At 41.1% G+C, this 72,089-nt stretch overlaps 1 protein-coding gene across 1 annotated transcript; it reads right to left on the bottom strand.

The window, feature by feature from the left end:
- Window positions 1-9,368: 9,368 nt before the first annotated feature.
- Window positions 9,369-35,681, bottom strand: OPRD1 (opioid receptor delta 1). The gene is made up of 3 exons (XM_063311768.1): window positions 35,329-35,681; window positions 10,966-11,315; window positions 9,369-10,213 (listed from the first exon to the last, which is right to left on the bottom strand). The coding sequence occupies exons 1-3, from the start codon at window positions 35,658-35,660 to the stop codon at window positions 9,681-9,683; spliced, it is 1,215 nt and encodes a 404-aa protein (XP_063167838.1). The 5' UTR covers window positions 35,661-35,681; the 3' UTR covers window positions 9,369-9,680.
- Between the last annotated feature and the right edge of the window lie 36,408 nt (window positions 35,682-72,089).

Genomic DNA, 72,089 nt, shown 5'->3' on the forward strand with positions numbered 1-72,089 from the left:
GTTGCCCATGGCAACAGTTACATCGGTTTCAACACTCAAGCATCCTTTGGGGGAAGGGAAATGCTTATTCATGTATGAAAGAGAAAGCAATGAGTCATCTTCTCAAAGTTGTCTATTGAAGGTACAGTAGTTGCATTTTTTCAAAGACTTGAGTGTGGTATTACCAATCTTGGAATTTTAATATATATTGACCATACATGGTGAACTCTTTTCTTCTCCTTTTGGAGAATTAAAAAACTTGCAGCTCCAGGCAGTGGTGGCAGCAGAAGGACAGTGGGAAGACACAGGAATATATATCCAGAAAACAGGGTAATTTTTTGCTTCCCTACCCAGCTATGAATGGAGAAGTCATTCACCTGACTTTCACATTACATCATTTATGCATCTGTCCTATCTTGTCTTCCAATGAATCTCATTATTAATTTATCACATCCTTAATTCAATGGCAGAGATTCAATGCAGGTGCTCTCTAAGTGAAAGAAGTACATACAAATGCTGCTGTGAAATAAATGCATCAATAAAACCAGCATAGCCCTTGAAAAGAATGTATTTCCTTTTCACCCTCCTTGGATCAAACTGATCTAGACCCTTTCATCCAGGGTGAAGGTTCAGAGGCAAGTTAGCACTGCAGTGGGAAGCAACACCCTCCTTGTACCTCTCCTTTTTGGCTTAGTAAGGTACACATTACGTGTGCGTGTTTGCTATACATAGCCTCATCACACTGCCTTCTGCATTTGTGACTCCCAGTTCCTCCACGTAGGCTGAAGGCTGAACAATGAAGGTAGGAAGTTCAACAATCATAGAATCATGGAGTGGTCATCAAATCCAACCCCTGCACACTGCAGGATTTACTACACCATCCTGAATAGATGACTATCCAGCCTCTGTTGGAAAACCCCCAGTGAAGGGTAAGAAAACATGTCATGAGGAACCTATTCCATGATTGACAGCTCTTCCTGTCAAGAAGTTCTTTCTAATTCAGACCAGTCCTCAGGTTGCATTTACTTCAGAGAGGACCTCTCTCAAATAGGTTTGTTCTTGCTATCAGAAGGGGCTGGCCTGATTAAAGACATTTGTCTTGATGCTTTCATTTTCACAGAACCTTTGATCAATACATCTGGGTGGTTCAATGAACTGTACAGTTGTAATGGTGCAGAGAAAAAGGTTGGTCTCTAGTTAAGGGCTGTGCAGCACTTGGGATTCAAAAGGAAAAAGGTGCTTGGGAGCATGCCCAATATTGGGAACTTGTACAGAACCTGTCCTCGGCCAAATTTTGCAGCAGCTTCAAATTCCCAGGAAAAGCCACATCTCCTTTAAAAAGTTTCAGATGATGCAGTGTTTGCATCCTTGCCCCTTTCTCCCCTCAAATCTGTGCTGCATAGTCCTGAAAATTCCTTTAAATCAGGGATTGGTAATCGATGCATTTCTTAAAATCCATTTTTGATATGTTGCAGATAGGGGCATCCATAAGAGGGTCAAGAAGTTCAAGGTGGCAGCTGCAGCCACATGACTGAATCCCCATTCTTTCTTTTTACACGTCAACAGATATGATGTTGGAATGTTTGACTTTTTTTAAAACTGATTTCATTTTAAAGGCAAATTAGAAGTGTCAAGGTTACCAGAGACTTAACACATCTGTTTCATTGCTTACTTTCTGTTTTCTTCTGTTTTGTTTTTAATAGAAAATTAGGCCACCAAAGTCTGATGGTGTGATCTCAAGAGATTCTGGGAGCTGCTAAAAAGGGGCTGATTGCCTAGCATTACTTTAAATAAATTACTCTTGTGCCTTTGGTGACACCGAAGGAGCTGCAAGGGGAGATGTTTTCTCTGAGCACTCTTACACACACACACACACACACACACAAAATGGTCCGCATGGAAGAAAAAGTTTCAGCTACCCTATTTTTCCAGTTGGATTGTGTTTAAGCACATTGACTTAACTGTATTATCCTGTTAAGTACAGGCCATTTACTAGGTTTTATTGCTACTTTTAAAAACTGCTGCAGGCATATTGGTCTTAGACAGGAAAGAGTCAATCACTCTGATAAGGTCCAGTGCACAGCTTACCTCTGTTTTGTACCTACGGATTTGTTTCTCCTTTTATTTAACAGTGGGGGCCCATTCAAAAATGTGGTCACCTCATATACAGTAAATGGTACTGTCCATTCAAGACTGCCTCAGCAAATTCTATATCCAGGCCTTTGCCTACCAACCCCCCAAAATAGTAACATAAAACTCCTTCAAGTAGAGCTCAATTCCTACAGAAAAACTACTGAAGTTTTCTTGGCAACAGAACTGAAATTGTTTGCCATTGTCGTCTTCCATTTTTTAAAAAATTTCTCAATTTGCACACACTGCTGGAATTTCCTGGTCATCCCCTATCCAAGTACTAATTAAGCCCAATCCTGCTTAGTTTCTGATCTCAGATAAGCCTGGCAGGTGGACGTAGACCTTTGCCTGGAAAAGTGTGATGACATACGATGAGAAAGTCCTTTTTCTGAAGCTCATGTGTTTTGCATTGCACCAACCCCAGCCATTATGAACATACAGCCATTGAGCTGATGACTTTACAAATACCAGGGTTATAAGGAAGATAACATTTGGGACTTCTGGGGAAGAAATGTTGAACTGAAGATGGCTCCGCAATGACCGAGACAGAATGAAGAGCCAGCAAGTAAACCGGGTCTTCATAATTCCTCTCCAGACAAGGAGAGGGCTTGAGATCAGCCACAAGTGTCCCAGGCAGTTGCTCCTTGCAAGGAGATCACAAGACAGTGGTCTCTGGTGGGTTTACAGCTCTGGAAGACAGGGAATAACCATCTTGCTGAAACCACCATCAGTGCCTTCAAAAAGGACACTGGATTCGCATACTTCCTTTTCTAATCACTACTGGATATTGTTTGTTAACTGCTTTTCAGCTATTATGAACCTTTGGACTGACATGTTTTACAGCATCAGGTGAGTTTTCTTCAATGCTTAGCAAAAGAAGTTTTAAATCCAAGCTTAAGGACTTAATTTTTTTTCTTTTTGAATAAACAGCAAAAGGGTAATTAGAACTTTGATTTTGGAAAGTTACAAACAGACTAAGGCTCCAGGTGGATTTGAAATACGATTTTGGAATTAATTATAAGAATTCGTCCCGTGGGAAAATGCTGTTGTTTTGAATTCTGTTTGAAAAAACATGAGAGGATGGGACTTCGAAGGTTGGACACTAGAGGGTACCAGAAGGAAATAAAGATTACAATTAAAGGAGAGAAACACTTAAATCTGACTTATTAACACAGAACAGAGCAAAATATTTTAACACTGGACATACTGAAGGATATTTTTGAACAGTGGACCCAGGAGTTAATTTTAAGAGTGTCTGCCTCTCTAGATAGACTGTGTTTAAAATATGTTATGGAAGTGGAACAAATTTTACCAGACAAGACAGACTGATCTGAAAGTGGATTGAAAAATGACAGGCTACAAGAATGACATGGAAAAAGATGCTACACTGGACATACAAATGAAACCAGCTGTCAATCTGCAGGCTAATTGGATTGGAGAAAATGAAGAAGGGCTAAAGAAAAGTATGGAGAAAAGATTTGTTTGATTAGATTTCAACAATGCTTTTTCTTTCCTGCTTTTGTGAAAGGTCAGACCTGATTTTATTTCTAGAGTGAAATGAATAATATATGCAGTTGCTCAATAGAACAATCTCTCTTTAAAAGGCAAAAGCCTTTCCAAGTCTGAAACAACTCCTGCTAAATCCATGATTTTCTTGGCAGTTCTGCAGAAGGGGCTTCATACTGCCTTCTTCAGGAAAGGTTTCTTTACTTCCTGATCCATTCTGTGGCATTTAAATGTCCATGGGGTCTCCTATTCAGGCACTGACCCAGCTTAACTTTTTGGAGATCAGCAAGATGGGCCACGAGATGCCACCTATCAGTACCAACACAATTGTGCCTTTGGATGCCCTTGAGTCAACTTCATGAATACATCCACACAGTTTTCTTGGCAACACCATGGAAGTGGCTTGCCTTCTTCCAGGAGTTGTTTTTCAACTTCCTAACCTAGCCTTCAAATCTGGAATTCCCTAGTGCAATGTTTCTCAACTTCAGCAACTTTAAGCTGTGTGGACTTCAACTTCTAGAATTCCCCAGCCAACGTGCTTTGAGATATGTGGTCTTCCAGAATTCTCCAGCCACACAGCTTAAAGTTGAGAAATGCTACATTGGTGTCTCTCATCCAAGTATTTCTGGGTATTTGTTCTTGGTTTAAAAGCCTAACAGGCAGATCTATACACAGATCTTGTTTATATGACAACCTGAATTGGATCACAAGTGGGGTGAGTGGTTAGTACATGCAGGGGACAGTGTTCTGTGGTTGGTTGCTCCACTTCCACTCATTTGTCTGCTGAATTGGTTGAGCAGGCTTGTGGATCTCACCTTGGAGAAGAAGTCAGACTGTCTACCAAGCAAAACAATGTCTTACTCAGGGTTGAGACAAAATAAGTCTCCTGTCCAATTTGGCCATCTCAGTTAGGAACAGTGAGATCTGGGGGTCAATTCTTGCATTTTGAAGCTGAGGAGTTTTGTTGACTACAACACACTGCCCAAGTTTGCAGCTGGTAGCAACCTTTCCCCCTCATTCGTTCATTAATTCATTCCTTCATTCCTTCATCGGGAACATTTTAGTTCTTCTACTTCAACCTCTGATTCAGTACAGGAATCCAAATGAAAACATTCAAAACAGGTGGCTGCCTAGCCCAAGGGCTTCTACGTTGGTTGGGGGGGGAGAGGTGGTCAGAAAAGTTGAAAAGGCAGCTGTAGACACCACCTTGACATTTTTTGATCCCCCTCCAGTGGATACCATTGGTCAAGCCTCTGAACACATTCCGAGAGTAGCCTCTCTGGGTAATTGGTTGTACTGCTGAACTGCTACTGCCCATCCATTTTTCCTAATATTCAGCTGAATCTGTCGTCTTGTGATTTAAATCCATTATTCTGTCCCATCTTTCAAGATGATAAGGAAAGGTCATGGCCTTCTGTGTGTGATAACCTTTCAAGAATTTGTAGAACGCTACAAACACTCCCTCACTCCTCTCAAGACTAAACAAAAGTTTTTGAGAGTCGAGAGTCAGACAGCATACAAGTTCAAATTGTTGTTGTTGTTGTTGTCAGCCCCTGCTAAGAGCTTTTTTTCCTAGTTCTTCATCCTCCTCATTGCCTTCCTCATCTCTTAGTTCTTGTGCAAAGAAATATTCGATCACCAATCCAGTTATTTCCTCTATAGTACCATGCATTTGATTTCTGCTTTTTAAATGCATAATTTTTGCATTTGTCTCTATTATGTTCATCCCATTTTTCTAACCCTTCAAGATCACTTGAATGTTGTTTCTCTTCTCTTGGGATTTGCTATCCCACCCAGTTTTCTGTCAATGCAAATTTTCCCTCCACCTCCTCATCCAAATTATTAATAGAAAAGTTGAATATAACAGGGACCAGACTGAACCTTATAATACCCCTATTTGTTATCTCTTTCACTTTTGTTCATGAATATTCTTTGAATACAATTTTTGCTTAATTGCCATGCTACCCACCTTTCAGATAATTCTGGCAGGACAAAGCCATGCTGATTTCTGGTAATCATTAGTGCATTGTTTTTTAGGTGCTTATGTATCAACTGCTTTATGATCTGCTTTAGAATCTCCCCAGGGATCAATGTCAGACTGATTTCCCTCTCCCCTCAGCCATTTTCCAGGATTACTCAAAGATTATTCATAAAAGCTTAGCCAGCTCATCAGCAATTTTCTTCAATACTCTCACACGCAGTTCCTCTGGCCCTGAAAATTTAAAGTAATTCATAAATATTCCTTTACCATGATCCAATCTATCTCAAGCATCAGTCCTGTTCCTTCTTCCTGATCTTCATAATTTTGGTGGAATGCACTTTCTCTTTCTTCTGGAGAAGACCAAACCATTCAGAACAGCAGGAGGCTGGAGATTCGGGGTAAGTTGTATAGCAGTAGCAACAAAAAAGAGAAAATATGGGTGTTGGCTGGTTCTTTGTCCTCCAACACCTCCCCCCTCCCCAATCTAGGTCGACCAAATTTCAGCCAAAACCTTTGTTGTAGGCCTGCAGTAATGGATGCACACTGCCCTTAAAAGGTAATTACACCTTTGAGTTGAAATTGATTCCATGTAACTATGTGGACACAACCATAAAGATTTCTTAGCAACTGTACAGAAAGTATTTTGCCATTACTTTTTTCAAGATGTTGGCAAAGCCCATGTTAGGGTGTGGACTCTAGTGTGCTCAGTGGGTTAAAGCATGCACTGTATTGTGTTGACAAAGTGTGTTCCTGAAGTTTGCTTATTTTACAAATTTTATTCTCCCCCCGTATCATTTCTTTTTTATTCTGGCAACGAAATCTCAGGGTAATGAACCTCACCTCTATATTGGCTTAATGTCATTGACATGAATGAAGACATCTAAATGACCTTGGTTGATCTTAAAAAAAAATCTATATAGGATCAGATCTGGTTGGTACTTGGCTGGGAAATGATTCGGAAATACCAGGATAAGCTAGACTGAGAATTAAAGAAAAGTCTCAAAACAATATAATGGCAAAACAGTTTTGCACTGTTTCCAAGAATATTCATGGATATGAGTCCGAGGTCACCAGAAATTAAGCTTGCTTGCAAGGGGAGTTTGCCTTCTCGAATAATTCCATACCCTTACTTTTTAGTCCGCTTGCTAATTTAGTCTTTCAGCTTATCTTGGCTGGAAAAGGTCTACAGAATGTCTGCAGGCAGGATAGGCAAACCTGCCAGTTTTACTTCCATGTTCAATTTTTTTTAAAAAAAAGCCTTTGATTTCTGGAGACATTCGTGATTTCTGGTAAGCTTGGTTATTAAACTCTCGTTTCCATCTGAATTAAATCTGAATTAAATATTCTCCAGTTTTGGTTTTCAAGTGGAAACTTACTGATTTGGTAAAATACTTTCCTCCAGATACATAATGTTGTTCCATGCCTTTTTATTGAGGTACATGTTCCTGGACGACGAACCCATCTTGCCTTGCCTTGTGTTTTCACATCAAACTCTATTCCGAGCAATGTGCTCTAAATGGATGAGACATTGCATGGGGAAGCAAGGATCCACCTTCTATGCATACAAGGCAATAATCCATTCTATAATGTCATTTAGGGTCATAACCTGTCCTCTTTAATCGCTGTTACTATTACTAGTTATCTTGGAGATCATCATTGTCTGAAAACATTCTGTGAACAGAATGACACCCCAGTGCAATCAGATTGATACATTAATGCCACTGAAGCAAATGGGGACAGTTAAGAGTGAGGCCATTGCTAACAAATAGGTTTGAGTGGGGTGAAAACTACAAAGAAGGGAGGTATTCCTTAGCATTTTGCAAAATCCTTACCCTAAACTCTGCAAATAGTTTTGCTCTGCTTTGTGATCCTGAGATGCTATTCCAAGTCTTGGGATATGAAGTTAAGACTGAGTGCATAGGGTCCTTGGAAATTTTGCACCAAAGCTATGGCCTGAGAAATAGGGTGGGTCAACTTTCCAGATTTCTGCACGAGGAAGAGAAATCCTCCATTTCTCAAAGGCAGGACTCCCCCTTAGCAGTGATAATCTGTAGCATTCCTGAAAAAAGCCTGATGGCAGGAGTTCCCTTCTGTAGTCTTCCCTTGGGATTTAATTAAAATGCAGGAAACTGAGAAGGTTGCACACCATTAGAGAGAAGGTTCCCTTGGTTGCCTTGGAACTAAATATACGCAAAAACACCACATTCCACCAGGAGTTTTTGCAAACACCTTTGAAATAATTTTTAAAGCAAATTCTCTTTCATCATATTGAACGAGAACTGAAAGGAAAACGCTGAAGCCAGTTCCTGGCCAGCCTAATAAAATGGAAGTACCTCATAATTCATTGACCCCATTTTATTGAGCCCATTATGCCACTGAAATATGAATCCTCCTTAACTTGACATGTGATTTCACATCAACCCCTATTCCAGACAATATGCCCAAAATGGATTAGAGATTGCATGGGGGAAAGCAAAGGGCCACCTGACTTGCAGCTTCTATGAGGATAAGGCAATAATCAATAGCAATACACAAGTGGCTGAACACCCAACACTTAAGCAATCTAAGAATGTGAGTCAAGCCTGCTGGACCAGACTAATGCCTATGCAATCCAGCATTCTGTTTTCACAGTGGCCAACTAGATGCCTCCAGGAAATTGTCAAGCAGAACATGAGCCCATCTGCAATCTTTCAGTTGTGGCCTTATGCAGTCTCAATTGCCCAAGGCCCAAGCTTGCTCATAGGAACTGCCTTCTGAGTAACACTGGAGTATTGGTAGAGGTTCATATCTACAGTGAAGAACAATTGGTTGCACCTTTGCTCCATGCTAGGGTTCCTGAGCAGATGTACCAAAATGTAGCAGTCTTCTGGAGGTACATACATCAGAATAGTAAGGAAAACACCCAAGAGATGTTTACAAGGAAGGATTTTGTGCTGTTCAAGACCCTGGTTTGAACTTGTATTCTCCATCATTTATGTTGCTTGTGACAGTGAAGTAGCGAGGAAAATGAGACTCTGCAATGAGGTCACTTGCCATGGATCATGGGGAACCACCCAAGATGAGATGTTTTAGTTGGTTTCCAATGTTCAGTTTATCTATTTCCATCTAGAGTTCATAATTCCCTGGAACTAGGAAACAACTCTTGTTATAGAACTATGGCTTCCTTCTTTTTCTGACCTATTAAGAAGCAATATAGAAGGAACACCATGAAAATCCACAAGAATCTAACCTGCATTGCCAGGTAACACTGATTACATGGAGATTAAGTCACTAATGGTAGAATTGTGTATCTTCTGTTCATTGTTTTCCTGGTTTCTACAGTTGCAATGATTTGAGTACTCCATCTTTACTAATCAAAGGCTACTCTTCCTTTCTCTGAATAAATAATTAAATTTTGAAATCATTAGAAGGTTTGGTTGAAAAATACTTCCATTGAGCCATAACCTCTGTTAAAGATGATTCTGATTTTGGTTTGTAAAATGCACATAACTAGTGAGAAAGGGAAGGAGGAAGCCATCAACCAGACACTAATTGGTAAAGTTGAAGTAAAAGTATCTTCAGTGAAGCAAAAATATATACTGTGGATTCTTCAAATCATTTGAAGGCATTGATTTCTGAAATCCAAAAATGTATGTGTACATGTGTGCATTAATGGGCACGCATACACAGCATTCACTTAATGTCTCTTAATTCATTCAAAAGTTAAAGGTTTCCTTAGAAATTGGCAGCCATATACCGTAACAGATGACCAACTGATAGCTTTTGAGGGGACAAAAATTTGGCTTGTCATATGTAGAATGGGGAAAAAATCCTAGTGTGGCTTTCCCCAAATATGTGGTCCTTCATGTATATAGGAAGTGTTCATTGGGAATCTGGGGAGCTGTAGCCCCAATGCATCAGACTGGAGAGTGATGCCCTAAATTACTCTGAAAAGTTCACAAGATTTGTGGTTGTGCCTTTCCTTGAACATCTCCTGCATCAGTTCAGGCTAGAATTCTGTGGTGGTGACCTGGGTCACTTCAGAGTGCAGTTCTTCTCCTCTGCATCCCCTGTTGAAGCCTCTTTTGTGGCTGTCCATGTCTAGTCATGCTGACTTATGAAGAACTTCAGATGGAGTGCAGGTAGAAACACGTTCTCGGGTGGTGTTCTGGGCCCGGGTAAAGCTGTTCTGCTCCATCCGTGATCGGAATGGGAGACAGAACTCCCTAAAACACCTCTTAAAATTTTCATCCAAGAAAGCATAAAGGACAGGGTTGAGGCTGCTGTTAGTATAGCCCAGGGCAATACAAAAATGCAGGCTGGCCATGACATAGGGGTTCTTCTTGTCAATGCCAACCAGAGTCCAAACAATGACAAAGATCTGGATGGGAGTCCAACAGATGATGAAGGCGGCTACCACAACTAGCACCATGCGTGTAATACGGCGCAGATTGCGGTCCTTCTCCTTGGAACCTGAGAGGAGTCGGACACTCTTCAAGCGGAGAATCATGAGCCCATAGCAGATGGTGATTACCAAGATGGGAACCAAGAAAGCAAAGATAAAAACACAAATCTTGGTAACAGTATCCCAGTAAATCTGGGGTTCAGGAAACTGAAGGAGACAGATCATAATGCCACCTGCATAAAAGGAAGAAGAGTACAGAGATGATAGATGAACAAAGAGGAGGACCATAGCTCAGTGGCCAACAGTACAGCTTTTCTTTTGCATATAGACCATCACTGCATGATAGAGCCCCTTTTTAGCATGCCAAAAAGTCCAAATTCAATCTTTGGTAACTTCAAGACTGGAAGGATCCCATCCTTTCCAAATCTGGATACCTCCAGACATTTTGGACAACAACCCCATCATCCATGACTACTGGCTATGCTGATGGGAGTTTGGGAATATATTCCTAGTCAATTGATTCACCTTTATGTGCTGGCAGAACACAATCCAGGATGTTTGGGTCAGTTGGACAACAACCATGAGGTTAGTCTTCCCAGCCACTACAAAGGAGGTTGGAAGGCCATTCCTTCCTTCCAAATTCTTGCCTTTTTAAAATAGGCTCACTACAGATAGTTGGGAAGGGGGATGTGCACACTCCCATCATTTCTGCTCTTTTTCATTCCTCCTTATGGGTGTGGGGGGTGGGAGAATGTACAAAGCAGACCAGTCACAGAGATGGAGTGCCTAGAGCAGTGTTTCTCAACCTTGGCAACTTTAAGAGGTATGGACTTCAACTCCCAAGATTCCTCAGCCAGCTTTGCTACAGGACAGGGAAAGTACCCCAGAAGTCTCTGTCAATTTAACAGTGGGAACCACAGCCTGGCCTTCGCTCAGACTGGGTGCCTTATGGGAAGCCATTGGAATTAAATGGCAGACTACTTGCCTTCAGATTTAGTGACAGCCATGACCATGATAGGTACTCCAATCACAGAGGAGAGAACCCAGATGCAAACGTTGATTAACTTTGCTTTAGCTGGCGTCCGGAAATCCAAGGCCTTGACTGGGTGGCAGACAGCAATGTACCGGTCCACGCTCATCATCGTGAGGGTGAAGATGCTTGTGAACATGTTGTAGTAGTCAATGGAGAGGACAACTTTGCAAAGCAGTTCCCCAAAGGGCCAGGTCTCCATCAGATACTTAGCACTCTGGAAAGGCAGAGTACTAGTGGCCAAGGCATCTGCTAGGGCTAAGTTGAAGATATAGATGTTGGTGGCAGTTTTCAGCTTGGTGTATCTAGAGGGAGGAGATAAGGAGAGTGACATGAATTGCAACTTATACTGAACAACTTCTTTGTGAAAAAATACATATATTCTTATTAAACAAACAAAACACTCCAAGGTAAAATGGAATAGAACTGTAATGTGTTTTTACTGAAGTAGAGTGAGAAAAGAAATGCTTCTCCTTAACCTGTTTCTGGTATCAGGGTTCAGTTAATGGCTAGAAGATTACAGTCTAGTTTGGTGGACTTAATCTGAATGGGAGAACAGGAATGCTGAGAATGTAAACACGCATCCATCACTAACAGACAGTGTGAGGACAAGAGTTAAGAAGGAATTCAAGACGACTTGTCAGGGCAGTGCTGAAGGAGAAAATGAAGAGTTTAAATTCTGACTAGATATACATTCTGAACTACTTTTCCTTCTTGCCCAGAAATGATCAACTATCATATATGGCTACCATTTCCTAGGATACAATACAGATATAGTTACGTTTTTCCCTTTTTTCTCTGGGAGTCTGACCACCACCCTGCATAAATGCCCGTGCTTGCTTGCTTCTTCACATTATCCATTTCTCCCTTCTTCTTTTGCTATCTCCCATCCAGTAGTATCAGACCCACATTTTGTTACTGTATTTGCCACCCGTGCTCATTTCCTTCTGTTTTTTTAATTTACTAAAAAAATAAAAATAAACAGTTCATTTAATATAGATCCGAATCTTTGAATGATTTAAGCAACAAAAGATGCTTCACCCTTCTTGTGTCATTGTTTAAATGGTGCTGAAATCCATCCTTCAGGTTCCTGAAAACTTTCCCCCTGAGCAACAGATTCTGTTTTTACAGCTGATTTCCAGTGTGTTCTAGGATTCCTTTTAATGTTGACTATATTTCTGTAAGGAGACAGAGACTTTTCATTGTTGATACTCATCTTCTCTGGATCAGCCTGTAACCTCCTTTGCTGATCCTTGATCTGAGAAAGCTCCATTAAAGGATCCAACACAGGTCTCAATTCTTTGTGAAAAAATCATTATTTTCTATTGTTTTATTTATCTTTATTTCATTATTTTTGCCAGGTTTGCTTTCAGAAATCTCTCCAGTTACCCTGCAAAGCTGACCGTCTGAATAAATCCCTGGCTGAGAATATGTGTTGGAAGTTTCGAAAGATGTGACAAGCCATGCATAACAGGCTGACAATAACCAATGCATAACATTGCTTTGCCTGTTAGAGAGAGTGGAAGATTCAGGATGGGGGACAGGGAGAGGTTTGTTGTTGAGTCAGATAAGAAAAAGGAAAGAGAACATATATTTTGCAAATGTTTGTCTTCTGATCTGTTGGCCCTTCTCTTTTTAAAAATCTGTCTTTTTTTTTTTAAATCCCACCTTTATTATTTTTATAAATAACTCAAGGTGGGGAACATACCTAATACTCCGTCGTCCTTCTGTTTTCCACACAACAACAACCCTCTGAGGTGGGTTGGGCTGAGAGAGAGGGACTGGCCCAAGGGCACCCAGCTGGCTTTCGTGCCTAAGGCAGGACTAGAACTCTCATACCGCGCCTGATTGGCTCTTGGGCTGAGAGAGAGGGACTGGCCCAAGGTCACCCAGCTGGCTTTCATGCCTAAGGCAGGACTGGAACTCTCCTACCACGCCTGATTGGCTCTTGGGCTGAGAGAGAGGGACTGGCCCAAGGTCACCCAGCTGGCTTTCATGCCTAAGGCAGGACTGGAACTCTCCTACCACGCCTGATTGGCTCTTGGGCTGAGAGAGAGGGACTGGCCCAAGGGCACCCAGCTGGCTTTCATGCCTAAGGCGGGACTAGAACTCTCCTACCACGCCTGATTGGCTCTTGGGCTGAGAGAGAGGGACTGGCCCAAGGGCACCCAGCTGGCTTTCGTGCCTAAGGCGGGACTAGAACTCTCCTACCACGCCTGATTGGCTCTTGGGCTGAGAGAGAGGGACTGGCCCAAGGTCACCCAGCTGGCTTTCATGCCTAAGGCAGGACTGGAACTCTCCTACCACGCCTGATTGGCTCTTGGGCTGAGAGAGAGGGACTGGCCCAAGGTCACCCAGCTGGCTTTCATGCCTAAGGCAGGACTGGAACTCTCCTACCACGCCTGATTGGCTCTTGGGCTGAGAGAGAGGGACTGGCCCAAGGGCACCCAGCTGGCTTTCATGCCTAAGGCGGGACTAGAACTCTCCTACCACGCCTGATTGGCTCTTGGGCTGAGAGAGAGGGACTGGCCCAAGGGCACCCAGCAGGCTTTCATGCCTAAGGCGGGACTAGAACTCTCCTACCATGCCTGATTGGCTCTTGGGCTGAGAGAGAGGGACTGGCCCAAGGGCACCCAGCTGGCTTTCATGCCTAAGGCAGGACTGGAACTCTCATACCACGCCTGATTGGCTCTTGGGCTGAGAGAGAGGGACTGGCCCAAGGGCACCCAGCTGGCTTTCATGCCTAAGGCAGGACTGGAACTCACTGTCTCCTGGTTTCTAGCCTGGAGCCTTAACCACAATGTTTTTGGGATCAAGTGAATACATAAATAAAGATTATGATGATTAGGTGAAAATGTAGCAGCAATACTACTATTACTAAAGAGACTGAAAAAATTAAAAGGAAAAATTAAAATAATGCTGCTGAAAAGATCTGGGGGAAGAATTCCAGACTGAGGCCACCAGTGAAAAGACCATGACCTCACTCAACTGCACGGTCTCCACCACCTATAGGGGTGCGCCAGAGTTCCACTGTGAAAGATTCTGATGTTAAAATATGCTCCTCAAGGTTTCTAGAAACCTGATTTCAAAATGGGCCCATTCTGGAGGTTCCAGCAATGTTCTTGGCTTGGTTCAGAGGAGGACCACTTCAAGGACATTTGGAATGAACAGTTCTGAGAGTTCAATGGCTCATCCTGGTGCCAGGATGTCCTATGATTTGCACTCCTCTGTCCCTACTAAATAGGCTAATAGAGAGACAGGTGTGTCATTTACTCTCCTGGACCAAACTGTTTAAGGCTTTCAGCACCCCTACTAAGTCTTGTGCTCTAAAGGGAGCTCCACCTAGTAAAGCAAATTTATCATTGGATGGATTTATTGGCTTTTTGCTTTGAATGACTGGCTATTTTGGAAAGCGGTGTGTGTGGGTTTGAAGGGGAGCTCCATTCCTCCCAATCAAAAATAATAATTAATGACTTATCCGTAGTCCTTCCACAATACTAAAAGCTTCTTGGCCCTTAACGGATGCTGCCACGATCGGTGTGGAAACAGAATCTATATAACCATAGCTAAATATATATATATATATATAGATCAAATCACATCATACTTCCAGCTGCATCTAAAATGTCACTGAACAGCTATTTTGAAAGCTCATTTTGCCACCTTCAGAAAATCTTACCACCAAGAAATACCAGGAAAGGGGGATGGGAGAGGAAGAGAAAGAGAAAGAGAAAAAAATCTTCAAGCCATCATAACCAAAGGACGTTCTTTAGCGATTATGTGTCACCTGGATTTTGATCTATGCCTGGCAGGCTTCTATAAAACAGCAGTGATTTACTGGCTGCATTTTAGCCTGAAATCGCTGGTGCTGTGGATTGAGGATATGGTATCGTATTGTTTATTTGGAATGGAGTCAGTGGGAATACTCTCCACACACAACACACACACACACACACACACACCTGACATGAGCTGCAAAGAGGACATGGGCTGTGACTAAGATTCCTGGATTGTTGGGCCTTTCAAAAGCCACAGTTACAAGTTAGTTTGATCTGAGCTTACAGTGCCAAGCTGCGGGTGTGACTTTCCACACAATCGTAGCTCCAATATCATGTCTGACCAGGCATTCCTGGCATGTTTGTAATGAGGTTGGATGAATGGCAGATACTTCTGCATCTGCCCTCCCAGCCAAAAAAAGGGAAATGTTCGTCATCCAAAGGGGGAACCCACAAAGATGCAGATGTGCATAAAATTTGGAAATGTTGGTGTATATAGCCCTGTTTCTGGAAGATTCACTCTCAGTAGAAATAAAATACATCCCACTATAGTGAATGGGAAAAACAGTAAACAGGAGGCCCGTGAATCCGTTCTGTCTGCTGTTGCCCAGGCTTAGCCTGTTTCTAAGTTTCAGGCTAAGTTTCAGATCAGAATGTTCTCTGAAAATCAGAGAAAAGGAGATGGTCTATTGATTGTGATTTTACATGTAGATTTTAGCCATACGATGATTTTATAACTTGTGTAATTCCGATTTTTGGCTCTTTTTCCATAACATTTATACATTGACATTTATATTGGACAATCGTTATGCCGTAGTTTCCCTAACCTTTACTGACAGCTAAATACGAGCTTAGTTATATTTTCCATAGCTTACAGAATGGATTGGCTGAAATCTTTCACCCTTCTAAAGTTAATTTATGCTAGTCAGTGGCTGAACTAAAGATTTTGCCTTGCTTTTGCTACAGAGCAACTTCGTTTTTATGGCAGCTGTTTCTCTCCCATATCCTTTGCCTCCTTAAACTTTCTTTCCCTGGTTCAGATGCGTCCTCAGCACTTCATGTGTGTGTGTTCACTATGGACCTCTAGGTTGGCAGCTGGACATGTGAACAACCACTACTGAGAAGTATGCTATTAGGAAGGGAATAGAGGTAGTCCTCACTTAACAACCATTCATTTAGTGATGGTTCAGACTTACAACAGTGCTGAAAAAAATGACTTACGACTGGTCCTCACACAACCCTTGCAGCATTCCTGCGGTCATGTGATCACGATTTGGGTGCTTGGCAACCAGTTTGCATTTATGACTGTCACAGCATCCCGTGGTCACGTGATCGCCATTTTTTATTTTGGTTCTCTTAACACCTGCGGTGATTTGCTTAATGACCGCTGCAAAAAAGGTCATAAAATCAGGTTGGATTAGCTTAATGTGTGCTTTGCTTAGCAACTGAAATTCTGGTCCCAACTGTGGTTATTAAGTGAGGACTACCTGTAATCCTTTCAGGCATTCAGAGAGGATTTGGGGTCCCAATGGACCCAATGAAGATGTCTACAATGATTAAGGAACCTGGAGATGCCAGATGAGAAGGAATATGGAATGGGACATCCCAGATGAGGGCATAATTCACCGCCTGCCTGCCCCCTTAAACATTTTGTTATAGCTGTCCCTTGGTTTATCCTTCAACTCCTTTAATACACTTGTTTTGATATTTAAGTGGGTTCTTTTTAACAACTTAAATTTATTCTGTGTGAGATGAGCTGACAGACTTGAGCTGTGCCATATTTGGAAGTTTACTTCCCCGTATTTCATAAACACCTGCCTTTGCTTCTTTGTTTGCATTCCCTGCCCCCCTCCTTTTCAAGTGACTTGCAGAACACATCTTCCTACAGTGAGACTTTTGCCAAATGCGAAAGTCCAGAAATTCATCCCTTGCACTAACTGTATATATTTCATAACTTGTCAGGAAAAAAGAGGGACGCGGTGGCGCTGCGGGTTAAACCGCTGAGCTGCTGAGCTTGCCGATCAGAAGATCGTCGGTTTGAATCTGTGTGACGGGGTGACGGGGTGAGCTCCCGTTGCTAGTCCCAGCTCCTGCCAACCTAGCAGTTAGAAAACATGCAAATGTGAGTAGATTAATAGGCACCGCTTCGGTGGGCAGGTAACGGCGTTCCGTTTAGTCGTGCCGGCCACATGACCACGGAAGTGTCTACGGACAAACGCCGGCTCTTCGGCTTTGAAACGGAGATGAGCACCGCCCCCTAGAGTCAGACACAACTGGACTTCATGTCAAGGGAAACCTTTACCTTTCCTTTACAGGAAAAAAAAAAGACCAGTCAATACTCAGAGCTTAAATGGTGAAGTGATTGAAATGACGCTGATCTTCTGTAGGACAGATCAGGAGGAGAAGGCAAAGATGAAGTCAGGAAGATAGATCAAAGATGAGTAAATCTCTCTTTTTAAAAAAGTTTTGTGACTATAACCTAATTTTCCTTGTTCTCATGAATATGGTCATTAAACTGCTGTGCCAAAGGAATGCTAGCCTTTTATGAGGCAGAGAAGATTCTGTGTGGTATGTATTATCTCAGTCATATAAATTTTGCCTCACCTTGCCTCTTTTGGTAATATATTCTATTTCTATTTGGGAAAATATAAAACCGCTTCCGTTGAAAACTTCCCTACCACTGTTTGTACCGGCTGAGATATTGACAATTCAGGAAGCATCTTCCCTTTTCCCCCAAACAGTCTAATCACGATAGGCCGTATGCAGTGGCTGTGAGATGGTGCCTGGAGGGACAGTGGAATAAAATGTCATAAAAAAGGGTGCAGTAAGCCAGAGACAACCTGAATAAAATACTGGACAAAATGAAAACTTTCCTTTCCATTGGTATGCATTTGGGATGGGGGGGGGTAGCTTTACTCTTGGTGTATATTTCTCTCATGTCCTGTCCCCATCAGAGCAACAGAGATTTTGTGGGTATTTTGCATACAACTCTACATGCTTACCATGCCATTTCTCTTTTAGAACAGTAGGGATTAGCAATACAGCACCTATGGGTCCCTCAACCCCCAAAACCGGAAGTCGGGGTTCTCCAAAGTTGAAGTAAACTTGAAATGTTAATTCCATTAAAAAAAAAGTCACTGAAATCTTGCAAGATCACCAAATTTCACAGGATTTTAGTATTTTCCCATGAGGTGAGATCACTTAAATCTTTTGGGTTTTAAGTGATGTCGCTCCAAGGGAGAATGCTAGCATGGCATGAGCTTTGGTGATCTTGCAAGATTTGGGGGTTATCTGGAAGGTGGCACAGCCACTAAAGATTTCTAATCTCTGATGAAAGGTCCCCATCCAAGTCATGTGAAATCTCGGTTTTCTGTCTCACCCGGTGTGGCTAACTGGGATTGACAGGTGAGTAGTAGATGTACTTGATTTCTTTTTGTGATCAATTTTGCTGAGCCTTTTCCAAATTTCAGTGGGCTTTGCTGTCATTTGTATCTGAGCTCCATTTATTTTCTAGTAGTTAAGGGTTCCTTATCAAGCAGAAAGGAAAGGGAAAGACATTTCATTTCAACGGAAGACTTAGGGCACTGCCAACATTTCCACTCCCCAGACCATCAAAATAAGTAGGAGGTCAATCCACATTTGTCTTCATTTTTGCTGGCTCAGAAATTCAATTAAAATCACTGTCCTGCTCTGAGCTACTGCAGGTCCCATAGTTAATCAATCAATAAATTATCTCATTCCTACTCAACAGCAAAGAAATAGACAAAATTTAACCAGCATAGTCCTTTGCACTTAACTTATCTTTGTCAAAGAGAAGAAAAAAAGTGACAGACAGCAACTGCAACCTTGCTCCCTTTGCCTGGGTTGCTACAGGGAGAGCTGCAAAGCTTCAAGGCAGCATTCCTCTTACAGGACTTGCTGGAGCAGCTGAAGGTCAGGAAATGGGAGGAGCAGTGAGGGAAGATTTCTTCCCATGAAGAAATGGTTCCTCCCCAATCCCTGCAGCCTCCAATATTTCTAACTGAAAACTGACTTCAGCATAATTCATTTTGCACTGCAAGTCATCTAGAAGGAACAACCAGTGATAGGGAGTTCAGGGAACTGTCATCTCAGCACATTGAGAGGGTACCCAGTTGAGGAAGGCTTGTCAAACGGAGTGCTACTGTTACCTCTTTGCTCCCCTGTCTTATTATATATCAACATGGGAACATTCAATCAACATTCATGCCTTGTTAATTACTATTTACCTTTTCCTCCCTATCTGCATTCATAATGGATTAAACCGATGCTATTTGGACCACTAAGTATCTGGAGTTGTCCTTCCCTGTGACAGAAGACACATCTTAGCCCTCAATAAAATTGGGACTGAGAGCATGTATTCATTGCAGTGTTGACAGGTTAGACATCTTTCCAAGGTTAGAATACTTTCATCATGTCCCTGTATCAGTCTGTCAATTAAAGAAAAAAAAAAGCCTAACAAAATGTATGCATCCTTTTGCACACTTCTCTTAACAGACCCATTTCTGTTAGCATTCTTCCTAATGTAAAGAATATTTAACTTCGCCTTTTCCCTACGTACGCATGTTTCACAAGCTGGTTTTCTTCAAGGAAATGCATTTTTGTCTTTCTCAATTTCTCTCACGTGTGTATTAGTTAGCTCAGCCATTTTTGACTGGAAAACAGCATTATAATCTTTCGGAAAGCGCTCATTCCACAATCTAGCATGGTTCAGTACATATGAAAGCCTGGGAGAAAGGCTTGTGATGGGCTTTAGATTTGTCAGAACCTGGGCAGATGTTTTCTATCTCCAACCATGTGAGGTAGGACAGAGACTTCCAGAGTCCCTTTGTTACATTTTCAGCAGTCAGTGCTCAGTTACCACTTGGATGATTAATAATACGATGCAACACCCACACTCTGAACTTAGAGGAGAATTAGTTTATATCCACAGTGATGTGTAGAGAGGGGGCTGTTGAATCACAGCCTTCAAATTCCAACTGCTGTGTCCTGATCAAGCCATCATTTTTTATTTGCAGTCATTGGTTCCCTCTGGATCTTATTTCTCTTAATCTTTCATTTTGTTTCCCAGCATACTGTACATTCTGTTGGGTTTTGTGGCTAGTAGAGAGCTAAAATAACTTTAAGTCAAATCCTTGTTGCTGACTTCTTGTAATTCGCCCTTCAAATTTCACAGAAGAAAAGATGGTCTCCACTTCCTCCACTTTGTGTGTGTGTGTGTGTGCGTGTGTGCATGGCAGGCCTCCGGGGAAAGACAGATAAGCAAGTTGCTCCACACACAGCTAATTTATGGCATTTCAATTGCTTCCTAAGCTAAGAAAATTAGTGCCAGAAAGCACCAGGGCATTCTCAGCTATCTAAGAAGCACCGGGAGATAGTCTATGAGTAGAATGGATTAAAGAGATTACATGCATATCAACATAGATATCAAGCTATTGCCTTTCAGGGTAAGCAATGTTATATAAAGTGTAGCAAAAGAGTAAGAAACAGTAAACCAAAAATTTAAAGGCATGAGATAAGAGGAAATGAAATACATTAGTCCAGTTTACACCCACACCATTCACTGTTCTTCTGCATCTTTCTATCTTTGCAAACTATTCTTGTTTCCACTGTGTCTGTGCGCAGCTTCATACCTTGCCTTTTTTTCCTATCAACTGCACCTCTCTTTTTTGAGGATCTCATCAACTCTAAGTTTCTTAATCTTCCTCTTGACCCATTCACTCTTACTTTATAGATTTGTTTTGTGGTCCAGTTTTCATCCATTCTCTCTATATGGCCGAACGACTGCAATGGACTTTTTTCATACTGCCCACCCACTTTCGTATTCAATCCACATTCATTCAGCATCCATTCTTTTCTACTGAATTCAACTGTTATATTTTGCCCGACATAGCCAACTCTCACTTCTATATAATCAAGTGGGTAGAAGCGCATCCTTATACCACATATTACCTGCTATATTTCTGCCAGCATTTGTACATCTTGAAATGACCCCATCCAAGGCATGCAAATTCATTTACTTCCTCTAAATATGACTTTTAAATGCTAGAATGACAGATCAAGCATGTGTGAATGGTCCAATTAAGTTGGCAGGGCTGCTGTTGTGAGGATAAAGTGGTAGGAGTCATGGAAGTGATACTATCTTCACTGCCTTAAGCTCCTGAATGAAGGGAAAGAGATAAATCTAACAAAGTAAATAATGTTGTAGGTAAAGCTGTTGAGGTCAGCCCTACTCCATATAGTGATAGGAGTTTTCTATTAGTCCAGAAAAGGATTTTCCATCAGCAAGAAAGGTTCTAGACCACAGTTTTATGTATGCATGTTCTGCCTTTGCTTTTATGGGGGAATATTCCATCAGAAGGCTTAGACTGTAACTTGAAGCAATAAGCTGTAATTATCCCATTCTGATAATGCTGGGTTCATATAGCTTTTGAGACAGCCTTTCACTTCTTCCAGTCTTATTGCTAAGTGCTAGTTGAAGTATCATTAGCAGTTTTGCAATTACTGTTCTATTGAATTTTTACAAATAACCCTGGAAACAATTTGGAGACTGCATGATCCTCACTCTGATTTGCTTACCAGCTAATGGCAGTGTCAGGCAGAATGGCCAAAAATGAATGGTAGCAAGACTAACGGCAGCTTTTTACAGAAATGCCTGAAGCCTTCTTGGTCGTATTCCCAGACCAGGTCTGAAACGATGAAGTTGAGCTCATGTTAAACCTTTAGCTTTAAGGAGCCTTTCTATCTCTACTCCAGGGTAGAAACTAGTTGAGCCTCAGGAATACATTTCTTTAGGAATGGCAGAGGTCTGGAAAAGCCATAGGCTTCTTTATAGCTGAGGTGCAAAAGTTGACTCATCAAAGCTATAAGGGCTCCCTCAAACCCTAAGCTATGGCCCTCAGGACCTCCAAAAGTCCTTAACGAATGGTATTTTGATGTGCCAGGGAAAATATTGAAAAATATCACCATGGAATAATCACATTTACTATAGTTAGTTTTAATAAATTCAAGTTTAAGTGAATAATATTTTGTTTTTGTCCTGGTGCTATTCATGACTTTTTGGAATATAGCCCAATGTGATACTATGCCATGTCACTCAAACACTCAATGCAGCCCTTAGTCCAGAAAAAGTTGCACAACTGTGGTTTTATGGCCATTGATATCATCAGAGAAGTAGTTGGCGTTTGTTTTTGTCTTAACATTTCTGGAAAGCTAGCTACTTCTACCCTTAGGATATTTACCACAATCTGAACAGAACTTAGTTTAAAGAAGTGGAGCAAAACAGCAGCAGGGAAAATGAAGCTTCAAGGTATTTTATGAATCAGTTTTAAATTCTTGGGTTCCTTTCAAATTGAGCAATGAGGCTTCTTATTATTAAAAAAAATGGAACTGATTCATCAGCAATATTATTTCAGGCTTACTGGACCACCCAAAAGGATGTTTTAAAAAGGATGGACTTCTTATGTTGTTGATGTAAGAAGCCTGAAGGTTCTTTAACTCACATGATTTGTTCTTGTTCTGTTCTAACTTCGTTTTGACTTCAGATTAGTATATATGTTAACATACTTTTGGAAGAAATATTATTTTTAAAGATCACAACATGGTGTTAAATTATATTCCTAAACCTATAAAAATTGTGATGAAGAGTTTTGGTTTTATTGATCTTGGGATATAGCAAAGAGGATAATTCTAGATAACTAGAAAGTCTCTCACAAAAGCTTATACCTTTTAATAAAATTTTTTAGTGTGAGAAGGTGCAACCAGATTGCTGATATTTTTTTTCTCCTGATTTTAAGGAATGGATCCAAGATATGAGTTTATCCATTTTTGAAAAGCTTTTGTCCTCTAAAAATGAGAAGATCACACTTATGCTGCTCTTTGGTCCAGATTTAATGATAGCTCAACAATTGAATTTCATATAGTTAATTATACTTATTATATGGATGCTTTAATTGCAGTGGTTTTTTTGTTGTTACATTTAGTTCATTAAATCACTATATTTTTTTCTTTCACTGTATTATCACTATTCAGTGTAGACTTTTCCCCTTTGTATTTCACTATTATAAAAATTAAAAATTAAAAAACTGAGCAGTGGGGCAAAGTTGGGTGCTGAATTTATGAAATGTGAAAGGCTGGGACTTTGAGCCTTGAGAAGGAAATATTTTTCCCATCATGGTGGGAACTGAATTTGGACTCCTCTGAATCAATTTGTTTCTAGCTGACAGCATTGCTGGTACTATTGGCTCCAGCAGGAAGTTTCAGACCCATTCAACAGGAACACGGGGCTTACCAAGTAGTCATCACTAGCCTCAGGAACCAGGTGATCCCACAACCTGGCAGTCCTTTTTTTTTAATTAAAGATTTTTTTAAAAAGGAGATAAAAACTAATACAAACTAATTTAAAGTGAGAACAAGAAAAGAGAAAGAAATCAAACAGAAAGCTAAAAGTGCAAGAAAGAAAAAGAAAAATAGAAAAGAAAGAAAAAAGATACAAAGAAGTAGCTTCCAATCTTCTTTATAGCAGTCGTAAGTACAATTATAAATTTACCTCTTTCTCTACGGCTACAGCATAAGCCTCGTCTTTCTATAATCTCTTCTGTCTAATCATCAAAACCATAAACCATAAGTTCATTTTTTTTTCTTTCATACAAAAAAGTCTAAAAGGAGTTTCTGGTCAGCAATAAACACAGAAACCTGGAAGTCTTGATTACTTAGGATGTGGAGAAGTGTGTCGAGTTCATGCGGAGGATTCAAGGAATTAGAGAAGAAAAGGCAAGCGCCAAATGACTCCATAGCCACAGAAATTAGCAACGAATGCATCAGCCTATGTGCAGCTTGAATTTGTGTGAAGCTGGCAGTTATAAGCCTGCCCCATTCAAATTTCTGGATCACCCTTTGATGGTCCCAAATAGCACATTAAATTTTTTTATGCCATTCCCCACCCCCACCCCACAGTTGTGTTTGTTTTGCACACTGCCTTGGGCAATATAGCATGGCTGCATGCCATTTTTAAACTGAGACCTGCATTGCAAGCCCTGGAGTAGTGCACAGTCCAGAAGATAAGCGTGTTTCATTTCACACATTATTCCAGAAATGCAAAGCAGCTAAGCTCATCTTAAAAAGGCAGTACAAACTAAATTAACTAGTCTGTCAGTAGCAAGTATAGCACAGGACTTTCTTCCTATCTGGATATTGGATGACTTAGGAGCAGCTGCCTGACCCAGGCAAAGAGCCGTGTGAAATTCTGCCCTCTTGGTTCACTCTTAAAAGGAATATAGGATCCTGCTGGTAAAAATATCTGTTCTTCCAGATATTTTTTATTTTAAAAAAAATGGGTGAAAAAAACCATTGATTTATAAAATTATTTGGCTCTAATACAGCTTCAATCTGGATCCATTGTTCAGAACAGTCTTCCATAATAAATGGAATCATATGCCCTAACTGTGCCACCTGATAATATATTATAAATTTGGGCACCCCCCAGCCTCCCTGTTTCTGAGGTCAATACAAAATCCTTTCATTTATTCTCAATGTTTTTGCATGAAAGCAGAAGCTTTCTATTTTTTTTTCTTTGCTAATGCCTTGCACCTCTGCAAATGCCTCTAACTCCTTCTTAATATAGTTAGCTGAATGGAAAGTATTTGCTAAACGATTAAAAGTGTTTATAAGCAAAATTATGCATATGGATCAATCAGGTTTTATTCCAAATCGAAATTTATCTACCCCTATTAGGAAATGATTAAATATTGTACAAATTAGTAAAATCGATTAATCTTTACTACCCACATGCTCTTTAGATATATTTAAAACCTATGCTAATGTCTTAAAGCCTCTTCTGGAATTTCCATTAGGAGGCATTGTAATAGAAAGTTGAGCCATGCAAGGATTTTCATTTTTACCACTGCAATTTGCCCTAAAATGTTAAAATGTTTTGAAGCCCAGTTTTTCATTTCCATATTTAATATCTTCCATGTTGGCATATAATTGTTAGTAAAAATTGTATTAATATTCTTAATGATAGTGATACCTAAATAGTATATTTATATACTACTGGAATCCCTAAAACTGTAGAAATTTCCTTCTGAATTTTTGGGGAGTTTTTCAAGCATCAGATGTGATTTGTGAAAATTAACTGAGAGTCCTGACATGTCTGCAAATGCCTCTAACTTCTTCTTAATATAGTTAGCTAAATGATTAAAAGTGATTATAAGCAAAATTATTCATATGGATCAATCCGGTTTTATTCCAAATCGAAATATATCTACCCCTATTAGGAAATTAGTAAATATTATACAAATTAGTAAAATTAATTAATCTTTACTACCCACATGCCCTTTAGATATATTTAAAGCCTTTGATTCTCTGGAACTACCATTTTTAAAACAAATATTAAATACATTTAAATTTGGGGCTGGCTTTTGTAAGACGATTGAACATATATGTGGACCAACTAAAGCCCAGATAAGACTTACTAGTTATGATTCAGATCTATCACAGTTTTAAGAGGTACCAAGCAGAGTTGCCCCTTCACACGTTTATTACTCAGCCTAGCTACAGAAGTGCTGGCAATAGCATGTGGATCCAACAGTCAGATTTACAGGATAAAAACTGGGAGACAAGACGTATCTTTTAAATCTACCTGCAGATGTTATCCTTCTGACCCTCTCAAATGTTCTGCTACAGATAAAGGCTTGCAAAATTAATGCCCTACGAAAAACTAGACCATAAGAATTCCTCATCGAGACCAGTGAGAAGATTAATAAGTTCTTGGCCAGGTTGTTTATGACTTCAATTCAGCCTATATTTTATAGGGTGGGTTTATATTCCTCCCGGAGCCACTGTTGATATCAGTTGCATGGAAAGCTGGGCCAGAATGACCTTGTGGGCAGATTGCTGTGTTCTGATTGTGGTGGTCCAAAATAAATAAATATTGTTTTAAAATCTGGCAATGTCTTGACTCCAGTCCTGTTGAGCTAAATTCTTCTCAGTGCCCTGCTCAGCATGTTGTAGGTCTTAACCTGTTGTGGTGCCAAGATTTAGGTGTACAAACTCTTTTTTTTTTGCATCTTGTTAAGCTTCCTAGAAAGCAAGGATTTCATGGGAACTGCTTAAGAGCTGTATTTGCACAGCATGCTTAACTTGGTTCCTGAATTAACCCATGTGCTACTGTATGCTTTCCTAATTTGCTGAACCATAAATTAACCAACAGGCTAAATTTATGCAGCATCCTAAGCCACCAAAGAATAAACAAGGTTACCTCTAACTAAGCTTAGCCTGAGCAAATGCATTTAGACTTTCAACTACCATGGTAAATCATGTTGCCAAAGCACAGCCATCCTGTAATAACGCTGATTACTAACTTCTCACAGCGTCCATAGCTTGGTTTCAGTCTCTGTTCAGCAGAAGACAGATACCAGAAGAATTGGGATTCTCATACGCCTTTCCTAATTTTAGCCGTTGAGCAGGGTACTTCTCATCTGAGCTATTGTAATGCATCTTTTGAAAATCAAGTTGAAATTATAATGGGTGCAAAATATAACCATTGAGGTGTTGTCTGGGAGCATGAAACATTGATTCTAGATTAGGACTGACCTTCAGAACCTTAAATTGCCCATATATTTAGCCTGGGGGAAGGAGGCCTGACCCATTGTCCCCAGGGCAAGGGCCTCACAAGGTGAAAAAAAGAGGACTTCCTTTGTGGAGGTACCCCATGTCAGAACGGTACCTTCCAAAAAGAGCATTTGGCTAAGATTCACTGGTTCCCTATGTATTTAGGAGCGGTTGTTGATGGCTGGTTTCCTTTGCTAGTGTTTATTTAGGCTGGTCTGTTTTAATGTTTGAAGTAGCCTTTCATTATTTTTGTGACTGTTTTAATATTGCTGTTATCTGCTATGTGATTTTGATGAACAGCAGAATATAAATAGAATTATACCAGGAAGCAGCAGCTGCCTTCTGAACCAAGCACAGTCTCTAATCTGCTTTCCAAGGCTGCTCCACTTGGAATGAGTCAAAGGAATCAGAATCAACATGGGGAGAAGACTAATTATTGCTAAGCTATCGTTGCTTTAGCAGAGGAACTCCCTGAAAGCAATACTGATGCAAATCTGGAGGCTTAGTTGGCTGGACATCCTGAACTATGTGTCTCATGGTGCCACAACCCTAAGTTTCTATGCACAATTATAGAAAACCCCAATCATTGGCAGCTTGTCATAAATTCTGGGTTTCTGGATTTGGCCCTTTGTTGTATAATGAAATGGAATCTTCTGCCTTAGAGTTTTCCATCACTGATCTCTAAGAAGTTAACTTATTGATCATGAGCAAGGAAGTGAGAGCGCACATCACCCGGGAAAAAATACATTGGAGGATTTAGATCGGCACATGTTTGGCATACTTAATCCATTTATATAATAAAACCTTTCCAAAAGCTGCTCCCAGTTTGAAATTTTTAATACAAACGGAGCATAATTCAATATGCAGGGAATGATCACATAAACTGCTTTTAATGAATTTAAATTGAGTTCAAGAAAAATTAGATCACATTTTAAAAGCGGAGTGTGGCTTGCGTGGTGTTCCCTTTCCCTTCCCATAATTTTCTCCCTTTTCATTATCCTTTGTCACTGCAGTAGTTTCTGCCAGATAGATGAACTTTGCATGCAGAAACAGTGGCTGACTCTAGAGGAAGTTTTGAACACTATAGAAAGATGGCCTGGAGTTGTGTTACTTTTCTGCCAAATAATGTTCCCAATTCAGGAAAAGCAATGGCATTCTTTGCTGTGTAGCAGAGGAATGTCATTTGCTGCCCAGCCTGAAAACCTAAATTGATTTATTAAGCAAAGGAAGTTTGGTAGCTACCAGCTTGCAGCAGATGGATGAAATGGACTGGGAAGATGACAACTACAGGTGAGTCAGGATTTCTCAGGAGACATTCTGGGAAATGTACAGTATTTTTCCTTTTCTCTGCTCCCCGCAACTTCGAACTAAGTCCCACTGAGTCCACTGGCAGAGATTGCAAGTGTGTATTGTACACTGTAGTGGGTATTTTGGAGATCTGATTCCTAGCTAGCACAGTTGTGGCCTATTTATGTTTGAAATAGCTCCAGGAAGCAGGCATTGGCAGATCCTGATCTCTTTGCACCAAAGCGAGTTGGGACAAGTTGCGTTAGGGTTGAGCCCATTGGCCAAAGTGCTAGTGAGATTCAAGTTGCAGGAAAGGAACATGTGGCCATTTGATACATCCTACCAAATTGGCTAGTCGAGAAACCACTCTGAATGAAGAATAAATTGTCAAAGTCAGACTTCCCCTTTAATTGCAGCCATCGTACGTAGTAGGAAAAGCCCTGTGAAGGGAATTCCTTTCTAATATTTGTTGCAAACAAGTGATGAACAAATTTAATTGTTTATTTAAATAATGTCTATGGCTGCAGCTTGCTGGAGAGAATATTGTACAGCGAGAGACAAAATATTCACACACATCCACCCTCATTTCGCCCCAGGAGAATTTCTCAAAAGTTCTCTTTTCCAAAGTAAATTCTCAGATTCCCCTCCCCTCCCTGTTTGCTGTGCTTCTCCATCTTAATTTTCATCTATATCAAGGAAACTCTCATAATTAAGGTGCTTTGAAATCTGTAACAAGAATTCCCATGTCAAATATTAATCAGCTAGCCTAAGGGATGAGAGAAGATAACAGCTATCTTAACTCACCTGTCCTGCAGCTTATAAATATTTATTTTTTTATTTTTTTATTTTATAATTTATTCACCGCCCATCTCTCCCCAACGGGGGGACTCTGGGTGGCTTACAATAAAACAAGATTAAAATATAAAACCATAACAATTACAAAATACAATAAAAATATAAATATAATAAAATCTACATGGCGAAGAGTCCTTAAGTGTGGTAGGTCCCTCTGAATCACTTCATGGCGCTATATATATATATATATATATATATATATATATATATATATATATATATATATGTGTGTGTGTGTGTGTGTGTGTGTGTGTGTGTGTGTGCGCGCTGTCTTGTGGTACGTTCACCTATTAGTGAATTCCAATGAATGGGATTGGATGGGTGGTAATTTTGCTTTATTTTGAAATGAACTTTTGTTGGCAGCAACTGATTTTAGCAGACAACTGAGTGTTCTGGATAGATATACACCTGGTTTAGGCAACATTAAAGCATAGTCCCATAGATTATCAAAACACAGAACTTGAAAGATTCCTGTAGATGTGGAGGAGCACAGAGATGACCTTGGAGAAGGCATGTGGCAATTGTTAGGCCAGGAAATCAAGAAAATGTGAGAAGAAACTTTAAATTGGCCTACCTTGACTCTCTTTGGCATAAGAGGGAGGCTGAAGATTCTCCTGTTATAACCTATATCCATAAAGTAGAGTTTTAGTATTTCTGATGGTGTCTTTTTCTTGACCTGGCCTACCTCAAAGAGCCAACCGTAGGCTTCCCATGAATTCAGAATGAAATAAACTCTCAAGTCAAGTTTGACTTCTGATGACCAAATGAACATACTTATGTAGCTTTCCTGGAAATGGCACGGAAGTGCTTTGGTATCTTCTTCTTGTACGTTTTTTCAACTTCCCAATCTAGGCTATAGCCCTAGAATTCCCTGGTGGAATTCCATCCATGTCCTAACCAGGCCTTACTCTGTTTAGCTTCTAAGTGCAGCTGATGCCACCTGAGAAGACAATAGAATATAACTGCTTGAAAACTACCTGGAAAAGATTGCCCACCACCTACTAGGTAATTGGTTCCGTTCTTGACATGCTCTTGCTGATAAATTTGTCTTAACATTCAAGTGAATTCCTGTTACAGAAACCATTTGATCTGCCCTCTGGGACAACCTAACACACGTCTTTGTTCATTTCCTTGTGTCGCCTCTTAAAAGTACTTGTTTTTTCTTTCTTTTCCCCAGGCTAGACATATAGTTTCTTATTCCTTTAACTTTTCTTCATAGTGTGTATTCATTATTAAATTAGTTTCAGCAAAGTGGAATAATAAGGAAATCAAAGCCAATGTTAATCAAGTTCATCATGCCCTATGCAGTTAGAGGCACATAGATGGAAATGTGCATATCTTTAGCAAAGATGTGCCTCTGAATTGGTGGAAGAAAGCGTGTTAGAAATGGTTATACAGTTGCTGATGGGTGCTAAAGTTCCCACTGCTTACTTACATGGCATAAGACCTGGTTACTTGTGGGACCACCCGTTTCCCATGGTATCTGCCTAGCCGATCTGATCTGGCAAGATTGACATGCCCTGGGTTTCTTTGATTAAACAGTGCTATCTATCGGGACCCTGGAAGCGTGCCTTCCCTATAGCAGTGCCCACCTCTGGAATGGGGTTCCTCCCAAGATTTGAGCAGCCCCCCCACTACTGTTTCAAAGGGCACTGAAGACCTGGCTCTTCACTCAGGTCTTTGGTGAGGATGACTGAAACCCTCTTTAGATTGCATGCGTTGTTTTTCTTTGTTCCCATTTGGTTTTGTCATCCCTGCCATCTTTATTCTTTATTTTTGTCTTTTGTTGTTTTTTTCTTGTTTTTAATACTTTAAACAGTTTGTAAACTGCCCAGAGTTGTTGGGAGTTGTTGGGTGATGGTGTTGGTGGTGGTGATGATGATGATACTAAATCCAGTCTGTTCTAGACTTTTGTGCATTCACCAATTTCATTCTAGTAAAACGTTCTTTACATTGCACAACTCCCTAATGAATCCAGGTTGCAGTGCAAGTTTCTCTAATATATCCTTTTCACTGCATAACTCTCCCCCTCAGTGAAATGAGACAAACACATGCTTTTCTGAGCATGGCTGCTCTAATAGATGCTATTTTGTATGAGGTTTTCAAACTAAGAAAGATAGCAGATTTATGACTTCTACCTGTGTCACAAGAGAGTCTCTATGCTCTATTATCCATTTTACTTGAAAGCACATTGATGTATTTCTTTAAAGTCCCCACTGCCTTCTAGTGAAAGAAGTCTAGTTCTGTCTGTATTAGAATGTTTTTCTAGAGCAATGTTTCTCAAACTCAGCATGCTGGCTGGGGAATTCTGGGAGTTGAAGTCCACACATCTTAAAGGTGCTGAGGTTGAGAAACACTGCTCTAGAGAGTGGGAAATTGTAAAGGCAAAGATTCTCTCTAGTGAAGCTCATCTAGGGTGTGGACGTTAGGTTTCTCCCATCAAAGTATTAATCAGCTCCAGCTTTTCTAAACTCTTGTAAGGACAGCCAAGCTTAACTAGGTGTTGCTACCTGCACTTAGATGGGAGATCAACATAAATGCAAACACAACAAAACACACACAAACCAAACAACTAAACCTAAACTGGTACAAACCATTTCTGCAACACCAAGGAGAGAATCTAAGAAACTTCTGACTTCACAACCCACTTAACCAGGTCAGTTATATATGTACAGCATGCTAAGCTTGATTACTTGTAAACTGGGGGTGATGGTAGTAGCATGAGACCCTAACCCCAAGAACTTTGACTTTGGCAAATTGGGTGAACCTGGCCCATTTGGTTAATTCATGGTTTGCTGTATTGTGTGTGTACTATTATGCAAATCTAGAAAAGGGGTTAATTCAGTAATCAGGCTGTGTTGTGAAAACACAAGCAGTCTGTTTATTGCCATTTGTGTGTGTTTATCTGATATATAGTGTATAGTGTAGTACAGTATAGTATTTTGTGACTGTTTTCTGTAAGCCATCTTGTAAAACTCTGCCAAATTAGTAGAGTAGAAATACAACAATAAATTTTTAGAACGATGTATTTCAAGACAGTGGTAAATTGTAGGCAGGATTCCCTATGATTTGATAGTGGGATGTGGACTGGATCATTGAAAGGGTATATATATATATTGTATATGTGCACACACATATACTAGAGCTGTGCGCATTTCAAAAATAATGCAGAAGAGGTGCTTTAAAGCAACTGTATTTTTTATAAAGGGTTTTTTGCAAGCCTGAAAAATAATGCAGCACTTTAATGAGAACTCCCAATGGTTAAGTGAGTGGAAAAGACCAACTGGCCACAGTACGATAGGTTCTAGAATTATGAATATTATGAAGACAACAAAGATAGGGAAGTATCAAAATATTTATTTATTAATCAAATGTATCACTGCCCATCTCCCAAAAGGGACTCTGGGCGGTGATATTCAATCATTCTAATCTGCTGAAGATGACATGCTTGGCAAAACCAAGCATTCCAAGACACGTACAACCTACCTGTGGAATTCATTACCATAGAATATTATGGTATTTTAAAAATGAATAGCTAAAGTAATGAATGATACCCTCTATCAGTCACTACACCAATCACTGTTCATCATGGCAGCCAGGAACCAACTTACTTTGACTGTTCCCAGTGATCACCTAGCTGGCCCCCAATCCATGAGCTGTCTATAAGGTCCCAAATGGTCAACAGGCAAATTATTTTTTTTAGAATTGGTGCCTGAGCTTGGTGTTGTTTTTGTATTTGTCCTCTTCCTTGCTCATAATTTTTCCTTGGTTGGCCCAAGGAACAGTCCCAACGCTCTGGAAGACACTTGAAAGATGAAGCTTAGTTGGCAATTGAGATATCTTCCAGTTCTATGATCCTATGTCTGGGTCTCCATCTTAGCAACCGTCCTTTTTAGGGTTGTGCAGCAATCTGGATTTGAAGGCAAAATGCAATTCTAAGAGCAGACACAACTTGTTGGTTCCTGGCAGGTGCTATGTGCACACCCTTGCATGCCACAAATCCTATTTTGCCCTTCAAATCCAGATTGTTCCAAGCTTTAATCCTGGCGTGTCTCTGCAGCTGACTTCAGGATCTGGTGGTTTTATAAGGAGGAAGGAAGTTCTTAATTTGATTCTAGATTATGATTAATCTAGTTTCTAGATCAACTTTAGCTTGGAAATGAAATGACAACACATGTAATAAGAGCAATTGGTTGTTCTCTTGGCATTCCACAGCCAAATGAAGAATCAAGGTTTCTAAAATTTTATGAACAGCCTCAGGCACAGCATTTGAGTACTGTAGTTGATAGTTTAGGCAAAGTCTTGCATGGACATTCTGCAGGGCTACCAGTTCTCAGTTGCCACAATCCAGATGGCCTTTAGATGGCAGGAAAGAGTTAGGTTTTCTGCATTTCTTTGAAGCTATCTAGCTGTCATCCAGTTTCTGCAATACAACACTCAGTAATCTTCCATCTTCTGAAATAACAAGGCCCTAGAAGGAAGTACTAGTACTTTAGTTTCAATTAAGAAGATGCAGGTTGCAAATCTTGAAATCAATTACGCTGAATGTGCTAGAAATTGCTTCTCAATAGTTATGTATTGGTTTGCACTGTTAACAACCAATTCTCCATGGAATTCTCATACAAACAATCTTTGATACTGCAGCTCCCATCTGGAGAAAAGATCAGGATGCTAGATCTCATAAGTCTAGGGAAAAATTGGAAATCGTATGGGCAATTATAAAGGCTTGGAAATGGCAAGGGAATTTTCTGGTGAGGGCTTGCAAATGCTAACAGATGGGATAGTTTCATTCAGTAAAGCTAAATGTTCTTTGTAATTGCTCCAAGTTACTACACTTCAACAGCATTCATATCCTATTGCATCACTTTAGTCCACTATTGAGAAGCAATTTCACTTTGGAAATTGGAAAATACGCAAAGAACGTTGGTAGGCACAAATTACACTCTTGGCATATTCTGTCCCAGGAGCAGATTTTTGGTTTCCTGAGCACAGAATACAATCTCCTTGGCATGCCAAATTCTGAATCTTCTGATTTCTTGGGCACTGCATATTAGTTAGGGGTGACTTTGTCAAAGCTTTGTCTCCACCAAGTATACAGGCAAGATAGGAATCTGTTCATGGGTTTTTGAATTGCTTGCATGAAAGCAAATCATTTTTACGCTTTGCATGACTCAGAAACAACAAAGGAAAAAAAACACCACACTGGCACTCTTTCCTCAGATTAATGTGTGAATGCTGACTCACACAGCCTCCAAGTGAACAGCCCTGTTCACAAAATGGGGCCTGTTTGTTTGCATAATATGCCATTTGAAACAAAATGCTGCTCTGATAGGTCTCTTTTTTGCTTGGCTAGACCTGGCCAGAATTTACGTTAGTTAAAAAATAAGAAGAGGGGGAAGGAGGGTAATAGAAAATGCAGTTCTTAAACAACTTTCTTGTCACAATTCTAGACACAAAAATAAAGGGTCTGTGACTCTGTGAAGAATTCCTAGGTTTAACCTCAGCATTTCTAGACAGAAAAGAGACTTGGTGCTGGTCTCATAGTTGATGCTTGCCAGGGTTGAAAATATTTCTCTAGGGGGACCAATGGCCTGAATGCAGATTCATTAGATGCAAATCAAAGTGACTGCAGAAGTATTTAATGACACCAATTATTATGGATTTGAATTTATGTCATAAGATTCCATTTCACAGGTATCTGTTCTAAATAGCACTATTACCTCCACCAGAGAAATATGAGGTATCTACTCTTGGACATTTCTCAGTACAATAAAAAATGACCTCTCATAAACCAACTCCCAAAGTTATAAAAATACACTTGTCCCCAACCAAGTATCCTTCAGACATGATTGGCTACAGTTTCCATAATTTCCAGGCAGACTAAAAATAATGGGAGCTGCAGTCCAACATAATTTGAAGGACAGCATATTGACAAAGCACACATTATTTTAGACATGCTGATGTTTATGTTCATGATCTGTGCTTGTTGCATGCTGAACCTCCCTCGCATTTCTAGAAAACTGGCATCTCCCATACAGGCACATACATGGCTCTCTTGATAGATGAATGGAAAGCAAACAGTGTGTTCACAAACTGAGAATGAATATGTCTTGGAGTTTATTCTGCCTGATAGAGATTGTCCTATTTGAAAAGTCATTGCATTTTGTTGTTGTTTGAGACTCTCCATTCGTATACATCCACATATAAAATTCATAGTGAGCAGAATCGTTAGCACTGTAAAATCTACATTGTTTCAGAGACTGAGCAGCCACTGCGGTTTTCTAAAACCATAATAATAGCAATATAGGATGCTCCTTCATTTTGCACTTAAAAATGCATGCAGTGAACCTCATCATTTCTTGAGTCATGAAATCAAATCCCTACAGTTTTAATATTCCATTCTATCCTAACTTCCAAATTCTAGTGTATTGTGAATGCACAGATATGGCTCTAAATTTCCTTCACCGACCTCAAATGATCACTCTTTTTCTACTCAATGCACAACCAGAATTCTTTTTTCCCCCTGGTTATTAATTCATTTGGCATGCAAGTGACTTTTCTTTCACTCTTTCACACAGACTACATTACATTACAGGTTTATGTCACAAGTTCATGCTGCACACAGTTCTACCAATCTCCCTACACATCTACTTCATACCTTCTTTCTTTCCTATGGTCCTTGTAGCATCCAGCCAAGTCACATATACATAAAACTTTCCCCAGTCTAGTCAAAGAAGAAGCTGAGATTGACATTCTGGAACCTTTTCCTTACCTGACAATGCCGTACATTACCAGGATATTCCCCAAGAGCCCCACCACACAGACAACCGAATACAGGGCAGTGATAGCAATAGCTATGATGATTGAAGTAGTATTTTTCATCGGCAATTGGTTTGTGGCATTAGAAGTTGCAAGAGAACTTGAGCTAAAGTCTTGCAAGGTGCTGTTGTAAAGGAGTTCAGCACCAGGGATGGTGGACAGCTCCATGGTGCCAGGTGGCTTGCCGTTCAAAGGCTTCTTGGGAACTGTCCCGTTTTGGTGGTGCTGAAAAGAACCTGCTCTTCTCCTCTGGGATGGTCTCGCTCTCTCCTTTGCAAAGCACATCCAAATAAAATCAAAACTTCAAAACGGAGAAAGTGGGTACTGGGCAGCCAAGGTAGAAGTAGGAGCTCTCAAGAGCAGTTGCAGTAGCCAGTGGGATCTGACATCTATTCTAGCCGTTCTTCTGTATAAACCCAGCAACACACTGCCTCCCTCCCTTATCTGCTGCCAAGCAGCTGAGCACAGGAAACTGAATTCTCAAGCTCTCCTAATGATGGTGATTTCTTATTTTAAAAAGATTGGGGGGGAGGGGATCTGACATCTCTCTTGGACATTGGAAACTATGTACAGGAAGCAGAATAAAGGAGGGGGGCTGTCAATCACAGTCCTTAAGGGTTGGTATGGAGAAGAGAAAATTCTTCACATTGCTCAGCTCTGCCTTTTAAATGCTGTCTCCTTGGCTAAAGTGTTTTTAGGGAGCTATTGATGTTATTATGGAAGCATGTCTCTACACACACATTCACACAATATTCTAGCCAATGGAGGCATCTATGAGAGATAGTTCATTGTGTTTAAATGGAGGTAAGGGGTGGGGAGAGACAGAAAGAGAGAAAGAGAAAGGGTTCCATTAACTGATCATGACAAAACCCAATAACACTGGATTTCTATCTTTCCTTCTTTCTTTTTCCTGACTAGCTGTGAATCAAAGATACATAGGTAACCTGTTCCCACAGGAAAATAAGTGGACCTTACTAGTATCAGCTCACAGGTATCAAGAAACACACTCAGAGGGCATCATTCATCTCAGTCATAATTGTTTGATTCTGAAGACTCAACGAAGCTTAAGCTGATGTCTCCCCAAAGCAGCATGATTACTTCTTGAAAAATGGTATGAAAAGGCCACAGCTCAGCACCATTCTTGCAACCCCACGAAATGCAGGGAATGATCCTGCCCTTTCTGAAATCTTGGGCACCTGTTGTTACTCCCTGGATGGGCTTACATATAATGTTATACCAGGATTTTCTAAATGATGACTTGTTGAAAGAACTATAGTTACTTCATTTGCAGATACACCAAGCCATTTAGAGACAAGTTCCTTCATTGTTCCCACTCACTTGATTTCTTTAAGACTTTCTCTGCAAAGGAAACTGTTAATTGGAAACTATCAGGCCTGTGTGAAATGGCTTCTATGAGTAGCTTCATGTTGTGGAGGTGATGTGATGTGCCTTACTGAAGTGGAGAAGCAATGTGACTTGCCTCAATGAGGTGCTTAATTTCAACTCATAACCTTTTCCAGCACTTACAAAAGCCAGAGGAGCCAATAAAGCCATGTGGCCACTTTGTCTTCTGAAGAAGCAGTTTTGAGGAGGTGTCTCCCTTGAACTTTTATCAAGGTGAAGGATCTTTTTGAAGGTCTGCAAGCCCTAGGAGCTATTTCCAAACTCCTGGTCACACTGAAGTTTAAAAGGACAAAGGAAAGTTAGGGTGGTAGAGAGAGCATCCTTCACCTGCCGCTGATCTGTGCCTGGCCAGGCTCCATCAGAGCAGTCATTTTATGAATAGGCAAAGTCATCATCCAAGGTGGCCTTTTGGTGAGAGTGCCCATAACACGTTCTCATAATTCCAGCGTGGCCCACTTGAAACCAAATGATTTTGATTCCTGGCATAAATTATACAGTAGAGTATTTTCAGAAGTGTGGACTGAAGTGAACCAGGAATGTAGTAATTTGGGACAAGCTAACAGTCAGGATTGCAGAACTAAAGAGAAGACAGAAACAAATGAGCACATTATAATTTTGTCTTATTTAATTATTTTCCTGCCTGTCCTGGAATTATTAGATTGTAAATCAGTTAAATCCACCCGGCTAAGCCACAGTTCTTACTACAGTCTTTGGAGTGTACTGTAAGCCCTTATTGACAAGCATGATCCAAGGGGCAGACAAAGAGCATGATCCGTTCCAGGAACAGTATCCAGTATACCCTTGGCATAAATGTACAAGGCACACAAGGATCAGACCACACAGGGCTGGAGCAATGTGTGACTTAATGACCAGGATCTCCCATCTCCTCCTAAATATAGCTGGGGCTAATCAGTCCTGATAAGGGACGTGGTGGCACTGTGGGTTGAACTGCTGAGCTGCTGAGTTTGCCGATCAGAATGTCAGCGGTTCGAATCCATGTGATGGGGTGAACTCCCGTTGCCAGTCCCAGCTCCTGCCAACCTAGCAGTTCGAAAACATGCCAATGTGAGTGGATTAATAGGCACCGCTTCGGTGGGCAGGTAACAGCGTTCTGTTCAGTCATGCCGGCCACATGACCACGGAAGTGTCTACGGACAAACACCGGCTCTTCGGCTTTGAAACGGAGATGAGCACCACCCCCTAGAGTTGGACATGACTGGACTTAATGTCAAGGGAAACTTTTACCTTTACCTAATCAGTCCTGACCCCCAGAGCCAGGCTACTCTCAGGTAGGCATATATAAATAAGCTATCAATAGACACATAGAGATAAACTACATTTACACACCATTCAAAAGAGACGATAAAAAACTTAAGGAAACAAAAAGATTACAGCACACCCCCTCCAGCAGCCCACATACATAGAAGCAGGGATCAGCACCAGACAAACAATCAGGCAGAAAATAATAATCCAATCAAGGAACCACCAAGGAGGAAACCCTACCCCCACCAAAACTGGCAGGGCAAACTACTGCATATAAACAGGCAGCCAACCTCACATTTACTCCCACTGATGATGTTACCTAGTTGAGTAATGAAACATCTGCAAGCCAACAGCCAAGCTCAGAAAGCACCGAGAACTCCACAAGCATACATTTGCCAAAGGTGTTCCCACATAGCTATTTGACTCCATCTCCCTGCCCTCTAGCTTTCTACAAGATGGCCATGATGTTCCCATGGGCTGGTTCTGAATCAATAAAGGCAGGGTTAGGGACAATGAGGCACAGTTGTGCCTCTCCAATCTGCTAGAGCCTGGGATTTCCACTGAGTGCTTTGTCTTGCTTCTCCTCTGAATGATTTACAAGCCAGGGGTAGGCAATGTTTGAAGGTCTGCAGAAGGCCATCTGGTGATGCTGTGATATTATTGGAAGGGGTATAGTTAATTTTATTTTCAACCCATCTTTGTCTTTCTTTGTGGGGTTTTAAGGGTAGAGTTGGCAGTAAAGGCATCCCAGAGGCAATTACTCAAATCCCCACCATTAAAACCATCACAAATCCTGAAAACTATCTAAAACCAACTTTCCAAATGCAACCATTTTTCTGCCAAATATTGGTGGTGTGATCTCAAAGTGCTGGAGTTCTAAATATGTGCTACTGGACACCACATATGATCTGCAGCTTATGGGTTGCCAACCCCAACCTAAACATCAACGCAAAAGAACTACTTTGCAGGGCATATCTATGCATGTAAAGTCTACGTCTAACTGCCATGAGCTGTGAGAATAATCTTGAGGAAGAGGAGGAAGAGCTGCAGCCAAGACAATTATCAGATAGGAGAAAACTGAGCCCAAAGCAGGAATGGAATTTGAGAAAGCATCTCAGACTTGACCCTCCCTAGTTCTGTTTAGGATAAAGGTGGGGAGGGGGGAGGCACATTGAGAGTTGCAAGATTCTGTTACTGTAACCCTATAATAAAAGTACTATTAGTATTCGTGACTTTGGCGTTCAGGTCTAGTTTACCTCAAAAGGCTGACATCAACTCTCATGGCTTCCTACTAGGTCTAGGGCAAGCAACTTTGCACTATCCAGTTGTCTTGGACTAGAACACTCCCAACCCCTTACCACTGAGTAAGTTGGCTGAGGTTCATGAGACTTGTGTTGAAACCATTTAGAGGTCTCCAGGCTGCCTATCCCTTATAGTGCATGTTTTGCACCAAGAGCTGAAACAGTCCTGATATGCATGTTAACTGGAAGTACTTACATCACATCAATCTTACCATTAGGAATACTATCTTAACAGGATTTCAGTTGTCAAACATGCTTATAAGCCTCCTTTTAGAACTTCATACTGAATGCATAAAACTCTGCTAGGAGACTAAGAAAGCAGGGAATTTGGAGGAAGGATTTACACTGAGTGGGTAACCAGTGACACCTCAGAGGATGCTAAACAGTAACTCCCAAAATCTCTTATCAATGTTCAGGCAATATATAGGGTACCACAGGTTGCCTGCCTCTGGCTTACACGCTGTGATAGGATGTGAGGCTGTCCTCGGAAGATGGGGAGAAGAGATGCCACCTAGGGAACAATCAGATAAAAGAGAAAGGAGCCCCCAACAGAGTAACGGCTGGAGAAAGAAACTTAGGAAGGACCCGCCCAACTACTCAGGCGGCAAATAGGGAAGGTGGGAGGTTTGTACTTTCAGACTTGCAAGATTCTGTCAATGTAGCCTTACAATAAAGTAGAATTAGCTCATCTGGTTGTGATTCCTGTCTGGGAGGGCTGACATCAATCTAGCAAGTCTGAAAGTAATAGTTCCAAGGCAGTAATAGTTCCAAGATCATCTAATTCATTTTTCTGTTGATTCAAAATTAGCTCTATACAATCTTAAAGCCCAGGAGGATTCCAGGTGTTCTCTCCCACTCCAAATCCACTGTATTTGGAACAGGAGACTATTCTGGCCAAAGGGAGCTCTTAGATCTTGTTTACTCAGAGTTTTGCTTTCTCATTCCTGCCAAGTTACACAACTGAACACATCTCATCTAAGAAGAGTATGAAAGATCTTTACTTATTAGCCTAGAGACCACCATTGCAATATTAAATGAGATAAAACCAGTGAACTAATAGGAGAGAAAATGTTTTTGTTCCCTTCCTCTCATCCTGCAGCTTCTCCTTGGAGTGTTCCTCTGCAATAGAAGCAAACCTGTTTAAGCTACCAATATTATTGTTGGAGACAGAAGGCCACAAACTAAAATAAAATTAAGTTGAAACTTGAAAGCCAATTTATGCGAAGCAGCTGATAATAGCACAAAGTCAGGCACAAAACTACCCTATGCTTTAATTAAAAAAACAAAACAAACGGAGCATGATTGCTCTCTTGTGTGTTGATTCCTCAATAAAAGAATCCTCTGACTCTCTGTCTGCTTGCCTCTTCATAACTCTTTCTCCTTCCACCTTTCCACCTCTCCAAGTTTTATTTAAGCGTCATAGTAGTTATCCAACTGATGCTTCACTCTGCTGCAAGGGGCTCTGAATTTCCAGAAACCATCCCACCTTGCCATGCACTAGAGAGAGAGAAAGGAGGGGGATGATACCATTCTAGGGTTGGAAGGCTCCACTTGAGGCTCTTAAATTGAATTCTCTGCCCATGCAGGAATCCAGATTAAATCCTGGACATATAAAGTAGATCACCAACCTCGGTTTGAATATACAGCTTTGAGTCTTCTAGGAACTGCTTAAAAACTTTTAAGATTAAGATACAGGTACTCCTCGCTTAATGACAGTAATCGGGACCAGCAACTCTGTCGCTAAGTGACGTCATAAAATGCAACATCACGTGACCACGCCAACTTACAACAGCAGTTGCGGCAGTTCTGGTTGCCGTCGTTGAGTGAATCACGCACAGTTGTTAGGTGCAATGTCACATGATCACCATTTGTGACCTCCTGCCAGCTTCCCCATCGACTTTGCTTGGCAGAAACTGGCAGTGAAAGTCTCAAATGGTGATCACATGGCATTGCTGAATGAGTGGTTGTTAAACAAGGACTATCAACTCCTGTAGTTGGTACAGCACATTAAAAAAAAGACATAAAGAGATAAGTAAATACATAAGTCCCGTGAAGGAGAGCCCATCACCTCTCTGGATAACTGGTTCAAACTATTCTTACCAATAGAAAGATTTTTTTTAAAAAAATGCTCTATTGGAAACTGCCTTCCAGTAACTTAAATCCCATATTCTGTACAGTGAACTCTGAGATGGTGGACAGCAAGTTCTGACCTCCTCCTCCATGATATTTTCCAAGGTTCCTGAACAATGCTATCTTGCTCTGCTTGGATGCCTCTTCTCAAAGCAAAACATTCCCAATTCCTTCATAATTCCATGTTTCCTCCTCCTCCTCTCACATTAAATATCACGTTTGAGAGACCCTTTTGGAAAGCCTCTTAAATCCACACCTTGGGACTTCAAATTCCCCACCTCTATTTCACTTTGGTTGGAAGATGCGCTCCAGAGACTCTCAAGAGGATGAATCCTTCCCAGTTCCCAGATGTGAAGACTTGAACTTGGGACCTTGCCAGTGCAAATGATGTGCACCACAAAAGTGTTACATTATCATTTCTTTTTTTCCTCCCCCCAATCATGGCATGAAAACAAAGCAGGAGGAAGACAGAAAAACATACCTTGTTTACCTGTTTACAGATTGGGTGAAGTTTTCCATGACAATGTTAATTTGAAGATGAGAACATGGAACAAAAATATGGTCAATGCCACCTCCTTATCAAGGGCTTTTTGAGAGATTCCACTCCTGGATTAATCAAAGTTCGATATCGCTGTTTTCAACCAAATTGAACAGAGTCCTACATTACCTTAAAGACCAAAGATGGTAGGATGATATATTTCCTGGACTAAAGACAAGCTGATTAGCTTCATGAACTGTTGTGTTACAAGTGTTAAGAATATGCATACTTGAGTGGGGAATCATGGACAATGAGTTCAGAGAGAAATGGGATGAGTAAAATGCAACGATCTCATATCAGCGTTGTAATCTGACAACCTCTGTGAATGCCACGATTAAAAAGGTACTTGTTACTGATCTTTCAGTATTTATATCTCTTCCTATCAAGGATTCATAGCTGCTACCCAGTTTCTTCCATCCGATAAAGTAGTTCCTAATACAGAAAAGCGTGTGCCATAATCACTGTGCTATCTCTCAAAGGGCTAGATGAATTTGTGTGTGTGTGTGTGTGTGTGTGTGTGTGTGTGTTTGCTGCATCAGATAAATACAGCTGTTCTTTTGCAAAAAGTTCCAAAGTTTAACAAATTTTTTTTTAAAGATGATCCCTTATCCCCACAATAAAGTGTATGTGTGCATTATACCTGAGATTTTCTGTAAGAGTTGTAGGTAGACCTCTATGTCAAAACTGTTCCCAATGCCATAACAAAGGGTACAGTTCTAGGAAATATGCCAATCATCAGCTGCCTCTGCATATTTTCTCAGTAGTAAGGTACTATAGCGTTCAGTCTCCTTTACTTCCAGGTAAGTAAGAATTCGGCTGGATTCTTAAGAGGAAGCATGCTTAGGACTCCACTGCCAAAAGTCATAGCTACTGATAATGGCTATTCAGAAAACAGTTTTTGAGGGTGATCAGTAGGTAATCATCACGGCCTGTACTTCCTTGGAGTGTGCTGTGAGAATGACCATGGGAGACCAGAGGAAGAGCTGCAGCCTAGATAACAGTCAGATAAGAGATATCCCAGCCCACAGAAGGAATGGCGGTGGAGAAAGCGTCTCAGAAGGGGCCATCTCCAGTTCTCTGGAAAGTAAAGGCAAGAAAGAGGAGACTTGTTTGCAAGATTGATGTCAGCTCTTCAAGGTAGTCCAGACAAGAAGCCAAAACCTACTCCTACTAGCACTACCTTTACTGTAAGGTTACGGTAACAGAATCTTGTAAGTGGGAAAGCACTTCTCCCCTCCTTGCTTTTGCTTTCCAAACAACTAGGAAGGGTCCCTCTGAGGTGATTTCCATGCCCTCATTCCTTTTGTGGGCTGAGATAGCTTTTGTCTGACTAGTCTGTGGATCTTCCTCCGGTCTCCCAAGGTCATTCTCACATTCCAATACATTCCTGTTATTCATTACTTGCTTGGCATATCGTCCACCAATCTACCCAACTGTGGGTATATTTAAATACCGCACTCAAGTGAATTTTGCATGCATCTGAAGAATTAGACTTGCAGTCCACAAAAGCTTATGCTGCCATTAATTTGTTAGGCATTACAGAATCACACGACTCTATAGTTTTAGCTTCAGTAAGTTAATGTGTTTCTACATGTTGTTAGATATATTGTACTTGGTCTGCAAGAACTCTGACAACTACTAGATGGCAGCAAAAGGCTACAAAAAATATCAGATTCTTTGCTACCATCTAATGGTCATCAGATTTTGCAGCCCAGATAAGGTACACTTACTGTTATGGAGCAATAACAGGGTAGCATTTGAATGTCACAGCCTTGTGAGGTGCAGAGTGGTAGGCAGCAGCATTGCAACCGAAACTCTCCCCACGACTGGAGTTCAATCCCAGCGGAAGCTGGATTCTTGGGTAGCCAACTCAGGTTGACTCAGCCCTCCATCCTTCCGAGGTCGGTGAAATGTGTACCCAGCTTGCTGGGGAAGGTGATGACTGGGGAAGGCAATGGCAAACCACCCTGCTCTATAGTCTGCCAAGAAAACGTCATGAAAGCGGCATCCTCCAAAGGGTCAGACATGACTCAGTGCTTGCACAGGGGACCTTTCACCTTTCACCTTTCACCTTTCATTTGAATTTCATGCGAAGTTGCATTCCTTGTAGTTGAAGAAGACTTTTTGTCCAAATAAAAGCATGCTATGACCTTCATAAATGTCTTGCTGCTTTTCTACCTACCTATTTCACCATCTGTTCCTCTTCTCCAAGCCGGGAAAAGTTTCCAAGGTAGTCTATGGGGCTTATAACTGTTTCACGCTCAAGAACTGGCAACCGACATTTTCTTTGTTTCACATACCAACTTATAAAACAGAGTACAGGGAAAGCATAAACCTTTCCAATCAGCAGCTTGCACAGCTGCTAAATCTGCATCAGGTCTCAAGAGAACTCAAAACAAAGTTTAGTTGCTCTACGTGCTGCTGCTTTCTACTGAGTAGAAGAAACATCTACTTTCTCAGTACAGCTCCCTGGAGAAAGCTTTACCTTTCTCCCTCCTTCCCTTTCTCCGTCTCCTTCTGATGCACACCTTTCTGTAGAACCCTGGACTAAGAACCAACCATTGATGGTGCCAGAATAAAGGAGCATCTACAAAATAGAGACCCATCACTGGGACATTGTCCTCTACAAGATGCAGTAGCATCATGTAAAGACCAGAATAATGATTCAAAATGTAAAGCTTCAAGAACTGCTCTTCCAATAAAAGATACTTCCATGTACAAGTAGATCTCTTGACAATGGTAAGGGTTTGCCATTGCTTTCTTTCACTCTGCTTTTTTGACTCCACAGTCTAGCTTAGTGTTTCTCAACCTTGGCAACTTTAAGATGTCTGGACTTCAACTGCCAGAATTCCTCAGCCAGCATGCCCAAGGTTGAGAAACACTGGTCTAGTTTATAGCCCTGCAATTCCTTGGTGATCTCAAGGGTCCATCTCTATTAGACTTTTGTGATCAACCAAGGTTGCCAAGTGCCCTCCAGCACAAAAAAACATCTTGATATAATCCTATGCAACCATAATAGGATTATTGTGTTTGTTGAATCCTTTGGGTGGTGTAAAATCAAAGCTTGCACAGGCTAATGAAGACAAGGCACAAGAATGCAGATGAATTGAAAAAACTAACGTCCTGCCCACGCACAGTTCGTGCTAAAAATCTGTACACATGGATACATTTTGTGCTAATAATAATTGACTTGCCATCTTAAGCTGGCAATCCTCTGTGCACAGCAGATCTTGTCCCAGATAATGAGGAGAACATTTCAATTCCCAGGAGTTACGAGCTAGGAGCCAGGCAGTGGTGCTACACCACCTCCCACTCGAAATAAGTATTATGTTATTGTTATACTGCTATTCCTTCTGGAGGAGTCCAGAGTGCAAAAAAAGAACCCAGACCAAAACCTTTTCCACAAAAACAATTTGATAAAAATAATCATCAAGAAAAGCTAGCACCTACAGGACTGTACGAAAAACAAGGGGAGGTTAACAAGTTAAAACCGGGCTCATCTAGAAGGTAATCTGATCCTGTGGTTTACCAACAAATGCCTGAATGAACGATGATGTCTTCAGTTGAAGTTTACAACATGACCTAGCAGAACCAACTGTGTGCCCCAGGGAGCAAGTTTCATTATCAGGGGGCCACCACTGAGAAGGCCCTATGCCTAGCTGCCGCCCAGCATTCCAGACTTAACCGTGAGGTCACAAGCAGGGCTTCCCCAGGTGATCATAAATTCATGAGTTGGGTGATATTGGGGGAGACGGGCCTTTAAAGGGAGCATCTGCCCATGAAAACGGTCATGCAGAGAGGGCATTCTACGGACCCCATCTGTAAGAGAATTCCATCTGGTGGGGTCCAGGAGGTGGACCTTCTCTGCAGCAGGTCCTGCCCTTTGGAACATCCTTCCCCCGGAAGTGAGGTTAGCCCCCTCCCTCCTGGACTTCAGAAAACAGCTGAAGACCTGGTTTTGCCACCAGGCTTGGAGTGGGGAGAAGAAGAGCCATTCTTGGGGCTGGTCGGTTCCCTAGTCCTACCGGGACCTGTCTTATCCCCTTATGGGTGGAATTAGATCTGCCGTTACTTGGATTTCATTGCATTTTATATTTATTGATTACTGGCATGATTTATGATCTCATTGAATTTTAAATTGTTTTTATTGTGAATCACCCAGGGTTCCTCGTGCGGGGGAGATGAGCGGTCATAAAAATATGATAAACAAAGAAACAAACAAACAAACTAGAAGATATGTTGGAATACAGTTGGCTTTCTGTGTCATTTCTTTCTCAAGAAGCTCCTCTTAGAATTCATTAAGTAGGAATTATAGAGGAACACTTCACTTTTTGTTAAACTTGGCATTGCTTGCTTAAAGAAAGACTGGATGTGACTGAAATGCTTGGCCTCGGGTAATCCCACAGACAGGATAGGCAACAGACATCTCTGGGCCTGATACTTGCTAGCAGCACGAGCAAGCAACTAGTGTTCCTCAGAAAATGTACAGTAATTTCATTTGGCAATCACAAGCTGCACTAAATGAATATATGAGGATTGTATGGCAAATATAATTCAGATGGCTTTATTGCTAAAATGTTAAAATTGCAAATGATCCTCCTGTCCCTGAGAGGGCACCTCCAGGACTGATTGGGGGAGAAAGTCATCTGCCCTTGGAAAAAGACATTTGATGTCGAACCCCCTTCCCAGCAGCCTTGGAAACCTCCAAGGGCCTTTCCTGTCTTCTGCCAGTGGTCTGATTTCAACAGAAGCAGAAAAGAAGAGGATTGGAATCGACTGTGGGTAGATTACAGAGAAGTTCTAGTCCTTAGACCAGTATTTCTCAACCTTGGCCATTTTAAGATGTGTGGACTTCAACTCCCACGCTGGCTGGGGAATACTGGGAGTTGAAGTCCACACATCTTAAAATGGCCAAGGTTGAGAAATACTGTCTTAGACAAATGTGCTAAAAGTCCAAACTGTTGGAATTTGAAATTCTCAACATTGAGGGTAGTTGAGATATGTTTTCTTCTCTTGCTCTCTTTTTTCAAAAGTTTGCTTTAATATGGGAGGTGGTGGAAAGGGAGCTGCTGCTGCTCTTGTTTCTATGACCTCCCTGGCTGTTCATGCTACCCAGTTTGAAAAGCCCAATGGGAGGAGCTCCCTCTTCAGTCTTCCCTTGAGAGTAGAAACTGGGGAAGCCTGAAGGTTGCTGAAGGGAAGATCATATAGAAAAAGACTCACATCCTTTGGCCATCTTAGAATTAAATCACTCCATCCATAAAATTTCACTGACATTCTATCCTCCTTTGAAAAACATTTTGAAAATAAATTCTCATCAGACTAAATAGGAATTGATAGCAAGAAATGGAGGAAAGTTTCCACACAGGTCTACGGAAGAGTCAACAGTGGGTGGATAAGAAATGTGCTAGTCCGCAGACGCATTCCTTGAATGTGGAAGATATAGGTATGTCTAGAGTTGGGAGTAATCAGTTCCCAAGATAGGGAGTAAAACCCGCCCTCCGTCTGGCCCCATTGGAATAAGTTCAAGTAGGTCTTTGATAAGAAGGTTTATTGACCATGGAATCCCTTCAAGAGGCCCCACAGGATCGCTCTACAAGAACAGCAATTTATTTAAAGGCATCTGGAGCAGAAAACTAACTAGGAAGCATGTCTGTCAGATGAGAGCTGAGTGGAAAAAACACTAATGGAAAATAGGGCAATGGGTAGGAAGCTCAATTAATTATTTGTATTTCTGGCCACCATGGATAATGTAGGACCAAAGACTTTTTTTCCTGGATCATTTTTTTTCCCCCAAAATGATTTTCCACACCTAAAGAACAGTGTGAGGCACACAGTCCTAGGTTTTCTCAAGAAATTGGGGGGGGGGGAAATTAGGTCACTGAACTCTCCAAGTATGCTCTTGGATTTTTGGTACAGTTTTAGGAACTATTGGAGTCTGCTATCTGTTCTTCTATAACTGTCTGGTTTGGTTCTGCAACCAAGCAGGACAGATATAGACTTCAACAGATAGTTAAGTCTGCAGAAAGAATTATTGCAATCTGCCTGCCTTCTATAGAAGACCTGTATACTGCAAGGGTCAAAAGGAGGGCGGAGAAGATACCTGCAGACCCTTCGCATCCTGGACACAAACTGTTTCAACTTCTACCATCAGGACGGCGCTACAGAGTACCGTATGTCAAAACATCTAGACATCGAAACAGGTTTTTTCCTCGTGCCATTGCTCTGTTGAACTCCTAATCAATGTAGCCTGGTATAGTGATTGACAATGCATGGTAAAACATGACTGCTAAGATGTGACCGGTAATGCCCTGTTAAATGTGAACATATGTTAGACAACCAATGCAGTACACTGTCCCTTAATTCTCCTTTGAAATATGAGTGTGTGTTAGTTAACAGCTGTAGTATTATTTTCCTTCAATTCTTTTCTTTTCTTGATTGTGTAGTTTTAGTAAATAACATTACTACCTTATTATTGTTTATTTTCTGATGTTGTGTGAATATATTGAGAGCTCTTGCACCGAAGTCAAATTCCTTGTATGTCTAATCATACTTGGCCAATTAAGTGTTCTGTTCTGTTCTGTTCTGTTCTGTTCCGTTCCGTTCCGTTCTGTTCCGTTCTGGTACAAAATTGCTGATTCTTTAATTTTGCTGGTGCGCTTGGGAGAGTACAAGGGTAAAAATCTCATAAGGGGATGCAAAATTGCTGCCTCACTGGGCACCGCTCAGGGGGTGGTGGAGGACTGTCTTGATGACTTTTGCCTAAGTTGTAACTCACAGCCAGAGAGCTTCAAATTTGCTCCTTTGGGAGGCAACTTTTCTCTTAATGCAAAAAGGGAAGGTTGTTAGCTATTCAGATGTTTGCACTTCCATTTGTTTGTTTGAAAATATGTTTTTCTCCCTTCGTTCTCCTCAAACCTTTCTTCAGCTTATTTATAATTGAAAAAGCTCTGGAGAAAGCCTTTTGCAGCCATCTTGCTTTCACTGTGGTTTCTACTGTTGCTGGTGAAGTTAGCAAACGACAGTTTAATAATCCGTATTTTTTCACAGCTTGCAAGATTTTTTTTTTTTTGGTTATCAGCTGGGATCCCTGACTGCCAAAATGCTGGCTCAGCTTGTCCTCAGTAATGAATTCAGAGTCCCTTGCTTGATTTGATGCTGTATGGTCTGCTGAAGATTGGGGGTTGCTGTTGACACATGCTTTAAACCTTCACCAATCTAGGGCCAAAGCAGACAATAGGCTGTTCACTTGATTTGGCCCTGCACAGTTTTAAAGCAAATCAAGAAAAACAGTAAGTTCTGTGTGGTTAGATTGTGAACCAAGGCATGATAATGGGAGTAGACTTTCTTGTTGAAAAATCTGTGCTTTTTTCCAAGCACAACTCAGGGTCTCAGCTGTAACCTTTAGGGAGGGGGCAATGAAGACCCAGGACAATGAAGTTGATTGTCCCAGGACCTACATCTAGAGGAGAACCACCCAAACTGCATCTCAGGTTTTGAAATGATCAAATAGATTGATAAGTTTCATTCAGGGCTACAAGTGCCTACCTATAGTGCCTACCTATAGTGACCTCTTTCAGAAATCTTTTGAAGAGTTATCTCTTCTTCTAGGCTTTCCATGTGATGGCCTGGTTTGGCTTTCCAGTTATTTATTTATTTATATTGATTTAGACATCAGGATTAGAAGGCTGCCCAACTCATAACAACTCTGGGTGACTTATTCCCACGCCCACCCCCCTTTTTAACAGTGATGTTTTTACACTATTTTTGTTAATCACACCTGGTTAATTTTTATTTTTCTTTAGTACCAACAGCTTGAAGAAGCAACCGATAGAAAGTGGGTATTGGTCATGTATTAAATAAATAAATAAATAAATGATTAATAATAATAGTTTTATTCATTATCAATTGCTTGCTGATTACTGGCAGAGGTAGGAACAAGTCACTCTTTGAGCTGATCTAGTTTCAGAGGTGGGCCAAGGAGTTCTCTAAGCATAGTTTGAAATTAGAGTCAAGTGGCCTTTTAGACTTTTTTTTTTTGGTACCATCGAGTCAGTTTTGACTCCCGGCATCTGTTTGGACAAGTCCCTGCAGTTTTCTTGGCAAAATTTCAGAAGTGGTTTGCCATTGCCTTCTTCCCAGGGCTGAGAGAGAGTGACTGGCCCAAAGTACTCAACCAGCTGGCTTTGTGCCTAAGGCGGGACTAGAACTCACCCGGTTTCTAGCCTGGTGCCTTAACCAGTACACCACACTGGCTCTTCTTTTAGACTTAGAAAAACGTTGATATGACCCCCCAGTTCTGAACTGATCTCCATCATTAATTCAGGTCTTTGGGAAAGACCTTTGTTGACAAAGCATTTTCATATCCCTAGAACTATTAAGTGTGTGGCTATTATTCACCACTGTGTATCACCTAGGAAAGAATTCATTGTCCTTGATGGAAAAGGCTTATCATGCAAGAGGAGAGGATGATTTAATACTTCAGTGGAAAACTGTAGTAGTGCTCTTGGAAGATGTTTTAGATACTCATCTTGACAGAAAGGTAGTGAATGTTTGTACTTTGCAAACGATCACTTTTGCCCTTTAGTATTTCATCCAGAACAGAAGCATATCCCGAGACAATAAATCTCGTATCACCAGAATACGGAATATGGTTTAAGTCTTTGATAGGTGAGCAAAACAGCACATTCCAGATGTTTTGGACTAAAACTCAAACCAGGATGGCCAACTGTCAGGGACTGAGGGAGTTGTACTCCAAGATATTTCAAGGACATAAGATTGCTAACCCAGCCTTAGATCATGGAAAGGACAAAGCTAATAGTCTACTATATGCTACATCTGTCAAGACTCCGGCCATGAGGGCAATGATCCAGATTGAGCTGGAAACCAGAAACCAGAAATCGTGTAAGACTCCCCAGAAACAAGGAAGAGCATGGCTTGAAACTGTGTATTTATTGTATTCCAGGAAATGGTAGCTTATAATAGACAGTTGACAGCTTCTGAGCAAGTAGGAATGGCAATTAAGAATTTATATCCAGTCAGATATTAAACCTTCCACACTTTCCCACAGTGCCACCCTCTCTAAAGAAATGACTTGGATTTCCTTTTATTTCCAGCCTGCAAAGAGTCCTTTGATGAAGGATGCTTGCTTACATTTTCTGCATTGTCTCCCATTCAAATGAAACTCCCAAGTGAGGCCGAAATTGTCCAGCTACTCACTGAATTTTGACAAGTCAGACCTACTGAACAATCAGCTTTAGGGGGCAGAACAAGAGAAGAAATGAAAAAACAATAGACCTTCAGCCCAATCAATGAAACAGGAAGTCTTCCTGCCTAAGAAGAGGAATTAATGGCCAGCCAAGGCAACAACCTGGATGTGTATTTCAAAAGATGCTTCTCTCCTTTACTATCTTCTTTAATGAGCCTCTTGTCTTTTGAAGGCTCAGGGGCCCTTGCAGCCATGCACAAAGTTCCTCAACTCTGCATTAGCCTAATAATGGTATTGGGCTAATACGGGCTTTGGAATTTATCTATACATGGATCTTACATGCCTCTTCCTCCGATTCTAGGCAGCTCTTAATAATAATTAAAACATACAATGACACTTTAAAATATATTCAGCAAAACAAAGCATATCATGTGGTCTCTGAATTCAAGCAAATTATAACATCCTGGCTCAGCTGTTTCCAGTTGAATTGCACGTTCTGTCCTGAAGGCTTGCTGGAAAAGTAGAATCTTCATTGCTTTTAACAGGGAGGAGACTATCCTAACCTGGAGGGGGTCAGGCTGTTCCCAAGCAAGGGGGCTGCTACCAAGAAGGCCAATTTCTGAACTTCCTTTCCCTTGATTCAATCTGCCTTCTCAGTCCTGGAAGTAGGCAGGAAGGCTCTGCCTGGATCAGACAGCCCTGAAGGTAGTGCAGACCTGTGTCATAAACAGCTTTTGATGACCAGCACTCTGAACTGAACCTGGAAGTATACAGGTAACCGTGTTGCTTCCGAAGCTTGAGGTTACTCTGCTGCCCCAGTGCTGATCAGTCAGCAAATGGACAGCTGCATTCTGACCCAGTTGTAGCTTCTTAGTTATCTGCAAGGGTAATCCTATGTAGAGGGAATTGTAGTGGTCCAAGTGCAAGACAATAAAGTTCCTGGAGTCAGAGCTTCCTGATCCAGAATTGCAACTGGCGCATCAGATGAAACTGGGCAAAGATCCTCCTGGCCACAGCTTCTACCTGGGGTTCCAGCAGGAACCACAAGTTCAGAAGGACTCCGCCCTCCCCCCAAGTCGCAGACTTGCTCTTTCGGGAGTAGAAAAACCCCTCCCAGGGGTAAAGATGGAGAACTCTTGGACCATAAGGACTTCTGAACAAACAGTATCTTCATCTTGCTGGGGTTGCAACCCCATCCTCTTTGCCAAGCCGTTCTTTCTTTTAGTCTCCATATTCTATCTCCCTCTTCCTTTCTTCTCTTGCCAATAACATGTGCAGAAAGAACAACTATTCTCAGATCCCACTTCAAATGTTATCTGGGCAATGCAGTGGAGTTGGCTTCAGCAGTCAAAGGGCATTCAGCAGGAGGAGCTTCAAGGATCCAAAGGCCATCAACAAAGACCATTTTGCAGAATCCAAGACCCTGCCTGTGGTCACCTCTGCTACCCTCATGGGTCGTCACCCTTGCCTCTGAAGGTAGCCTTTGCATTTTCATAATTAGGAGGGCAAAAGGGAAAATAAGCATCATGCAGACTGTGTTGTCAGCAAACACAGAAAATTAAAAACTAGGCTGCTCAGTCAAGTTGGCTAGATTTCAGACATAAAGGAAGTTGCATTTTAATGTGTCTCCATCTTTCAGGGAAAAACCAAAATTCTTTCCCGGTGATAGGCTGATGTTTATGGGAAAAATTCCACTACAAAGCTGTAGGATAAAGCCCTTTTTCCTTGAAATAACCTCCTTGCTCCATATGGGCTGCTTAATGCTATCCTCTGGGTCCACAGGAAGGGACTATAAATAGTAGAAGGCAAGCAAAACAAGAAAATCTGGGTAGGAAAGGCATGTAGTATAAATCATCAAAACTGATTTAGGCCCAGAAAAAAGAAACCCAAGGAAAACAAGAATGGGAAAGAGAGAGAGAGAGAGCAGAGACTACTGTTTCCCAACTCAATGATCTCTCTTACATCAGATTACAACTTTTGTCACCCACAGCCACTCACAGTGATGGGAATTATAGTCCAACATGTCTCAAGGGCAGTAAATCAGGCCTGGACTGGAAGAGCACGTGGCATCATCATGTAAGATGATCCAAAATGGGCATTATCCAACAGCAAAAGTGGGCTAAAGAAATACAATTTGAAATTTTCCTAAGGGGTAATACTGGTTCCAACTATGGACATTCCAAGAACAGTATTTTGATTGGGCAACTCAAAAGAAATCTGCTTTGGTTTTATTTAATTATGGTCAACAAACTATTTTGTAGAACAGCGGTAAGAAAATGTCCAAAATGCTCTAGAGCAAACCAAAGTGTTCCAGCTCATACAACACTTCTTTGAGGGGAAAGATATGGTTTAATCCATCACGTTTGACTAGAACTGACTTAAGTACTCTATGAGATACACATCCCTTGCTCCAGATTAGTGCTCTATACATTGGCAAACTGACGAGCAGTCAGTACCAAATAGGCATAGGGAATTCAGCTTCCCACGTATTTCAGAGATCCAACCAATTTTCAGCTCTTCCCTCTGGTATCAGTGCTGATAGCTCTGGCCTATCTGATGCTGAACTCTCAATTTTCCCAGCAGTGGCTGCAATGCTTCTTTGACCATGACAAATGGAGTTTCTAAATTCTACAGTTCTTATTTGGGATGAAAAAAGAAGGAAAAAAGGCAATTGGAGCTTCAAGTTAATAAAAATGTGTTGAGTTTCAATAATTTCTGGCAGTGTTGGTCAGGAAATTGCAGGAGTTGATATCCAGCAGATTCAGAGAGAGTGCCTCGTTGGGGGAACTGTGGTACAGGATTGGCTTAAGAAGTAGGGTTTTCGTATTACAAATGACCACCCAAACAACGCATAGCTGGTCTGTTGCAACAATTGTATATTGGGTTATTTATAAGAGTGTTAGCTTTTCCTTCAGTCAAAAAGGCTGGTTTATGGAAGGAAGGAAGGAAGGAAGGAAGGAAGGAAGGAAGGAAGGGAAGGAAGGAAGGAAGGAAGGAAGGAAGGAAGGAAGGAAGGAAGGAAGGAAGGAAGGAAGGAAGGAAGGAAGGAAGGAAGGAAGGAATAATCTATCTTCAGGTCAGTTGCTAGATCTTACTTTTTTTTTAATACGTTCAATCATGTCCAATTCTTGGAGACTCCCTGGACAAATCCCTGGAGTTTCCTTGGCAAGGCTTTTCAGAAGTGGTTTGCCATTACCTCCTTCCTAGGGCTGAGAGAGAGTGACTAGCCCAAGGTCACCCAGCTGGCTTCGTGCCCAAGGCAGGATTAAAACTCATGGTCTCCCAGTTTGTAGCCTGGTGCCTTAACCACTATCCCAAACTGGCTCGAGATCTTATATAATAGTTGGATTCTTGGTGTTCCCTGAGTTTGGTTATTTTCCTGCAGACATTTCATTACCAACCAGAACCAGAAAACTCCACTCTCCTGGGTGCTGATGGTGTTATCTAGCCTGGCAGCGAAATGTCTACAGGAAAACAGCCAAGCTCAAAGAACACCAAGAACCCAATATCTTCTCTACTATTGGACCTTATGAGTAAGAGGAGGAGGATGCAGCTGACCTTCCAGCAGAATTTATGGACTGGCCCTTCTTCCCTTTTTCATACCCAGTTCTCATTCTGCTTCTGTAATAAAAATCTACTACAGTAAATAACTATTAAATATGTGCTATTTAGACCATACTATTAAAAAAAAGCAAAAAAAAAAATGCTTTTTTCACAAATGGAACCAATCATTTGATGACAAAATTGACTGGACACCAGAGGATACAACTAGTTTATTGGCAGTGGGAATTGATCTTAGCAGCATGAAATAAACACAGTGAATATCACATTTACAACATCTTAGTCATTATTCCTTCTGCCATCTTCAAAGTCTGGCTAAAGTAATTCCTTTCTAGGTTTTGTCCTTTAGAAAAGATGAAGATGATATAAGACTGTATCTTTGTTTGCTTTCATCAGCCACTTTCTTCTTCTTTCCTAGCTGTTTCTGCATCTGCTGAGTACCAAAAATATATTACCAGGGCAGGACTTCAGATCAGAACTTTTTTTTTTTTGCTCATCACCACTGTGCATAGAAGAAACGCATAGAATTCCTTCCCTTCCTCAAAGCATTTCTCCATGTTGTGACAAGTTGTGAATCTAAGAGACTGGATGGAATTGCAAAGAGTTTTCTGTATTTTTAAAAAGGCATTCTGTCAGTTCAATCCCATAAATACATATCTACATGGATAGTTACAGCAACTGGGCACATCTTAGTAACAGCAGCAGATCTGGCATCCGCTGATTTATTTTTTTATTTTTAAAAAGGTCATTGCTGTGTTTGTTCATTGGAAAGGAGCAAAAATGCTTGAAGTCAAGCACCAGTAAAAGAATAAAAATCCGATCTGAAACACAGATCCTGAGCTAGGGGTAACAGTAGAGGAATGGTGAGATGTGTTTTCTATTAATGCCCTCGCTCTCCAGCTTTATGTTGACCTGAAGGCTGCCAAAGACACTGTAGAAAAGGAACATTTATTTTAAAGGCCAAATGAGGTGATGCACCATGCAGCAGTGATCATGTGGAGGGGAGAAAAACTCTCCACGCTGCTTTCTCCATCACATTGTCATTGCTGCTTAGAGAACTGTGGGAGCGACAGTGAAAATGGGCACCTCTGGCAGTTTGGGGGCAGGCTCTGTGGAACTCCCACATAGACTCCTCACCAGCTATGTGCTTCGGCCTGACCCACCACACCTCTCTTCCACAAACATGCTGACTCCCACGCTATTCTGACACAAGTCCTGAGCTAGTGATAACAGAGAGGAATGGTGAGATGACCTTCCAGTGGAATTGTGGCTGGTAGCTGCCTCTTTGTCATACCTGGGTACCTGCACACTCCTCTTTTACAATTACCTGCAGCTTGCTGAGTTCAGGCCAAATGCAGAGGGGCTGTCAATCTCATTGTTAACCCTTATATGTGTGTTTTTAAAATAACGTTTAAAAAGAACCTCTGTGTGTGCACGATGTATATGTGTAAACCAGATTGAAACCTTGGCTGCTTTCTTATACAGTTGTGGACCAAAGAATCATGAACGTTTCCAAGGTGGGACAAGGGCAGGGGGAGGCAACTGATGGCCCATGCAGGTATGTATGACATCATACTTTCCTGCAGCAGATGTCATGTCATCATTACATAATCTTGCCATTTGTGTGATGATGCCATTGCACCGTGAGTCCTCGTTTTGATGTCATTGTGGCTTGTTGGGGAGGACTGTAATCATTCTGTGGATAGTCAGGATAATCTTTTTTGATCCACCCAAATTAAATATTTGAGGTTGTATATTAGGTGCTGCACAGGATTATTTTGGTTCATACCTTGAAAAACTGATCTAATGTTCCTTTTTTTCCTGCTCTTTCACACTCTAGATCAAACCTGGGCAAACTTATGGCCTGAAGATCCTGCCTGCCCGGCTGCCATCAAATGCTGGAAAAGTATTTGAATTGACGTTGAATTAAAACAGGCTTTTAGAGTATAGTATTTGGAAATGACCCTAATCAATCATTTCTCAACCTAGGAAAGGAGATGGTTTGGGGTCATTTTGACCAGGCAAGGCAAACATTGAATCCCAGAACTCTTAGATTTGAACCTGTAATTTTTCTTTACTTCCCAAACCATTTGCGTTTGATTTTGGTCCTAATAGATGTTCATTGCAAAAATAACAGAACCTGAAGGTGACACTTGAAATCTTCTTGATAAATGTTGAAGTACTGAAGTTTCTCAATAATCTCTTGATATAAAAATTTTGCAACTGTGTGTGTCTGTCTTAAGTCGACATCAACAATTAACAACTCTGCTCCAAGTTAAAGCAATCCACTAAGAAAGCTGCTACAGACACTGACCTATTTTTGCCTGCTTTTAAACTTTTAACATCTGGAGAACATGTCCCTTAATGTTTGTTTGTTTGTTCTGAAAAGTACTCTCTATACAGATAGCAAGCTGTCCAGAGAAATAGTGCATTACTTCATCACACACATGGGATTTATTTAGCTTGTATGCCAGGTGGTCTGCACCAAAGGAGGGTCCTAGTTATTCATTTGGCATCTTCCTTCTCCATCTGGGAATAAAGCAAAGTGACACAATATCTTGTTAAAAATTACTAAAGTATTTGGTGAGGGTAAGGCAATCTGGACTATCCTGGGTAAACAATAACTTTCATCCCCATCTTCAAAGATAGTGAATATATTCAGAGTGTATTAAAATAATAAAACAATCCCATTTTTAAGAACAAACCTATTTTACTGATTTCTTTTCTGAGGCTTGAGCAGTAGGATACAATAGATCGATACATTTTTTTTTCATGACTTCTTTTTGGTATCTTTTCCAATGTCCTTACAATAGTGGTAGGCCTTCTAAAGTAAAATGAAACATCAGTTGCTTTCTTTTCCTGGTTCTTTCTTTGGTTGAAAAGTATCCAGTCAGCTAGTCATAATTTATTTCGATTGTTGATCAGAATTCTTCCCCCAGCAAAAAAATAAATAAAAATCAACATGACTAAAAGTCCTGGTTATAGCAAACGATTCATCATTCATAAGCAAACTGTTTTATTGTTGTTCAACCTTGGGCCTTTCCAGTCATTCGCAATGTCTCACAATGACAACAACAAAAACATTCAATTCCCAGAGTACTAATCTGAGGAGGTGCAATCGTCCTATGTTTTACCTCTATTTAGAAGAGGGGTTATGAGATCTATGTGATATTCAGAGTAAAAGGGACAGGCTAACAGTGCATTTGTCATCAAATTAGGTCCTCCAACTCTGGAAAGAGAGAGCCATTCAGATTTGGAGACGTTGCCAAACTTTCCAAGGGCACTAAAAGTAGGATATTGGGTTGGGTCAAAGAGGAAATGCTTCAGCATGGGAACAGTAAGTAAGAACCTTCAAGTATTTTGCAGAAATGAAGAACTCATCACTCTCCAACCTAGATAAAGCTGGGCTATACAGGAGTATTTTGAATAGGCTAGGTCAAATACTTGCCGTTTAATTTCTGCTTTTGCCCTATCAAATCCCAACACTGCCAAACATTCACTTGAGATAGTATATCAAGTCAATCAAGTCAAAACTGAAACTGTAGGCAACTCTGTCCCCTCTGCTGCCCTTCCTTGCCTCTAGTGCCTACTATTGCAGACACTGCCTTGATGTGCCTGAAGGTGAGGCCAATTGGGAACACGTGGCTCTGCTTGCCATCACTGTGAACCACAGTCCGGCCAATATTTTAACCTACTGTATTATGCTTCCCTAGCCCGTGGCGTCAGTTGATGGTTCAGTCGATCATACAAATCTAGAACAGTGGGGTTATTGGGTAAACCCTAGTTAGGCTAACTAAGTCTAAGCAAATAATGCATAGACAACCCACCTACCTCTTTCTTGTCTTTAAAGGAAAGTGACCTGGAAGATTGCCCAGTATTTAAAAATACGAAAATATGAAGCCACTGAATGGGCATTCTGAATCTCTCAAAGGACATTCTGGAAAAAACCATAAGGATGCTTTGTTCTTCTCTCTATTCTTTCCTTTTTGGACTCAATGTATCAGTATTTTTCAAAGACAGCTTCCAAGAGTGCTTGCTAAAAATCAAGTCAAGTGTATCAAGAACATCTTCCTAGATTTTTTTTTCTAAGCCAAGATAGAATTGTCTTGGAGAACAAAAGCAGTAAAAGGCCAGCAGTGAGAAAAAGTCTAAGGCACAGATTGAGCCTGCATAACTGAGCAGCTGCTTCTAAAGAAATTATCATTCCTAGTTGAAAAAGATAACAATGCTTGGACTGAAAGGACTAATTTGCAGACCTTTCACAGCCCTTCAAATTGACTGTCGTGGGCAGTTCTTGCATTCTGCCTCTTGGTAATGACAGGCCTGCTTGATAAACATGAATGTCAGGCTTGGGATTCCAGTGTCAAGACACAACCAAAGATTAAATTTACATTTGCTGAATTCAGCCTCCTTTATATGAAAGCCACCTGCCAGCAACGTCGAAGACCGTTATGTTGCTATGCCCATGGCTTCCAATTTTCTGAAGATTTTTTTCCTCTGCCAAAGAGTTTTTCTGTTCCTCTGCTTTATTCTCATAGTGCCATAGAATTTGTGGGGTTATTTTTTTGAGAAGTTTTTTTTTCCTACTGTTCAATCATGTCCAATTCTTGGTGACTGTCTGGACTAGACCCTGCAGTTTTCTTAGCAAGATTTCAGAGGTGGTTTGCTATTGCCTCCTTCCTAGGGCTGAGAGAGAGTGACTGGCCCAAGGTCACCCAGCCAGCTTTCAGGCCTAAGGCGGGACTAGAACTCTCATACCACGCCTGATTGGCTCTTGGGCTGAGAGAGAGTGACTGGCCCAAGGTCACCCAGTGGGCTTTCATGCCTAAGGCGGGACTAGAACTCTTGGTCTCCTGGTTTCTAGCCTGTTGCCTTAACCACTAGAGCAATCTGGCTCTCTTGAGTAGCTCAAGTAGACTAATAACTTGACTCTTAGAAAAGTGCACTTTTGTCTTGCTAGCTAATCCAGAAGACCAATTCCAGTAGGTTGTATGTTTTAGGTTCATTAGATGACAGTGGCTTAGACTTTATCATGTAGAAGTTCCTACTCCAGTTTCCAGTTTGTGAGCCTGGTGTCTACAGTACCGCTTCTGTCTCACAGTGAATAGACATTTGAGACAAGTTGTTAAAGATTTCAAGAAATAACAGGCATGGCTGAGCTGGTCAGAAACAGATGGTCAGATATGCTACTTTTGTTTCATCTTCCTCTTTTTCCATCTCTCTCCATTCTTCTCCAGCCTGACTTGATGGTTAGGCTTTCAAATCACCTGGAGGAAAGTTACCACCTGCCATCTTCTTTTGACCTTTCATTGAAACACAGGAAGCTGGGAAATCTGTTGGAGAGAGAATTCTCTGACAAAAAGCACACACACAACCAGACATTCTTGGCCATCTTATGACTGGGGTAGGCCTCCAAACCACAACAATTTCACAATAATTTTCATGGCAGAGGTTCCCTATGAAAATTGATCTATTTTTTTCAGATTGAATGAGAATGATTAATGTCCGTTTGGGGTGAGAAGTAGCCTGCAAGTTCAAGGATGGAGAATGTGGAAACTCCAGTTCCCACCAACTGCAATCAGTATGGCCAACTGCCAGGTAACATGGGTTCTGTAGTACAAGGGCAATATTTCCCTACCCCTGCTTTAAAAAATCATACAGTTCAATTCTATGCCTTACTGAATTCAGGTAGCATAGAAAAACTATGCATTTTTATAGTAATATAAACTTGTCTTTTTTCCCTTTTATTGCTGTTTAATGAATTATGGGGGATTTGGTGTATATTTTATGTATTTTATGTACTGTATAACAGTTGGTCTAAGACCATAATAAAGCTTATGCTAATGCTGGCCCGCAACATATTTGGTTTGAAGGCCACCATAAGTATTTTATTCTAAAGCTGGTCTTAATGTCTGTTTAACTCACGCATGGGAGAAATGATCCATGCATGCGAACGTTTGCTTCAAAAGCTGCATGACTGAGGCAAACAAAATCTCATTTGTTTGGTTGATTTAGACAAGCCTGATCAAAATAAGGCAATTCAGGATGGCTGATTCATCGCAAGATGCTGTCTGCCTCAAAGTGTAAGTACAAAAATATCTTATTATATATCTATATATATATACACATATACTGTACGTACCATTATATGAAATGACTGCTAAAAACACAAGCTACAAGTATAAGAGCAGCCCCTAGTGGTCATGTGGCTGGGAACAGGTTCTCCTCAAAAGGACCTTCTAGAAGCGTTTCTCAACCGTGGCAACTTTAAGGCTGGCTGAGGAATTCTGGGATTGATGTCCAGATATCTTAAAGTGGCCAAGGTTGAGAAACACTGGACTAGTCTCACACAGCCTTCTCTTTTTTTGGGGGGGGGAGGTCTGGTTGCAGGACAATCTCTGCCATCCAGAGGAGCAAGCTGATAAAACACTGGTGATAGACAGGTTTGATCACAACCTGCATGTGTATGTCTGAACATGCTTTTGTGTGGTTTTTGGACAGGCCACCATGTCTCAGTTTTAACAAACTCCCCTCCCCCTTCCCTGCTGTTTGCAACTCCCCAAGGAGAACCTACTCTGGAACATTTTGATCAGAGCTCCACTGAACGGCAGAGCCTGTGACGGGAAGCCACTGCCAAGTGGTTTCTCTCCTGCCAGCAGCTGCCAGTTGTGATCCCACGGGTTTCTCCGATGTCCAAACAATAGGACACAGCTTAGCAAAGCTGCTTGCTGGCAGGGTCCATTTCTCTAAGCAGCTCACCTTAATATGTTTTTATGCCTCCATTCACCAGCCCAGCTCCTTCCTTCTTTCTCTTCCCAAGTTACAACCTGTTCCTTGGCAATCCAGTCTACCAGCTACTTCCCTGCTGTGTCCAGCTAGCTTCCAGAAGGGAAATTCATTTCTCTGAGGGTGACAGAGTTACAGCCAAAAACATTTTCCCCATCAGCCTCAGGGTAACGTGGCAACTGGGAACCCACTTCCCAGATGCATCCACCTGCTGGCAGAAAGATTGGGGGGGGGGGCATTGAATAGAAGGATAGAATAAAAAGGGTAAAAATTCATATGGGCTTGCCAGAAATACAAAAAAGCTTTGGAATGAGGCTGAGTACTGTGTTTCCTTTCCCCTTCACAATCTGAAAGCAAATTAAATCACAGTGGAGTTAAGCTGAAGCAATCCAGCTTTCTGTTAAGTTTTTACACTTTTTGCTTACCTGGAGCTATGATTCTGGTGCTGCAATGCTTATGGAGTATGAGGCTTTGATGGGCTGTATTTTTTTGCCTTGTTTCTGTGGAATATCTCAGGAAAACCAGAATTAAGTAGCCGATTTATTGATTTATTTTTGTTTTATCTTACTGCATTCCTAGGCTGCCCTGCTCCTGACGGACTCTAGATGGTGATTAATGTTAGAGGTTGTATTTTATTTAGCTACACTGAGCCAGTAGCCCTTCCTTCCTTCCTTCCTTCCTTCCTTCCTTCCTTCCTTCCTTCCTTCCTTCCTTCCTTCCTTCCTTCCTTCCAGCGTTAGAGAGTTCTTTGGAGGGTTTTTCACCAGGATTAGCATCTGTTCTAGTGTCCTTCACAAACTTTCACCATGATTGATCCCCCACATTTGGAATGGGATTCCATTCTGCTTCATTCAGAACTACAGATGCTGTGAAAGATTTGCCATTCACCACAAATATGTTATTTGTTCGCTCAGCTTCTTCTTCCCTTAATAAAGTGCTTGAAACGCAGTATAGGTTTCATTTTATTAACTCAGGCAAAGACAAAGAGGATTAATTGAGAGATATCACAAAATGCTCCTTCAGACAGAGCTGAATAAATCTGGCCCTGAAAACAGTGCGGGAAATGGGAATGCTGGAATATCTAATAAAAAACTGCATTTGGGAAAAGGTTGCATGCAAATGTTAAAACTGGTAATTTGGGCAATGAGTACAGCTAATGGAAGAAGGTTTTGGCCTGACAATATTTCAACCCAGAAAGCCACAAAACATCTAACTTTATGAGCTGTTTTCACCCAGGCATAACAGCACATTACGCTCAGAGTTATGTTAACAAAATCCTGACAGCTGCTATTTTCAGTCGAGGTGTGTATACATCTCAGAACAAATGAAAAATTAATCCAAAAGACCCATTTGCACTCAGTCTGAAAGCAAACGTCAGGAGCAATGAAGGAATAGGAATGGATCCATCTGTAATCCCATTGATCATCTATTGGAGGAGGTGGATGCAGTGATGCTCATTGGCTGACTTCTCTTGGCAGCTGCATGTTTAAATTTTCTGATAAATGAGCCATGGGAATGGGAAGGCCTGGGAGAAAAAGAAGAAAAATATCAGGAAAAAAATGGGTGGGAAAAGGACTGCGTAGCTCCGTTCATAATTAAAGCCAATAGGACTGGAGAGAAAATTATTAGGGCCAAATTACAAAAGAAGAGGTGAGATTGAGGATCTAGTCTAGGCTGACCATACATCCCGTTTTGAACGGGACAGTCCCATTCAATAGAAAACTACTGCTCCAACCTAGAAAACACCAGAGGGTGGAGAGATCCTGTTGCTTCATCCAGACAATAGGAAGGCTTTTAAGCAGTTGACTAAACTCTCTCTTTAGGAGGTCCCAGGAGTGTGGCAAGTAGATGGAACCACTCCCAGGCTTGGTGAGAAGCTGTTCCCTGCAGTTCAGTGGCTCTCTGCTTGGAGACAGCAGTTCACCAATCCCAGCAGCTCCCGAAATGAGGAAATGTCCTGCTGTCCCCCAATGGGACTGTCCTGGTTGAGACATCTTGGGCCACAACAATCTGGTGGACTCTCATGCAGACTTCTGTGCACTTCCCTTCCTCTAATCCACCGCCCCCCCTCTTCCTACCCAAAGCATGGTCAGGTTCTTAGGACTGCCTCAGGCAGAAAGTAATTCTTTTCCAAGGTTCAGATCACACAGAGTCTCCTTAACAAGATTTACTGAAATGAAAGAAAAAGGGTTATGAGAATTCCAGGAACTGAACTCTTTCCCATTTAGAAATAATTGATCTCCTAAGAGGTTAGCAAGAAGCCTTGTACCATTTCTGTCTAATGGCTCTTCTGTGAACTGGGGAGGAGGATGATCTTTTCATTGACAGTGGATGAATGTGCAGGTGCCTGTTTTTCTGTTTTTTTAAAAAAATGTCTCCAGAATCCTTAACAGCCAGAAAACCATTCCTTGAAACAGCTGAAAGCACATTCTATGCCCTTTCCCATGCTTAGTATGCAGCACTTCTCGTTTTCTTTCTCTGGCCCTTTCCCCATTGCCAAGTTCTCCATCTACCTTCAAGCTGTCAGAAAATACCAACAGAAAATTTGCTGTTCCCCAGCAAATTCGTGTACCAGAGTCATTCGCTGAGATGGGCGGCTATAGACATCAAATAAATAAATAAATAATGCTGGTGTGTTGCCAGACAGGGGTATCCTGATTTAGAGTGTAGACAGCATGTTAAGCAAAACTATTAGTTAAACCATAAACACGCTGAGTTTGCTACCCTCCTCAACAGCAACATCCAGCAGGAAACAACAGCCTTTCTGTGATTGGCTTTGATGGATGGCTAGCTGGACCCATGGGTTTAGTCATCTGCTAAAACCTGGCACTGAGACAGCTGATCCACAGGATGGGAAGGGGCTGCCTGGTAAAGCATGAAAAGCATCTCTGCTTTATCAGACAGCCTTCCTTCACCCCACTGATCAGGCTCTGGGTTTCCTGCTGACCCACGTGGTAGGGGAGGCCACAGAGGCTCAGCTGAAGCTTTCCTGGGCAGCCCTCCTCCCCCACAGGCAATCAAAGGGATTGGAGACCTGATGGGTAAAGAACCATCTCCTGCTGCTTCTCTTGTCTCCTTCCTACCTGAGACTTAGCTCTAGGGTTGGAAACAGGTGGCAAAGGGTGGGGCAACTCTTATCCCACCAGCACCTGTCAGAAAAACTAAAAAACAGCTGAGTGGGGGCTTGCACAGTAAAGTTCCTGCTTCATCACCCAGCCTTCATCAGTGCCTGTCAGCTATTTTAAAGCGTGGGTTTAGCACTCTTCTGAGAGAGTGCTAAACCCACGCTCAAAAGCAGACCCAACAATAGCTGGCAGACAAGGGGTGTGTGGGAGGAGTTGCATCACGAAGCGGCAGAAAAACAGCCACTCCCTCACCCCACCTTTACTTCCTAGCCCACAACCACTGGCGAGCTCAGCAATTTCTTGGGGAAAACCTGATTGAAAGATTGGGACTCTCCTGTTGCCCACAGAGAGAGTGGATACCACCCAGGGACTGAGGGGAGAGTATGTGCCCATATCAGCCAAAGTGGCCAAAGGGATCACCTGATCGTGATACCAACCCAATGGATGGAGAACCAAGGTAGATTGCATCCATGGCAATTGTACTCTTCCCTTCTGCAGAAATGGAGAAAGAGAAGGACTTCTATTAATATACAGTAAGTACAGTATATGTATGTATGTGTGCATGTATGTATGTAGGTACGTATATACAGTACTGTGCAAAAGTCTTAGGCCACCATTAGATTTGTTGTTTTAGCAATGGTATAATGACCATATATAATTATTTCTCAGAGCCTAATCCTATGTACTGTATGTATATGCATATATGCATATATATGTACAGTATATTTAAAAGACATCTGTGCTATTGAATTCTGAAAAAAAAAGTGGGGGGGAGCTGACAGTAGGTCCTTCGACCTCCACCCCAGCTTCTTTCTACATCATTCAAATCTTCTTCTCTCCTTTTTGGCTTAATCCAGTCTCCAAAGTCTGCCAGAAAACTCACCAAAGGAAGCTTGTTCTTATTTTTAGCAAGCACTCTTCGAAGCAGTCTTTGAAAAATACTGATACGTTGAGTCCAAAAAGGAAAGAATAGAGAGAAGAACAAAGCATCCTTATGGCTTTTTCCAGAATGGCCTTTAAGAGATTCAGAATGCCCATTCAGTGGCTTCATATTTTCATATTTTTAAATACTGGGCAATCCTCCAGGTCACTTTCCTTTGAAGACAAGAAAGAAGCAGATGGGTTGTTTATGCATTATATGCTTAGACCTAGTTAGCCTAACTAGGGTTTACCCAATAACCCCACTGTTCTAGATTTGTATGATCGACTGAACCATCAACTGACGCCATGGGCTAGGGAAGCATAATACAGTAGGTTAAAATATTGGCCGGACTGTGGTTCACAGCGACGGCAAGCAGAGCCACGTGTTCCCAATTGGCCTCACCTTCAGGCACGTCAAGGCAGTGTCTGCAATAGTAGGCACTAGAGGCAAGGAAGGGCAGCAGAGGGGACAGAGTTGCCTACAGTTTCAGTTTTGACTTGATTGGTCAAAGACCAGCAGGTCTCTGGCTTTGACCACATCCATTTACTAGAAGAAACAAAAGAGCTTTTGGCTAATGCGAAAGAGATTATTTATTTCTGGTAGCCAAACATCCACAGACAAAGGTGTGTTATAGCAGCAAACAATCAAGCGATCCTTTCTGTAACGGTTTCACCCTGATCTGAAAGTAAGTAAGTTCCACACTGTTCTTCCAAACATCTCTATATCTCAGAATGGAATTATGTGCATCCTTCAAATTGCTCCATTCAGGGGCAAGTCCATGGCTGCACTTGATCCACAGAGATGTCCCTCTACTGCAGGAAGAATTTTTCCAAAGCCAACAGCAGGGCATTTCCACTACGCCAAACTACATGCTCTTCTATCATTCTTTGACAGCCACCTCAGTTTATATCTCAGCCCACTTGTGTTGCTATGTTTTCTGGATGGAATGAAATAGGTATTCATCTCTCAAACACAGTTCAGTGGCTTTCTTTCTTGCTTTCATTTTTACAAGAGTGGATAGAAGTGTGTATTTGTGTTGAGTTAAATATTCTTCTATTATCCTTTGATAGCAGGATAAGTAGATACCTGGCTGGGGCATAGCTCTTTTTTCATTTCATAAGCTTCTAAAAGCAAGCTCTGTACTCAAATCTTTTTTCCATGCCATATTCTGCACTCTGCCTAAAAAAAAACCCCTTAGAATGTTCTATCCACTGAGAGATTAAAAACTGGGCTGAGAATCCACAAAGATGAAAATCTATGTTGCCTGCACCGTATGGCCTTCTCTTAGTAGCCCTCTGACTACTGATGGAACTCTACGATGGAGCTCTTTCCTGCTCCAATGCTGAGCCTTCAACATATGGAATTGGGGAGGCCTCTGTTTCAGGCAGAAAAATATATTTTACTGTCTCAATATTTTAAATACCCTATATAGTTGTGGGTGATTAAGCCGAACTAGTGGTTATAGTGTAATGGTATGTGGGAATGACCTTGGGAGACAGGAAGAAGAACCAAAGGCTAGGCAGCAGTCAGATAAGAGGCAGCTAAGCCCGCAGAAGGATTGGAGGGGTGGCAAACATCTCAGAAGGGACGCTACCTAGTTTCTTGGACTGCAAAGGTGAGGGGGGAAAGATATACTTTCAGAATTGCAAGATTCTGTTCATGTAACCTTACAATAAAGATAGAGCTAGTACTGCTGGTTGTGCTTCTTGTCTGGACTACCACACAAGGCTGATGTATGGCAAGATAGGCAACAGATGTGTCAAGGTCTCTAGAGGGTCAGAATGAAATTGTTCAACTTTTAAAAAAATTATTGTGGACTAGGAGGTTTAAAGTGCAAAGTAAGACTTGACAGACCTATTTTGCATCTTTCCCTGGAAAAACTAAAAGCCGGTACTACTGCAAATGTGTAGCTTTATGACCAAATGTGGGTGATGCATGCTGAAGATACTCTTGGAACTGCAAAATGGTGGCAGGGGACCTGGTGCTGTATGTGACCCTGAAGTGCACACACAGCTAGACAGCATTTGTTCCAGAGCAATAGCATTCCCATATCTCAAAAGGGAAAGATCTGAGTCAACCATTGCAAAAAATACAGCAAAATTTGGAGGAACTTCCTATCAACTTAAGCTGTTTTGCAGTTGTTGTTGTTGTTCAGTCATTAAGTCATGTCTGACTCTTTGTGACCCCACGGACCATAGCATGCCAGGCCTTCCTGTCCTCCACTGTCTCCTGGAGTTTACTCAGATTCATGTTCATTGCATCGGTGATGCCATCTAACCATCTCACCCTCTGCCGTCCCCTTCTTCTTTTGCCTTCGGTCTTTCCCAGCATCAGGGTCTTTTCCAGTGAGTCCTCTCTTCGCATCAGGTGGCCAAAGTATTTGAGCTTCAGCTTCAGTATCTGTTTTGCAGTAGGAACAGCTTATTTTTAAGTCACCCTAACTTTGCCATACCATTGACAATGAATTTCCTTAAGAATTTCTCATCTTGCAGAACTGATTTCTTCAAAGGGCTGCAAGGATACCCCAAATTTGGCAAATAGAAATTAATTGTAAATGGCTTCTAATAACCAGCAGGATGACTGGTGCATTTAAGGTTGAAAAATGGTAGATGGATATTGTCTAAGTACCTCACATAGGGCAGTGAAGTAGAACATGTAAAAACATGGTGCACTGGATCTTCCTTGACTTTTGACCCACCATATCAATTTTGCACTGTCTACATTTGTTAAGTGCATTTGATGGTCAGAATAAAAAAGTACAGAGCAAGATTATATTCTTGCCACTGGTAACTAAGCAAAAGAATGGCTCAGCACTAGAACTATTTGGTCAATCTCTTTATTAAAAAATGATATGATTAGGTCTGGATAGTTGCTGTGCTTGACAAAAATCTGAGGCAAAAAACACAGATGCTGGATAAGCAAAATGGAGACACATCTTTTTATATTTCTTATGAAAGCAGCAGATGTACCCTTTTCCAAAAATCAGGATTTGTAGAAAGTATGATCCACTGGAGATGGGAGAGTGAACTGTGTATAATATTTTGCGGGAGGTTTAGACTTCAGTGAAATAGTTTTCAAATAAAAGAGATTTAAACCAAGTCAGTTTCAGGTAAGATGAAGTTCTCTCATCAAGTGTTCTGAATCCAATGAGAAGTGACAGAAAAGTCACGGCTGAGGTGCACCTGAAATGGGGTGCTGTTCTCCACAGCATTTGCATTTTCCACAGTAATTTCTCAGCGCCAACAGGAATGTGTTTGTTTCCAAAACAAAACAAAGCTTTCCAAGTGATATTTGCTCCACTATTTTCATCCTACAATTGAAAACAAAATGTGACTGGGAAGCCCAGAAGAATAATATAAGAACAAAAGCATAATCCCATTCATTTTCTGCAAGATATGGAATTATCCCCAATCCTGGGAAAAGAATGGAGGCACCAACCATGAGTATTTTTCATTAGGACTCTGAAAGGAGCAGAGGTAGAATGTCCTTTTGAGACTGCCCTAGTTTTATCTTGTATCCTATCTCAGAGTCAAGTTTTGCTCCATTATGTGTCTTCTTCACTGAAGTCAATGGCTTGAAATGTGGACTTGAATGAAAAAGAATGGTTTCATCCGTTGTAGGAACCTGGAAGATGGGCTCAGGTTAAGTAAGTTGGGTAAAGATATCCAACCCAAATTACTAAGCCACTAAAAAGTTTAAATTAAAAATCAATCAAAATTCTGCTGTTGCTTTACACAAACACCTTCAGCCCTCAGAACATTTTGCAATGTTTCTCCACCTGAATGTGGATGGCCTTCTCCCTCCCAACATTTTCTTCACTCTTGGCATTGAATTCCACAACAAAATTTGGGGGGGAGGTAGAGAGGCAACTGCTTCTACAAGTCAGGATTGTGATCACAAAGACTTTTCTCTCTCCACCCCACCCCCCAGTTCCTGAACTTTTAATATTAACTTTTAGTGCTTTTGCCCAACAAATTGTCAGCATTTAGGGTGTTTGGCCATTTTCAAAGAGGTAAGCACAACTGGATCTGGTTAGTGCTGGGAAATTAATTACTGTGGGTGAGTTTCAGTTTAGTTTGCACCTAACATGCTCCTAGTCATTCCCTATATCCAGATCAGTGCAAGCATACACGCCATTCAGTCTAGCTAGCTCTATCTATCTATCTATCTATCTATCCATCCATCCATCCATCCATCCATCCATCCATCCATCCATCCATCCACTGGAAACAATACTGTGGGTAATCAGCAGGGACATCCCCAAAGGGAGAAGCCTTTGGTTGTTCCAGCCTTAACCTTTTTATGTACAAGGCAGAAGCAGAACAGAGATGGATAGTAGGACACCAGGTGACACCTCTTCTATTCTGCACCATGAAAGAAGCACTTTGGTGGATGTGGATGATGAATCCAAGTTAGTACTTGGATAGGAGACCATTAGGAAACTCCAGGGCTGTAGCTTAAGACAGCTGACTTTTGGGAAGTTAAAAAAAATGTTGAAAGGGAAAAATTTCCATATTGTTGCCAAGAAAACTGCACAGATGTGTCATGAAGTTACCAGGATTGAAACTCAACCTCAAGAAAACTTGCTTTTCTTATACTTCTGGATTTCAGCAGTGTGTCCTGAAAATACCTATATTCTGAGCCTGGGATGGGTTGTGGGCACATCTGTATGACAAGGCACCTCATTAGCATGTTGTGCTTCTATTTCTGCAGTTTGATCCTGCCAAGCTTGTGTGGTGCCCTGGGGAACAATGACTCATGTCCCTGTGAATATTGTGATGGATGAAGAAATGGAGCTTGACTTCAATGTGCTTCAGCTAGCTGGCTGGAAATTCTTCCTATTTCTGCACTCCTTTGAGGAAGTGTGAATAAATCACACGTTGATAGAGATGCAAATGCCCTTTGTATCTCAAGCAGAAGGGTTTCCTGTCCACTGCTACCTGATGCTTTTCAGTAGTGATGTTGGGAAATAGATCTTCAATCTTCTGCATTCAATAAAACTAATTCTCTTACACACACATTTGCACAACAAGCTGAATCAAGTCTGGTTGATGCAGATGCATTTGCACGATATGCTAATGTTGGTTAGTGTTGATCTTGATTAGGTTGGGGGGTTGCATCGTAGGTCTGTTTGGTTAGTTTATGGTTCAGTGTATTCTGCAAACTCAGACAACGGGTTAATTCAGTAATCTGGTTGAGGGAGTTGGGTGGATTCGGTCCAATTATTGTTGACTGTGGAGCCATCAGAACCATGGCTGGCCAGTCATGCGATAAAGATGGATTGAATATGCTACCATACAATCTCCTACTGATTTTCTTGTTCTTTTTGTTCTTTGCAAGCAGTATTTTTAATAATTGTTATTGAAATTTTAAAAAAATAATAAGACAATACATAAACTCAGAAAGCAAAATAAAAATAAAGAATAGAAAGTGCAAGAAAAGAAAAAAGGAAAAAATAAAGAGAAGAAATAGTTAAAGAAGTTATTTCTGATTTTCATCACAACAAGTACAAACTGAGTGATTCTTCACCCCTTATAAGGTTTCATACAAGTATCCCTTCTTCCCATAACCCATCCCTTATCCATGCGCAAATCCATAAATCATTAACTTTTCAGTCCTGGTGTCAGCAAAAAGTCCATAAAGGGTTCCCAGAGTTTTATAGAAACATGTCTTATTTGAACCTTGGTCAAACAAACAAACTTTGTGCTCCTTCCTTTTGCTTCTAGCAATCTTGATCATTCAAATGTTGCTGTAGAATTAGATCTCTCTTCAGATTTTTTTCCCCATCTCAAAGGCTTCTTTGAGGCTTTAGCAAACTTTTGTAAATCCAGTAAGGCATCATTATCCAGGCCGTTCTCTTGGCTTATAATTTGTATTTCCACTTTGTCATCTCTGTTTTATAATCCACAAGTTTTTTATTTTCCAGTATTTCAACAATTTCTTTATAATCTAATATTTCTGCATCAGATGAGGTTTGTTTCAGCTCTTTATCCTGTAGATCTTCCAAAGTATTCTCTTTCACATCCGTCATTTCTTCTTTAACATCTTTGGGAAATAATCTATCCATAGAGGCAGACATCACTGCTGACACTGTAGCTGCTAGTTTCTGTCCCCATTCTTCAAATGTCATACCATTTTCTGTCAATTTGTCTCAATGCTGACCAAAGACACAAGGCAAGCCTGTCTTTCTTTTTTTCTTTCTTTTTCCTTTTATGCCTGGAATCTTTAGTCCCCTCTAGTGTCCAATTTCTGAAATCATAAAGTCTCGAATTTCTGTTATGGCTTGAGGTAGACTAAACAATTCGGTTCCCACGAAGGTGCTATTTATTTATATAATTATTTCCAAAAAGCTTGTAGCAAAAGTCCTAATATTCCAAATTCATCTGGGCCCTTAATTCATTTATAACTTTCTTGAATTAAAGTCCTATTTAGTTTTTTGCCATTTATTTCAAATTCTTTAAATCCTTAAACTTATA

This window comes from Candoia aspera, chromosome 10 (genome assembly GCF_035149785.1).
Source record: "Candoia aspera isolate rCanAsp1 chromosome 10, rCanAsp1.hap2, whole genome shotgun sequence".
Taxonomy (NCBI): domain Eukaryota; kingdom Metazoa; phylum Chordata; class Lepidosauria; order Squamata; family Boidae; genus Candoia; species Candoia aspera.

Bases quoted from the DNA above. Each gene is read 5' to 3' on its own strand.
- OPRD1 (XM_063311768.1), bottom strand. From the start codon at position 35,660: ATGTGCTTTGCAAAGGAGAGAGCGAGACCATCCCAGAGGAGAAGAGCA. The intron at 11,316-35,328 runs GTAAGGAAAAGG...TCCTCCCTCTAG, and splicing joins GTAATGTACGGCATTGTCAG to ATACACCAAGCTGAAAACTG. The intron at 10,214-10,965 runs GCAAGTAGTCTG...CCTTTTATGCAG, and splicing joins GGCTGTCACTAAATCTGAAG to GTGGCATTATGATCTGTCTC.